Here is a 72,089-nt window from a genome sequence, read left to right as displayed (position 1 = left end):
CAGACAGCAGCAAAAAAATCAAGTCTCGTCATGGGGGATTTCAATGCCCAGCATCAGGCGAGGGGCTATCGGACCAATACGAAGAAGGGTAGAGACGTATGGCACACGGCAACGAAGGAAGATCTTACGCTGGTAACCGATGGAGACTTTCCGACCAGGAGAGGGAACTCGGTGTGCCGAGATACAACTCCGGATCTTACCTTTGTCAAGAACCTGGAAAATGTCAAGTGGACCAACACAGCCATGGATTTCGGTAGCAATCATTGCATCATCGAAACGGTCATCAAGGCTGCCCGTAATAAAACGAGGACCTTTAAGTTCACTGACTGGGACTTGTTCCGAGCCAACCGCTCTGAGCGCGTCCTCAACCAGGATATGGACCTAGACTCTTGGTGCGACGAGATAAAAGAGGATGTGGCTAGAGCCACCAAGGAGGTGACAACCAATCTGAAGGAGGACAGGATGGACAGTAGGCTTGCGCATCTGTTGGAAGCCAAGCAGGCACTGCTCGCGCGATAGAAGACTCAGCGCCATAACAAAAGACTGTGCAAGAAAATTTCTGAAATGAACAAGACGATCGAGGCTCATTGCAAGGTGCTATGCAAGCAGCAATGGGACGAGCTGTGCGATTCAGTGGAGGGCCAGCTCAAAACCAGTAAAAGCTGGAGACTCCTCAGGCGCCTACTGCACGATGGCAACACCAAGTCCAATCAGAAGAGAGCTTTGGCGAAAGCTGTCCATTTGGCCACCAACTCGACTCCAGATGAGGTGACCGCGGACGATCTCGTGCCCCCCCCCCCCCCCCCTCCAGTTTTTCGTGTACAAAGGGCGTGACGCACCATTGATGGACGAGGGTTTTACTGTGTCTGAGGTCAAGCATGTTCTCGCACCCCTCAATGGCAGATTTACCCCTGGGCCCGACAGGGTCACCAGCAAAATGCTCAAGCATCTCGACGACGACTCAGTTTAGTTTTCTTACACACAAGATGAACGAAATCTGGTGCAGCGGCCTCATTCCCAAGAGCTGGAAAGCAGCCTACACAGTACTCATACCCAAGCCAAGTAAGGTGCCGAGCTTCAACAATCTAAAGCCCATCTCCCTGACGTCGTGTGTTGGGAAGATGGCCGAGCACACCATGCTTAACCGCCTCACTGACCACCTCGAGTCTTAACGAACGCTATACACACAACATGATTGGTTCTCGACTCGGGACGCCATGAGACTGATCAAGCACCAGATTACTGACTCTACCTCCGCCGACACTAAGGCAATTCTCGGCTTGGATTTGGAAAAGGCTTTTGACACCATATCACACGCCTTTATTCTCAAGAGCCTGACAGAGTTCCTTTTCTCGAGGTCCACTATGCTCAAGATTGACAAGTTTTGGCCCACGAAATTCAGCTTGGGCCAAAGGGAACACCTCAGTGGGCGGTGATATCCGCGACGCTGTTCAACATCTTCCTGATCAACCTGTTGAGAGCCTTGAACAAGATCCCGAACATTAACTATACGATCTACGCGGACGACATCACCATCTGGTGCCCCAGCGGATGTTAGGGTCAGGTCGAGGGTGCTTTGCAAGTGGCATCGATGTGACGGAGCGGTATCTTATCCCCCACCGGGCTAAGGTGCTAGCCCGCTAAATCCGAGCTCTTGCTCTACAAGAAGAGGCCCAGAGGCTGTTCTCGCTGGTCCTGGGAGCCAGCAACGGAGAGCCACATTACGTTATTCACCGGTAACGGCTCCCCAGTTCCGCGGGTGGACACTGTCGGGGTCCTAGGAATGTTTATCAAGTCGAACGGAGCCACTGGAGCCGCCCTCAAGCGCATTTGTCCCAAGACCGAAAACGCCCTCAGTCTGATCCAAATAATTGCCAACAAGTACCGCAGAATCAGGGAGGACAATCTGATCCGGATTATCCACACCTTCGTGCTATGCCACCTCGCTTATTCAGCGGCTATGCACAACTGGCTCGTGTCGGAGCACAACAAGATCAATGCCCTAATCAGAAGTCTTCGAGCTTGCCCTTGGCCTTCCCATACGAACGCACACAGAAGACCTCCTCAAGTTGGGAATCCACAACACGGTCGAATAAATTGTTGAAGCCCAAGAGTTTTCTCAGTTTGTCAGACTCTCCGGTACCCCAGCAGGCCGAGCCATACTTGGCAAGCCGGGATGTAACTCTATGGTCATCGGTCCTGATGCTGTGAAGCTGCCCAACGACTTAAGATCCAAGATTTCCGTACACCGGATACCGCGAAATATGCATCCGACCTACAATGAAGGACGAAGACGAGCCAGGGGTAAAGCTCTGCTCGCCAGTGCCCTCTTGGATAAGGATCGAACATGCTTCGTAGACGCTGCTTCGTGCGCTCAAGAAGTCTTCTCCTCAGTGGTCATAGACTGTGATTCCAAAGTCCTCAGCTGCGCTACCATTCACACTTCTAGTTCCAGCGTTGCAGAGCAGGTTGCAATTGCTCTTGCATTGACAGACAGTGTACATGACAATTTATTCAGACTCCAAGGCTGCTTTCAGGGCCTTTCAGATGTGAATGGTGGCTCCCCAGGCCCAACATATCATCCAAAACGCTAAAGACCTCAAACATCACTCATTGGCCTTGTTCCCTGTGCACCTTGGAACCATTGAGGGTGCCTCGCTCAACCCCAATGAGGAGGCGCACTCGGCTGCACGAGGTTTGACTGACCGTGCACCGGGTAACGCGCCCTCTCCTGGGCGACCTGAGCCTCTCTGATCGTACAGCGAGATCTGCAAGCATAATTATCTATCAAGAAGACTCCTGCCTTTGCCGCACTCCTCGCTGTGCAGGGCCCAGGCAATCACTCTGAGACTTCTACAAACAGGCACTTACCCGAGCCCCGCGGCACTGCACACAATGTACCTCAAACGGTTCCCAAGCCCGGACTGCCCCCTGTGTGGTGGTTATGCGGACTTCAAGCATGTCCTGTGGGGCTGCACCTCTGCCGGTCCCCCTTTCACCCATGAGGAAAGAATGAAGCTCATTAGGGCGCAGGACCAGACCTCTCAAATCCTGGCAGTCCGGAGGGCCCGCGAGAGGGCTGTCAGGTTTCACCTGATGGTCCGTGAGTGGGCCTAGCCAGGTGACGTTGAGTTTACTCGCGTCTATTCTGGACCAAATAAAGTTGTTTCACTCACTCACTCACCGACAAGCAGAAGAATGCTATCATTTATACTGACTCGTTAATTGCACTCAGAGCTCTAAACTTAAACTCTACGAGTGAACCTCTGCTTGGCGATATCCTAAACATGGTGGCCTATTGGGGGCGAGCTCCACCACTGGAAAAGCTAGCGCCACCGTCGGCATGACGTGGCATAAGGGATCACGTGGACACAGCGGCCGCATCGGCTGCTTCAGAAGCGCCGAAGCGAGCTGAAAACGAAAGTTTAAAGTCCCACCTGCACCGCGGTTCTGATTAAGTAGGGAGGCTTTACCGCCTTGGGTGTCTGCGTGACATTTGAAAGTACTGTAATAGGTAGTGGCTGCCTTTGGAGGCATGCAGCATGGTAGGCTACTGCTCGGTGCTGCAGTGCCGGACGTACGCAACGGAGCCCAGTGTCAGCCTTATTCACACGTAGCCGCAGGGCAAGGAGCTGCGTGAAGCTTGGCTGGCAAAACTTAGAACCGGCAGAGAGCCATCGGCTACAACTCGGGTATGCAGCAAGCACAGACGCGAGGAACATTTCTGCTACGGCGCCGGGACTGCGCGATGTTCGGTGAATAGCAGAAAACGCGCACTGAGATGCTCGCCCGCGCCCGCTGCCTGGCTAATGTCATGATGGTTTGGTCTATGAACTTGTTGATGTAGATATTGGCTAGTTCACTGGAACAGAGAGGGAGCGGTAAGACGCACATCATATGGTCATGTTTGTGTTATGAATTAGTGCACTGGATTACGAAAAACAAGCAGAGGGAAATCGCACGCTGACAAGACCGATAAACATACAGTGCGACGCAACTTGAGAAATAATATTGAAATGTCCAAGAATTTAGAAGACAAAAAAAGATTGAATCGTCGCGACGGCCCATCACAGTCGCCGTAGCTAGGCATCGAAGTCTCTATAACAGAATTATTTTTTAACAGTTCTAGCTGATAGCGTCCACGCAACAATGGTTGCTAGTGTATTGTCAAATGCTGCGGCCTAAAGCTCACGGCACGGTGCGAAAACGCGCTCACAGCGAAAGCAAATCATTGTTCGCGGACATGCATGCAGACACGCAGTCGGTCGCTGTGAACCCATGCGATCGCTGGATTGAGGCTCCATTCTGTTATGCCCCATTTGGTTATACAGACAGCCCACTATACGAACATATTTCACATAGTTTACTCTCAGCGTTTAGCTACCTTTCACGCAAAAAGCCGGTTCGGGAGACTCCATCGCGGCGGCCACGCACAGTGGTGTTCACTGTACGTATTCGGTAAAGAGATAGCGTGTGTAAACGATTCTGTGCTTTCAGTTTGCCCAAGATTACTATATCGACAGTCAAAAGACTTCCCTCGTTTTGAGAGTACCTACCTAAATGTCCAGGAGGGCTGCTACGTGGTGTTTTTATTGAGCGCCGTAAGCGAAACCTATGAGGAGCGCACTGCGTGATCCCTCATACTACGCAAGGGAGCCGCTTCCGATAGATGGCGACTCCGTAACTCCTCGCCACGAATAATAAATACGGAAGAACCATACGATTCTGCTGGGTCCCAAGCCATGTTGGGATACTAGGGAATGAAGCAGCAGATAGATGCGCGTTCATGGCAGCGCACAAAGGCATAACGCACGCAACACTTCCATGCAAAGACAGTATCCGAGCAATTCATAAGGCCCTGGCATAAAAGTGACAATTAGAATGGTACTCTTGCATAAATAAGTTGCAATAAAACCCCTGCTTGGTGAGTGGTGGTTGTGCAGTCACCAGCAATGCTTCTATGAGGTGATCCTATGCCGACTTCGAATTGGGCATACACACCTGACACACAATTTTCTGCTTCAATACGAAAACCCGCAAACTTGCGAGAAGTGCCACGAACCACTTACACTAATGCAAACACAGAGGCGGAAACTTTTATGGAATCTCTATAACCTACAGATACCTTCATACTACGCCTCAATACATAATGGGAGATGATCTGCTGGTGCCTTTCACTGACTTGTTGAACTTTTTGGAAGAAACCGGGGGGGGGGGGGGGGGTTCTTTTGCACAGACTATAAAGTAGCACAGCTTTTGTTGCTTTAACATTTGATTTCTTAATATCTTGTGGCTGGTGTAGTATGGCCTTAGTCGCTTTTGCGCCATTAAACTCGAATTAACTAAGATAAGTGCGTTCAACTGTATTAGCTCTGTGTTTGGCTGGTTAGGCTCTACACCACCAGGTGCCTGCACCAATCACATTTACGCTAAAGCCCCTTTATCACAGCAGTAGTGGTCCTTAGTTTACACATCAGCTCATCTGTTAAAACGCCAGGTCACCTGCAGTTACTGGAATACCGAACATGCTTGGTGCTGCAACAGAGCAGCTGCAACATACGCTTCTTGGATAGCTCTCGCTGGGGATTGACCGCTAGGCGGCCAGCGGAGAGGTTGAAGAAGCTTCGCGCGCAACTGGAAGTAGACGACACAGCGTCACATCCTGATGCAGAGCCAGTAAAGGTTGAGCTTAAAGGGACACTAAAGGTTAATATTAAGTCAACGTGGACTGTTGAAATACCATCCCAGAAACCTCGAATAGCTTGTTTCATGCGAAGAAGAGACTTATTTTAAGAAAAAATGCGCTCTGAAGCGTCCGCGTACCTCTAGTGCAGTTCAAATCGCCCGCCCTCTGATCGAGGAGTGGTGACGTCATGGTGTCATAGTGACGTTGCGCCGTCGGTGAGTAAATCGGCACCCGCAGACGGCGCTGCGGCTTTTCTGCGCAAACACACGGCCCGAAACAGAGCCAAGACAGAGCCGACAGCAGCGCGAAAGTGCAACTATGGTGGCTAGCGGAAGGGAAAGCGCGCAACGATAAGCTGGTTCTTTATTTTATGACACCAACTTTGATGCTCGTTGCAATGGACGACCCTGACAAGGACACATTGGCTCGCGATGCTGGGCTCGACTTCAACGGTTTAATCACTGATGAACGTGATCTGCTGCTGAGGGCTCGCGCTGCCGGTGTCGTTGCATACTACTACGATGACAACTGTATGTCATGGCTGTACATATTTGCACATTCCTTTGCGAAAGCCAAATGGCTTTGCAAAAGTTGTTCTTTTGCGTCGGAGAATGCAGGCAAGGCCGATGGAACAGCGCTACGAGAAAGCATTGCTTTGAAAGGCACTCCACACGACTTCAGTAAGTCGGCGTTGAACTCGTAATCCTTTGGACGAAAGTGCAGCAAGCACACTATGTGATTTTTCGGCTTTTTGTCAATGCACTGTGGCAGAGGTACGGTACTTAACCACTTCGAACGGAGAGGTTCACTCACTGGCACACAGTAATAAGTAACGTTGGATTTGCCGCTGCAACTGCCCTTGGCCAAGTTCCGCGGACCGTTCGCACATCCCACGACATCACATGGACGTGGCATTCTCGCTGCTTGTTCCAAATGCAAGTTTCGCGAGCCAGCAGAATTAGCGCAGCACGACGCGATAACGAAACAACTGAAACTCCAAAGCGTGCGCTGCGCAGGGTCGGCGAAAACAAAACCTTTCGACCACCCATACTACTGAAGGGTAACGTCAAAATGTTATTGTTTCTTAGAATCGAACAGAATTAGACAAGTAGAATTTTTTTCCGTGATATAACCTAATTAAATTATCCTTTAATACGAGTAGTTGAGTGCCAGAGACATAAATTATGATAGGAGTGCCTTCGTCATCGGGCTAGTACCGGAATGTCGCTGGAGGGTCTCAAATTGTGTCATGCATTTACCTCAATTTCTCGGTTACTAAAGCTCTGTTTGCGATTATATTGACGCCTTAGACGTTCTAGAGCATTTCTTTATCACCTTAACTTGACTTCGTAGTAACCTTTAGTGTCCCTTTAACCCCGATCGCTTGGTGGACAAGTTGAGGAGAAAAAGCATGGCCAGGGAGGAGGGTAATTGTCCATAGCTCTCCAAATATAACACAGTTCGCTCAAATTGTGGTGGAAATCTTTTACTGTTGCTGTACACTACACATCTACAAAATTTGCCCATACCACCTCAGGAACTCTTTAGCCCTTTCCCTACCATGAGGAAAGTGTTTTTTTGTAGGTTACACCAGATTTCTTTTTCTGAAAAAGCTGCTGCACTCAATATATTATGTAATACATAAACAAAAAGCAGAATGAACGCACTTTTCATGCACAAAAGTTTTAACAAGATGTGCGTCACAAAAAAGATATAAATTGCCAGAATCAATATTGTGGGATAAAATTGAACAAATTTTGTAAAGACATGCTTGTATGTACTAAGAAAAAAATCTAACAAAAATTATGAAATGTACAAAATGTATTGCCCTCTAATAGGCACTATCTCCGAAAACAAAATTTTTTGTTGAACATATATTCCACTACAAAAATTTAATTTAACTGCAAGCACTGCAGTTGGGTGTGCGATGCAGTGACCGCCGATGTTCCAGGCTGGTTTGCGTCATCGTCACTGTCAGAGTCAAAATGCAACGAAACGGCAGCATTCTCAGACTCGCTGCTGCTCGATCTATCAATAAAATCAGCCACAAACACAGCGAAATTGTGAGATCTACGATCTGTCAAAGCGCATGCACCGCTCCCAGAGGCGGCCATTTTTGCTTTCTACTTTGACGATTGTGAAATTTCGGAGCGCATTCAAAAATTGTCGCCTGGCAGGAAAAAAGCTAATGCTTAGAAAACAAAAATATAGTTCTCCTTCTTCACGTCTGATGGCGCATACTGTCCTTGAGCGGCACGGAAGGTCTCGAAAGCAGCATTTCAAACCACCGATAGCAGGCTAACAATGCCCAATGGGCGCAGTAGGGAGTCAAGGAGGTTTTTTTCCACAAGTGGCCAAAAAAGGTGTGCCGTATTCTCGACTCGTCACTTTTGGAGATACCTTCAATTTTACATGACTAACGCAAGATGCATCTGCATTTACGAGTGAAAGCATTCTTGGCACAAAGTCAAGAACGCTATCTTTCGCCTCAGTAGCACAAAGCTCATCGGCGTCTACCAGCAACAACTTTCTTGGTACAGTGCTAAGCACCCTGTCTTATCACAGTGTGTAAACATAGCTGCCTGTCGACGTGTCCACTGCTAGTCGCATGAAATATAGCGAAAATGAAAATATCTTCGAAAGTGATCGTCTAAAAATATGGTCCAAGTTTGTCAACTCGTTGCTTTGCGCACATGAGGAAAGTAAGTGTTTTTTGTAGGTTACACCAGACTTCTTTTTCTGAAGAAGCTGCTGCACTCAATTTATTATGTAATACATAAACAAAAAGCAGAATGAACGCACTTTTCATGCATAAAAGTTTCAACAAGATGTGCATCACAAAAAAAAGATATAAATTGCCGGTATAAAGATTGTGAGATAAAATTGAACAAATTTTGTAAAGACGTTCTGTGGCCATGATTTTCTAGCAATGCCTTTTACACTGTTCCTTTTCACACTTCTTGTGCTTTGTCAATGGTCAGAGCGACGCTCTGCATACTTCATGAATGGGATAAGCCAGCCATGAAGGGTGGGTAATAAGTTGGCATAGAATTGAGGGGAAGGCATTGCTACGGAATTGTGGCCCGTATCTCAACCATTGTCACGCACTTGCTACAGATAGACAAAAGCACTGTGAATTCTCATCGGTGACTACAAGTTTGACTAGGCTTAACTAGTTTCAGTTTCAAGGAGGTGTCGCAACATGGCTAACAGCCATGCCAGTGACGCATCATAGGAAAATATCACTATTTCTGCTCGACTTGGTGAGCAAATTAGCACACGGTCATGCAGTCACAGTCCAAATTATGGCACAGTGCAGTTGCAAGGTGTCATAAATTGCGGTTGTTCTTCTATATTACGTCTATGGGGCTAGAGGTGGTGCCACGGAGCTGTCCGCATAATGAAGCAAGTCCAAATTATCAGTCGGCTGCTGTAGACAGTTTAGTCGCTGCCATGACCATTGTCGTGTTGTCACCACAGATAGACGAAAGTACAGTCAATGCATACACAGAATCTTCATCCACTGGTGGCAACTTGTTATGAGCTATGAGAGGTTGACCGTGCTATGACAGCCGAATGATTGCAGGTTTCTTTGGAACGATCATTGTCCAGCACTTCGCTCACTTAATCGCCAGCATTGTCAACGCGGACATCGAGGTTGAAGTTGGCAATCAAGGAAGTCACCTAGGACCGTGCCACTATTTAACACATTTGGAACTCGGACGACAAACTGCAGATCACATAAATGTAGCCTATAGAACTTCAGAAGTGGAACGGCTATGTCGTTAAGCAGGAATCAAAAGTCCTTCCTTATAGCAGAAGTGAAACTGCTGTGTCATTAAGCAGGAATCAAAAGTCCTTCCTTATAGCAGAGAATTATTTGCAAGAAACCCGTCACAAAGATCTTTGTTCACTTTTCTCTGTGCTATCACAATACGTAATTGAAAGCCAGGGAAATAGCTTTTACCTAAATGGCAAGACTTCATAGGCTACCCTTTTTTTTTTTTTCCTTCTCTGACTTTGCGTTCTTCTGCAACTGCTTTTCACACTATGGTTTTACCTTGTCTAAATCTCACCTGGCCACAGATGTGAATGGAAGCGCCTGAGGAACAAGTACCTGGCCCTGCAGAAGGCTACAATGGCACAAATCAAGCGCTCTCTGCTGCTACCATCATCGGGGTGCACCCCCGCTCCATCCCCAAGCTACACACTTTCTTCCCCAGTACAAGCATCAACTGACTCCGACATGATTCTCACATCTCAGGAAGATGAGGCTTGGGAGATGTCCTCGGACAGCAAAGGGAATACGGAGCTACCAAACAATATGGACACAGCGCAAGCCCCGCCAACACTGCAGTTTCAGCCTGGAGTTATTGTCAAGCTGGTCACTGAAAAGCCAGTCTCCAACACTGCCGAGTTCAAGGTGTGTTTGTTTTCTTCTTTCTTTATTTCTTTTACTTTGGTTTTAATTATTTAATTGTGAACATGTTATGAGCTAAATAATGGGCAAACAAATTGGGTTTGTTTTCTTTTCTTTCTTTCTTTTTTTCTTATTTTTAATTATTTAACTGCAAGCACCAGTTATGAGCTATAAAAATTTGCTAATTATGTTTGTTCAGCATACTTTTGTCCAGGCATGGCATAATGTAACATAAAGTCATCCGAACGAGGATACTTGGGATCGAGCCAAGCATCACACAATCTTAAGCAGAACATTCTAACCACTATGCCAGGTCCATTTTGCACAAGCAAACAGATAATACAGGTGGATTCCAGAACTCAAAGGGCATCGAACTCGAAGGGGATTGCGAAATAGATATATAAATAAATACAAAATATGCCTATCTAAAGTTTATCTGAAACCTCCACACATCTCGGACACTTTCCTGAAATCATAATAAGCTGCAACTTACCTATTTGCGTCTCCAAGGCCATGTCAAGTACACAAAAAGTTCAATTATTTGTGTACTCGAATGTAGGAAGACGATTGCACTGTGGAATGGTCCTTGATGTACTGATCGCAATGCTACACCTGCCACACCCTGCCGCCAGACCACAGTGCGCCTTGCAAGCCTACAAGTGCTTGTTGCACATTTTTATTCAGTATAGGATAGAAATACGTAGATGCAATGCAGAAACAAACCAGCCTGTATAAATTGGATATGCACTGTGCCGCTATCAGCACAATTATACTATGAATCGTGCGTGGACGTTCCCGACCGCTGTGCCCTGTTACAATACACTGTTTAAATGGCCGATCATCATATGTCGGCAACGAGTCAACCAGTCAGGCTATTGTGTCGGCTTTTGGTTTTGAAAACGATTCTGTGCACTCCCTTCATCACCAGTCATCGCTTCTTGTTCACCCGTCTCTTCTGGCTTGCCACTCGGCACGCATTTCTCCGTTTCGTCAAGGGCGCATACATGCGAGAGCTGTGCCACCTTTGCCCGATGCTTGTGCACATGTGCGAGTTGCAGGAGAAAAATGCAGGGACTGTGCCTAGCTATTACGAAGGAGGACACGTGTTTGCTCGATTCGTCACTAGCCGATGGCAATGCGCACTAGGCAAGAACTGGTGCTTAACTTCCATCAGAACAGTATCACAGCAGCCAATACAGAGTCCGTAATGGCAGAGCATACAAGACAACAAATCTGCAGTAACATGTCATTATTCATTAATCTGGGGCTGCTAAAGTGGCATCTACCTGAGCACCCACCCTTGTGCTGGGTCACTTTGCTCCTCTTTGCAGGAACCCTTCATGTCAGGCCTGATGGTGAAGCATAGGTAAACAGCTACCGGAGAAGTCAAAGGGTAAAAGAATATAATAATGCAGATGATATATTTAAAAAAAAAAACACTTCGAACTCGCACTTGGAACTATGGTTCTCCCAATCACGAGTGCTGTGCTGTTGGGACTGCTATGCCACTAAATAAGAGAAATAAGAGAGAGCTTATTCTGGAGTATTTATCTGCAGTTGTGTAGTGCAGCTAGGCTAGGGATTAATGGAGCAAAGCACGTCCTCCTCCGTAGTACCTAGGTGCAGTCGCCAGATATTTCTCTCGCAACTCACGCACGCATGCAAAGGTCAGAAAAACACGGCGCATTTTTCATGTGTCTGCGCCCTTGGCAAAATAGAAAGGCACTCTCAGTGCTCTCGGTGCTCTGGCACCTCATAGTTCGTGGCCCTTCCCTTCAATCCTCTGCATCGGTGATTGCCAACAATACGCAGATACTGTTAGATTCAAAAATGGCTTTCAGCATGCAGAACATCCGAGTCCATTCCTACTTGTGTAATTTGGGGAGCACAAATGAAATCCATTCAGCAGGGTCATGAATTCCAGAGCAATTAGTCTTGCATGCCCCTGCCATGGCAATCTTTCCACGAATTAAGTGCAGATGTGGCTTGTGGCATAGAGTTTCATACAATAATTACTACAGGGAACTCTGGCACTAGTGTCTATGGGAGCTGCAAGTGGGGTGGTTCAGCCAGCATCTGAATGATAGTTAGTACATGGATTTGCCTAAACTTCATCCTTCTGGCTCGAAATGGCTTTGTGGCTTGGTAAACTAATCATTCTAAACAAAGTACTGTGTTATAAGTAACTAAATAAACACCATTAAAATTGTCCGAAGGCCTGATTCGAACACAGGATCTCTAATACAGAAGCCCAACCTTGAAACCGTTATGCCACGGATGCATGCATCGACAAGTGGCATAAAACACCCTTATGAATTTCTCATGGGCAAGCGACTAAGTTTAGACGCTTAGTGCGTTTTGATTTGGTCACCTTTACAGGTTGAATTGCTGCAATTAGTAGCGATTATGCGTGTTCATAGAGTCTTCTGCATTTATACAACTATAGATTAGTTTGAAGTTTAGGACAATGAAAGCAAGTAAAGTGTAATAAACAAAGCCACAAGAACATTTCAAGCCACAAGCACGAAGACCAGACAAATCCATGCACTAACCATTATTCTCATGGTGGCTAAACAAGCGCAGTGCCAGCGCGTCCTCTTTTTATTTTCAATGCCCGCCAGATGCGGCCTATCAGACCGTTCACCGCCCTCTCCTAACGTCCTTTCCTACTCTCCCCCGTTAGCTAGCATTCACGCCAGCTTTACTGTCGCGGGGGAGAGTATCATCTGGGTGGTGGCTCACGATGGAAGTTGGAGGAAGACTGACAGACGTGTGGTAACCTGACAGGCGCAGGGAAAGAGCACCTACCGCTTCTCCACCGTAGTGGCAGCGACATGCACTGAGACGCTTGCTTGACACAAGCAGTCATACCATCTGGGTAACGTCACATCGCAGCAACTCGCTGAACTAAGGCACACCAACAGCTCCCATTGGGGAGCGAGCGATTGCACTGGCATTGAAAACATAGAAGAGGCGATGGCAGTGCCAGAGTTCCTTCTAGTAATTATTGTGGGAAACTCTGTTGCGTGCAGTGGTTTCGTTAAATCCAGATTGTAATGCAAAAGTCCATTCACGTAGTGGGTGGGATGTTGTGATCGGATTTGTTTTGGCCACTCACGGAACACTAAAATGCTGTTCACGTGGTCTACAAGAATACAAACCTGGTGGTGCAGCTAGACATCTCCAGTTCAGCATTCCATGCCTGGAGCCTTTCAGTGAAAAGCTTGAGTTTCATCCACGCTTTCTTTTGGAAAGCGTGTTGGACCAGTAAGCCATTCGTGTTATTGAAGCAGAGTGGCAATCTGCTCTTGCCGATAATGAACGGCTACACACTATCCATATTTGCACCGGACAAATCTATCTTTCTTCCATGGCGTGTACAGCGCAGTACACTTATAATGATATCAAGAAGAACGAAAAATCTGATCGTTATAACCGATCATCGCTACAGTCGAACCCGACTATATCGAACCCGTTTACATCGAATTCTTCTATATATCGAACAATTTCTGGACAAGGTATAGTTACAATGAGTATATATAGCAAAAATTATGTTTACAGCAAACAAAAATAGCAGCAACTCCCGATATATCGAACGTCAAGTGGCGGAAAAATGCCGCCAGAAGTTGGCTTTCCCTTGGGTGATGGGAAAACCCGTTGGCGCAGCTCCATCCAACCGCTCTCCCTACCGTGGCTGCACTGCGTCGAGCAAGCTGTCGACACCTCCCTGCAAAAAATTATTCTGGCCCACCCGCAGCGCTTGGTCAGACAGCCAATCAGAAGTTCTTGTGCCCTCATCGTGCAAGATGGCGAAAGTGTAAGTTGTCTCGCTGCTCTTCTGGTTCATTGTGTGTGCGCCTTGTGGGCCTTCTCCCGCAGTGTTGCCGTGATGAAGCAGCAGAATTCGCCTTTCGTCATGAAGCTTGAAATCATAAATCGGGTCGAACGCGGTGAGAAGTCAGATGTCCCCGCAGCGTGCAAGATTCTGAGGAGCACTCTCGGCACGATCTTGAATAAGGGGGAGATTAGGGCTAAATCGGCCAAACTCGCCACCTGGTGCCCGTGGCGTCCGACGCGTACGCACGGCCGTGTACGAGTGGTTCATCCGAAATTGCTTCAGCCATGCCGGCTTCCGCGTGCTCGGCGATGACTGTAAATTCTGATGAATGCGACGAAGCCGTTGCTGGTGTTGCCGAAGTTTGGAGCGAGCTGTCAGAATTTGCAGAAGCTGTTGACGAATCAACGGTTGACGAGTTCGTGAGTGTAGATGATGGTATTGCAACCACGAGAGAGCCAGAAAACGAAGACTATGTTGCCGACATCGTACCCAGCACAAGTGAAATTGGGCACAATGAGAAAAGCAACGATGGTCCTTTGCCCAAATCCTCCGAAGCGATTGGTGCGCTCGCACTAGTCCAGTGCTTCTGCGTGAATGCGGAAGGTTATGGCCTCAGCTGCTCCGACTCAAATGTGGAGAAATGCTTGAGTCGCAGGCAGCGAAATTGCCCAAGCAGAAGAAAGTGCAGCACTATTTCATGCGAAACTAAGCTAGTTTCATCAATAAAGTACTTTTATTAATGGCATGTGCTTTTATGACATCCAATCACTTAGCAGGCTTATATCGAATTATGCTCTATATGGAACTGATAGGCGTTTTTTTTTTTTTTTTTTTCGAGTTACAATAGCCGGGTTTGACTGTATATGTTGACTGCCATAAAGAGAAAAAAAAAAACTGCCCAACATACCTTCATAGCTCCGAAACCAAATTTGCCACCTACAATAAAAAATTGACGTTGCAGAAAGAAGGCTGTCAAAAATTAAATGTTTATTTATACGTCTAAACCGAGTGTCAAGCGTTAGGTGCGTTGAAATAGTCAGAAATCTGCACTTGCTTTCGCGGAAGTTTCAGGTTCACAACCGTGGTGTGCATTGAATCAGCGGCTGCGCGAACGCTGACGGCTATAATTTAGCATGCATGAAATCAGTGAGCGACTCTATCGACGACAGTACACTTTGCGTGAACATCGGGGTCGGTGTCAAATACGGACCTCTGTCAATGTTGTCGCCATTGCCGCTGCTGTCATCGCCTCCGTCGCATAACGCTGCCGTCTGTAGCGACAACGATCACTACGTCACAGATTCTTCACAAAATGTGGCAGTGCTATCTGCAGTGAGAAAGTCCTCCATCAAAGCACCACCATTTTATTCCCAGTAGCGACGTGCTCCCAGAGTTCGGTAATGTCAGTGGCTGCCACCGTGTTGGTTTCATACATGGGGGTTTCGGCCGGGCGCACTAAGCCTGCCGTTTCCATTCATCTGCATGGTCACTGGTTCTAGCCTTCATGATTGTGGCGCTCGCAGTTTTCAGAATTGTCGATATCATCGACTGCACGAGCTGGTACTTTGAGTCTTGCAAAGTTTGCAGCTTCGTCTCGGGTGACACAGCTTTGCGCTTTGTCGACACACCTACCGCTGCTTCTGCGGCACATTTCCGTGCTTGCTGAGGAAGAGAAGGAGATTAATTGTAGAAAGGGAGCGGATGTGTGGTTCACTTCTCGCTTCTTCTTCTTCTTCTTTGGATGGTTGCCGGCGACGTAGATAGGTGGATGGATGTTATAAACGTCCCTTTTGGAATGGGGCGGTGGGTTGCACCACCAAGCTGTTGTTATTTCATTGCGTAATGTCCTACCTATGTTAAAAAAGAAAAGGAAAAAAAAACACGATGAATTCCCATAACCAAAGTTTCTGAACCCCTATTCTGAACTTTGTTTTTGTATTTGTACGTCTCCGTTGCTTGTCGTTTCCCTACTTTTCTTCCACGAATCTCCCAGTCGCCTCTTGTGGACACAAAGCAGCTGGCACCATCTTGTGGCCGGCTGCACTAACTTGCGATACTCTCCGTGGCTTTCACAATCGGCGTGCTGGCAGGATGCGCTGCACGCTAATGGCGCCAGATTCGAACTCATGTCGGCAAACTTTTTGCCCCATCTCGGTTAAGGGGAACTTAGCAAAGCAAATTTCTCTATTATTCTGCTTAGAAAACGCCACCGAAAAGGCAGAACTTCGACCGTTATATCCGATATGCAGTGAATAGCATATCATTATATATGGGGTTTTTTCTCATTGCCTTATTGCATACGTTCATACTCTGAAGTGAACTCATCGTTATAACCGACGTATCTAAATAAGTGGACTGTACTGTACTGCCCTGCAGATTCAATCTCTTTTTGTGACAGCATCAGCCAAAACTGCTGTTTCAAATGTGTTGGCATTAAATATTTCCAATGGCGTGAAAAGTGATCGCATACCCGCTAGGAGAAGCACACTTGCAGACGCGCGGCGCATTATTCAATATATAGAATGTGACGGTGAATGGGAGTTTGATATACACCCATAGTGCAACGCTATACTTTGCATGCAATATTCAAAGGGATGTAATGACTGTTTGATATAGACAGTAATTCAATATATCCGAGTTTGATATATCCGATATCAACCGTACTTACATTACGTTTTTGTGGCACATCCTTGCACATCCCTCTTCTCCTGACTAGAGTCACTGGAGAATTCCTAGAGTAGTGCAACGGCAGACTTCCACGACGGTGGCCACGCACTTTCCAAGCAACCCCAGTTATGCTGTTGGAAGGAACTTTCTTGTGGAATAAAACGATCTTGTTAATTTCCATAGCATGAGCCCTTTGACACTTTTCAAAGGGAGTACTTAAAAGAGACTTTAAAGACCGTTTTTCACTATTCTATACAACAGTACATGTATCTCTTGTTGTTAGGGCCTTGCATTTGTGCTGCTTTCTTTCATATTGTTTTGCCTTCCATCACAAACATTGTTCTAACAAGATGAAGTCCATGCCTTGATGCCTTCTTTAGAAAACTAATTTACACTTGACAGTTAAGGCTGTGCACTGAGAGAGTTGTCTTGTGTGTAGTGTGTAATGTAATTGGTTATGTGTGTGTGTGTGCAGAACAAGATCCGGCAGCTGGCCAATGTGGCTTACGTGGATGTTATGGAGGGGGACAGCGTCGCGTATGTGCGTTGTGCTGATCCTGATGGAGCCTACCAATTCATTGAGAACCAGAAGGAGTCTTTCTGTGGTGCCCTCTCCCTGCTTGCTGGTGCAGTATTGAGAGTTTTGTACTGCTTTTGACTGTGACGTCTAATAACCACCACTTGCTTGACGTAGTGTAAGACAATGTAGTGGAGTGAAGGCATCGTACCTTTGCTTGGTCTCTCCACCTTGTTTATCCCCCCTTAACAACATTAGTGATAAGTGACATGCTTGCACTACATGTAACTCTGTGGGATTGTTACCCCACACAAGTTAAAATGACATGTTCAGGTGCAGCAATTTCTGGCATGCCTTTGCAAGGCTAGATCTGCCTTTAGCTAGCACCATCCTTCCCCTCTTCTTTCTGCATTTTCTATTTTTGCTTTCTTTATATGGGTGTACATGTTCCCAGTTGTCGATGAACTGCTGTGGATGAAACCTGCGATTCCCTGGTGATTTTCATTGCAGGTGTTACTCACGAGTGCGTACAGCCAATGCTAACAATTTAAGTGGTTTTACAAACCACCAGTTACCATCACACATAGATGCTTTTGTTACATAAAAAGTGTATTTTAGCTACAACTGCAATAAAGGATTTGGGATAAGTAGTAATGCTTGCTTGGCAAAATTTAATGCAGTTGTGGACACCACAACTTGTGCAATAATTGCAAATGCACACTTTATATACCAACTTATTTTTTGATCAGTTACTTTAGTGCCCTTGTGGCATTTAAGCAGTTGAAGGCAGTCAGTGCTTAAGGTATGACTGCTTGGCAGGAATTGTGACAGTAGCAGCAACTTCGAGACCTCTGCCCCCAAAAATAATAACTGTAATTGGTGCCTCACATAGCTCAAGGAAGATGTCATAGGAAAACTATAAATAGGATGCCCATCCATTTTGCTGCAAGTTTGGTGTCTGTTATCTCTAGACTGGTGCTAGTCTCATGGTTCCTACTAAGCGGACATGCCTCGAGCGCTGACCAGCTCCACTTTTGCAATTGCAACATATGCACTTGTCAATACTGAAGATGTTAACTAGTGAAATTTAGTTAATTGTATAACTTACCAATTATCACACAATTTCTGATGTATTCCAGTACTATAAATTTAGGACATTGAAAATGATCATTGTCTTAAGTCCCCTGTGTTTAGGTATAATTACTGGAGACAAGTAATTGCTGGAACAGCCAGTACAGACTTGGAGGAGGCGCCCACAGTGCGTACAGTCAAACCCACTTATAACATTACTGGTTTTAACAATATATCAGAATATAGTAAAATGTTTATTTCACCATAGAACACACACAGAAGTTCTTGGTGCCGCAGCTGGTCGTTGTTACATCAGAGTATTGTTGAAACTAAGGGTGTGCGAACAGTGAATTTTGAGACCGAATAAAACACGAATCAAATAGTGCCAGAAGCAAAGCGAATCGAATCAAATAATTTTCAAATAATGAATAACCGTTGTCAGAATCAATATAAAACAATGTTCACATCCTGGTATTCTTAAAGTTAGCCAGTTTCTGTCATTACATTGTACGTTATGAAGCATTATTCATTAAAAAAGCACAAATGGAACATTAGGAGCAAACAAGTAGTTTCTTCAAATGTACTGGGCTCTTCAGAGAATTCGAATGATCTCTGTATAGCCTGTAAAGTATAGCTACCTAAGCAACGCAGCCTGCTCCGCTACGCAAGTTCTCACATTTTATGTCTATACTGTGCCCGTGAGAGTGAAAACTTGTCATATTTTTTATCCAATTTTATGTTTATTTGGGTGCAGTTGACGTTCAGTAGCTTGGCGAGGGAACAAGAATTCAGGACCGCCAATCGGCCTCTAGAGTCTGTACAGGAGTATGTTTATCTAGGTCAATTGCTCACAGGGGACCCTGATCATGAGACGGAAAAACAGATAAATGAAAATGGGTCGGAGAGCATACAGCAAGCATTACAAAATCCTAACTGGGAGCTTCCCGCTGTCTTTGAAAAGAAAAGTGTACAATCATTGCATTCTACTGATGCTAACAGAGAAGCTTGAAAACAAGTTAAGGACCGCGCAACAAGTGGAAGAACGAAAAATGTTTGCTATAGCGTTAAGAGACAGGAAGAGAGCGGTGAGGATCAGAGAGCAAATGGGCATAGCCGATATTCTAGTTGACATCAAGAGAAAGAAATGGAGATGGGCAGGCCATGTATTGCGTCGGGTAGATAACCGGCGAACCATTTCTATGATGGGTGCCTAGGGAAGGGAAGTGCAGTTCAGAACAGCAGAAAATTAGGTGGGATGATGAAATCGGGAAATTTGCAGGCGAAAGTTGTAATCAGCTAGCGCAAGATAGGGAAAATGGAGACTGCAGGGAGAGGCCTTCATCCTGCAATGGACATAAAAATAGGCTGATCATGATATTAATAACGACATTCTGAAATATTCTAGAAGTATTAGAAAAATATTCACATTTACAAATAGTGACTATTCGATTCGAAAGTTTCGAATATTAGCACACACCTAGTTAAATCCGGTTACCAGTTGTGAGTTCTAATGTACAGTTATACCTTGATATAATGAAGTCAGTAAAATTGGCAATTTGTTTTGTTATGTTGAATTTTGACCTTAAATTTACTGCAAATAAGTGGTCGCTGATGGATTTTCCTTACCCTGAAAAGGCCGCAACATTTTCAGAATTATCGGGCAACCGGAAAACACAAATTTAAATGAGAAAAACAAAAACAATTTCTTTCATTTGAGAGTTGACGACAAAATATACAGTTTCATGCCGTGTTGTTGACGATATCTTCACATAGGTGGTACGAAGCAAAGCCAGCCATGCTTGTGTGTCCACTGTGCCCCCACGGCTGATAGTGTCACCTGCAGTGGGATGACACTGATTTAATGTGGGAAGACAGTGCACATGATTTAACGCCATCTCGGCACGCCCACTCTTTGCACACATGACAGAATACCTCTAAAACAGTGCTTGGGTTGTGTATGCGCCCAGCAGCACTGACAGCCATGTGCAGTAAGGTGCACTAAAAAAGGGAATGTGCACCAACGTGCCCCGAACTTCCTCTCCCTCTTTCTTCTTGCTCGCACGGAAGATGGCGCTCATCAAGCCACCATCCTTCTCGACTCACGCTCGCAAGCTTTCTCTTGAGCCCAGAGCATACAGCGTACAGGGCGCGATGGGATCTTATTGCAGTTGGTTTTTATGCAGAACATGGCACTGCTGGTCGCTCTTGGTCATGCATCGCGCAATTTGAGAGGTGCGTTCACAAGCAGCTGCATGTAATTCAACCGTTTGACCATCTGCACCCGCAGCAGTTGCTATTTATTATCTCGGTATTCCTTCATGGCGGCAGTGAAATTTTGTTATATTGAAATCATGTATAAGCACACTTCGTTATATTGAGGTTCTAGGACAAGAAGTTGTAAAAAGTGAAATGCTTCATTATATCGAGAGTTTTGTTATATTGAATTTTATTATATTGAGGTTTAACTGTATATCTTTCTGTTTAATTAAAATGTTTTGATCTATGTCCTCCCTTTGTTTGTTTTGTGCGACCCAATTATAACAATTATCAGTTATAGCAATGGTATTTTCTTGGCACTTGTATGTTGTTATTAGTTGGTTTGACTGTATGATAAGTAGTGCATGGTAGTTTTTGAAATCGCATCAGTGTTTTTGCTGTTGACAGACTACAAAAAAAGGTGAAAAGGTTGTGGCAGTGGATGGTGTTGCAATGGAGATGACGGGTGTGGCCTTGTGGCCATCGCCTCTCATTTTTGCTTGTAGCCTGTTCATGTGTTCAGTCTGCATGCAACTGCAACATAGCTCATTCATTGGTAGCATGTTTAAGGGCACTAATGTATCTTCACAAAAGTGCCTAGTCACATGGTACATTTTCAAATCTCTTGCACTTTCTTTGCAGCCTGGAAAAACTAAAACCAGAGCAGCTATCTTCATGAAAAGAGACTATTTGGATATTTATCAATAGGCTGTAGAACTCCCTCATTGAACATTTTGCATTTAAAGCAATGCTTTAAAAATTGGCTATTTAATTATCTGTAATTAATGACCTGAGCTCTTAGAAATGCTTTGAGTTGCTCGAGGCAACAGTGAGCAATGCTAACTTGGTTGTATTCTCGTAGCACACACGTGGGTTTTGTAAGACTTGGCGCAATTTAGCTATGCTACTCACTTATAACCAATTTAGTCAAAGTGAAATTTCATTGCATTTGGCTTTTAAAGATATAACAAAGACAACGAATCAACTCCCATTGAAAATTTTCTTGCTGTCTGACAGATGTTAAGCATTTCCTCATGCATGGTACCATTGGCACGTCATCATCCCGAATTCCCTGCAGGACTGTCACGCTTTCCATAAATATAATTTAGCATAAAGAATGCTTAATGCCACATCATTATTTAGCACAACTTTGTATTTGTCGCATTTTATGTCTGCTGCATTGCAGTAGCTTTAGTTTCTTCCCTGAACAAATCCTCCTGGGGCCACAGGATGTTGGTCTTAATTTCTACAGTGGGTTGGTTACTGTGGGTGTCTGATCTGTAAACATGTTGCTTGAATACTGGTAGTGGAAACAAATATTTAGTGGGGTCACAGATGACATTTCTTTTAGGCAAGGATGTAATGATAGCTTGATTTGCTTACAGGGGATGAGGAGAAGTCTTACTGGGAAAAGATAAACCTGGACCGGGAGACACGCCGCAACCAGAAGACCAGACAGAAGAAACGAGGTGTTGAGAAGGTGAGCTTGTGAATGTATCAACTACAAGTGAGAGTCAGACACTCGAGATGTGTAACGCACTCTCTCCAAGCCTGATGGCCTGATAGGGACAAAACAGTTTTCAGTGATACAATATGGAAGAGGTAATTTGAGAAATCTAAAGAGGAACAGAAGTGGTTTAAACATTGTATGTTGTGCCTTTATATAATATGCGAGCTTATTACAAGTCTGTCAGAGCTGATTGTCGTAGGATGCATACTTTAAATGTTCCGGACATGGTGTGATGTCATAAGCCAAGATGAGCAACAGCATAGCATTGTGCACATCGGGCAGTGAATGAGGTGCACAACATTGTTCCTTGTGTAAAAAGGTGCGGTGTTACTAACATACAGTATTGAACAAAAAGATATGATATTTTGTATTTGAGTCCTGTGTGCTCAACTGTTCAGAATGTTGGAGTTGCGTTATGCCAGACCGCTAGCCTAGGGCAATAGCCTCTTGAACACACCCTGCAATCATCCTTTATTCATACCGCATAGCCTGCCCATTTTGTGCATAATTTGCATATATGCTAAGAATGTATCACCAGGAAACCGTAATATCAACCAGTAGTGAAAATGTGTGCACACGCTGGTGAGATAAATTTTAATGATGGGTGGGGAGGTTAGCTGAGCAAAAGGTTTGGCATGCTACTGTATTCAGGTTTGTAATATAACGATAGATCAAAGGACAGGAGAAAAGAAAGAACGCAGGCCCATCTACTCACACAAAAACCTGGAAATGGGCGGCATGCCATGGGTGAGCACCATGAAATTTACAAAGTGGAAAGTTGAGGTTTATGGAACTGTCAGTAACCAAAATTTTATGCATCTCTATCCTTTTGGCTCCATCACAGGGATGGATATCCATTGTCGTTCCCATCAATTCTTATTGGCACTTTCATTTCCCATGTAGCAGCGCACTGCTGATTCGACACTCAGTGAGGCAAAGTACACTCTCCTAAAGTTGCACGAAATTTGCCCCTGTGACAGCGGTATAAGTTGATAGATCAAGTTTTAGCTGTGTATTCTTGTACATACAGTAAAACCCGTTAACTTGAAAGGTAAAAATTATCATCCACCTGAATTGGAGCACAAAACTACAAAGGAAATCCATATGGGTTTCTCAGAAAGAAACCCGCGCTGTTGAAGAAAAATTCATCCTGGTCCGGAATTCGAACCCGGGACCAATGCCTTTCTGGGGCAGTCGCTTTACCATCTAAGCTAACTAGGAGGCTAGCAGATTGCAGAGCGAAGGCAAATTAATTAATTGGCAACTCGAAGCATTGGGACATTGAATATGGTAAATCAGTTCTGTAGAAGCCCTCAAGGTTCCAGAGAGTACAGTCAGCCATTAAAGTTTACGGACCACGCGATCTGAGAAAAAACAATATCCGCACCAATCTCACAGTGCAACCTGGGGCGCAATCGGAGATTTTTGTTCGATATGCATTCTGTTCGGTTGCTGCAATGTCACAAAGTGACAGTATGCAAAATTTCTGAGAACAGGGCGGAGAGAGCAGCCAATCGGCAAGCGGTGAACTCCCCGGAAGTTTACTTCCCTCGTTTGTCGTCTGCTTGCAGACAGTATATATACTACAAAACGAAATGTTTCTCGTCATTCAATGAATGAAATCTTTACCTAAATTTTGCCTTCTCAAGCTTAAACACGTTTTCAAATAGTAGTAAGTGTGAATACTACAATTTATAACTATTAGTTTCTCTGCGTTGTCCCTAGGTGGTGTCGCGCACAGCGAGAACAAAGAAAGAAAAAAGAAACGATGGGAGCAGCGGCGCACTTTTCAAGAGGCAGCAACAACATTCCAGTAGCTCGCTGGCACTGATGATGGGGTTGACTTCGCCATGCAACCAACGAACTATTTGTTTCGAGAAACAAAAGCGACGCCAGAGTTCGTTTTCTGCCATTTCTTCAAATGCGTTTCGCAATGCCACCTGCTCTCCTTCCTTCTCGAGCAACGCCAGCGCAAACACCAAAGTTCCCAACACAAGCACCATTTTTCTCGAATTAAACTATGGATTGGATCAAAACGTGCTAATCAGCTGCCGAAGCCACCCTTTGGATCCAATCCAATCCACCAGACGCGCCCCGGTCTCATAACGAGCGATGATCGCTCCAAACTTGCCAACTCCCGCCGGGTTCGGCACCTAGCAGACGAAATGCTCCGTGGGAGGATGATTGACAGGAGCGTGTCGTCATTTTGACATCACCAAAAACGTGGCCGCGCCCCGCAGCTGGCGATGCCGGCGCAGAGTAGGCCAATCGCGCACGCCGGTAACCGAACGAACGCGCCGAACAACCATCTCCGATCGCACCCTTGATATTCGCATTTACAGCCTCCACTAGTACATGCCAACAACATTGTGATGTACAGTTATACTGGCTGCTGTTAAAGGTTGCTTGGAAATTCAACATTTTCTGAGGTACCATGGCCCATAAACTTTTTTGGTTCACTGTACATGAAAGGGAAGAATTATCATCCACCTGAATTGTAGCACCGATTTGAAAAATTATTGTGGTAGAACACTTCCTAGCGGGCACGTAACAACTTCCAGTGTAAACCATAATTTGCCATGGGGCCTGGGTGAGGGGCCCTTTAATGGGCACTTACAGTAGGTATCGGCGCTGGTCACCCACACGGCCAAACACTGCTTCTGTGGCTCTCAGTATAGCCAGTGTGTGCAGTCTCAGGCCGTACTGCTGATGGTGACTGCTGATATGTGAACATACTGGCATGCTTCTCATGAAGAGTTGCCGTCTGCCATCATGCCTGCTAACTAGGTTTCTAGGCCTAACGAGTGTTATTTCTCTGTGAGTTGGAGGCCGAAAGTTATGGTTTGATACCAAGCTGTCGATCATTTCACAGGGCTGAATGGCATTCGGAACACCATGAAATTAACTAGCCAACAAAAGCCAAAGTTACAGGTGTCAAAGTGAGTGGTGTGATGTTTGTTCACAGTCACCACAAATGTTTGCCTGCACATTGCATGCATGGATCATATCGAAAAATTTGAGTAAGACACCATGCAGTGTCCAAAATTCCTGCACATTGCATGTATGAATCATATCGAGAAATTTGAGTAAGACACCATGCAGTGTCTGAAATTTCGGTTACTGTTCAGTCTACTTTGTAGTAAGCGGCAGTGCCATGGCTAAGTCTTAAAATATAGAGCAGGTCTGAAAAATTGGCATCCAGAAAATTGTAGCTATATTCCTAACTCTTGTCAAAAGTAGATGCCAAGGTTGGGAAGGGGCAGAAATTGTGGTATCTTAATCCTCACCACAAGCTCATAGATCAGTGCCTGAAGCTGTGATTCCCACAACACTTGCAGGTTCCCACACCCCGGGAGAGAATCTGTATTCACTTCATTTCATTTTTTTTACTTTACTTTCAGTGCCATTCAGGCATTACAGAAAGGAGTGGATGACTATGAAAAAATAAACAAATAGCGAAAATAATAACAGCAAGTTGTTTAGTGTAGGTGATAATAAAGTGCAAACTTGAACATTGCGAGATCTTGTATGAAGACGATGGAGGCAGGAAGGTGATTCCAGTCTCTGCTATTACTGGGAATAAGCGATTCAGAATACTGGTTAGTTCTTGATGCTGGAACACCAACATTTTGTCTATGGTCAGTGCACTAATGGTGATGATTTTTTCAGTAGGAAAAGGGTTTGATTACTGTGTGGCCACCCACTTTCCTTATTGCCTGTGAGGCATGCAAGGGCTTTATGGCTGAAATAAAAGGGGTTTGAACTGAAGCCTTTTCCTGGGTTTCTTCATTGCAGGTCATGGCAAAGGCCCAAAAGATGATGGAGAAGAAAAATCTACACATCCGTTTTGATGACCTCTGAAGCCAAGACTTCGAAATCAAATATTTGTGCAACATCCAGATCAGCACAAGGAAATAGTTGATAAACCTTATGTTGAATTCCAAAAATTAAAATGTGGATGAAAGTAAAACGTAGTAGCTGATAGCTAGCACAGCTTTTCTTTACATCATCAAAAAATGCAGTTTGGTGAAGATATGAGCTATGACATAATTCTTATGTATACACTTGCACATGCTTAAGTTCTCAGCCCATTGCTTTCGCGTTGCTCTCTCTATTCTGCAAGGGTACTAGGTGGCCTGTGAAAAGACATAACCAGGAGTACTTCCAGGTTTAATTACACAGCATGAAACCTGAAGTTAATTGAGCAACTAGAAGTGCAGCTGAACCTCAATATATAACAAACTTTGATATGGGAAGTCTTGCGATGTAAAAGTATTTTGTCATTTCTCTTATAAGCAGTTTTCCTAGGTAGTTTAGAAAAACATGTTTTTCTGGCAGCTCTCGAACTCATGGGCAGAAATTCTGGAGCTGCACCAGTGTTTGTACAATTATTGCACTATCAATGCACAAGTCTCTTGCCTGCTTTTGCACATACACGCATTCATCCATGACGACTGTTCTAAAAACTCATGGAGTCAACTAAATGAAATTTTCATTGTCAAAAATTTTCGCTGCCAGCACAACTTTTTATATTAATATTTGACTTTCGTAGTTTGATTAGCACCAGGTCAGAACTACTTTTTCTGTTTTTCCTCATATAGCTTCTAACCTGTACTCCATTTCGTACTTTGCGTGCAACGCTGTGGAAGCTACAGAAGTTTGGTCGTCAAATAGTGCCTCTCCACTCCTTTCATGTCGAGTGGTTGAGAGATTCAGCTCTGAATCAAAAAGGCCTGCATTCAACCCCTAGCCTGAACAATTTCTCTCTCTCTCACTCTTTTTAAATATACGGACACTTGAAAATTTGCCTCGTGTAAATTTCCTTCAAATTCTTTTGAACATCGTATCAATTTTGTGAGATTAGACGCAAAAGCAGATGCAGCTATCTGCCTGCCAATCTGCTATTCATGCCCTCAGCATTCGCATGAGGCTACCAAGACTGGCTGCAAAAGAAAAACCCAAAAGGGAAAGCAACAAAAACCTAATTGATCTAAAGCAATGCATTAGAATCAGAATCAGTTTCATTTTCCTCAAGGAAAAATGGACCCCAGACAAAAAGCTGCTCATTGAGCAGCTTGACGAGGCCTGGGGCCCTACAGGCAGTGGCAACAGCGGCAAAACAGCAGTGTATGTCGTACACCCGTACAAGAAGAAAAAAAGCAACACAAGAAGCAAACAAAATAAAAAGAAAGAAACTGTTCGCACCAAGCTGTGAAAGACGAGAAAAAAATACATATTGCATATGCGTACACCAATGCAAAACTATATTGTACACTGACATGTTATATTCACACATACACACGCAAACACCCGTAGAAGTGGTGCGCATACGCCCCTATATATACATATATGTGCACCTACATATACATTCACATATACACACGCACATGGCATATATACACTCACAATTCAAGTGCACACATGTATAACTTCAAGTTAAAATTTTTATGAAGAATGAACTGTTACAAAAACGGAGAGCGAGAGAGAGAAAAAAAAAGTGAATTTATACAATGCCTGCAAAATCATTCCAAACTAATCCACACAAAAGAACGCACAACGCCAAATGTAAACTACATGATATAAATCTGTTACTGCTGATTAAGCAATTTTGTTTAAAAAGTATTCAATTAAAGCACGTTTATTGCGGGGCCATCAATTAAGGTCGTATTATTGTTCAGGGTGTAAGGTATTATATACTGTAACATTCGTTGACCGTAATTAGTTCGAGTTTTGGGAAGACACCACTTTTCTAATTGTCGAGTGTTGGCTGCCGGTACGCGTTCCTTGAGCGCTGATATTCTGATAAGGAAGTTAGTATGAAACATGTTTTTAGTGGTGAATAAAGAAACAATAATGTGTGGCAGCATCACATTGATGAGCAGAATTTTTAACCGAATAAAAAGCGGTTTGGAGTGTGCGCAATACTCTTCGTCTGCAATGACACAAATCGCTTTCTTTTGCAGGCTCACAATTCTATACATGTTAGTAAGTGATGCCGTGCCCCAAACAAGATGGCAATATGCAATGTGTGATTGAAATAATGAAACATATATCTGTTTTTTAATGTGATCTGGAAGAATGCCACGACACCGGGAAAGTGCTCCAACAGCTTTTGATAAACTTAAAGATACGTAATTAGTGTGCTCAGTCCATCGAAGGTGCTCATCAAATACAACATCTAGTGTTTTATGGTGGCCAACGACCTCAGTAATATTATTGCCTAGGTTAATGGTTAAGTTAGTCCCTACGTGACGATTTTATAGCACGGAAAATAACAGCTTTTGACTTAGTTGTATTTATTTTGAGATTGTTTAATTTACATGAATTTGAAAGGCTGTTTAGGGTATTGTTCGCTTTCGAAATTATTTCTGTAGCCGAAAGACCAGAGATAAATAGGGAAGCGTCATCGGCATAAATTACAAAATCGGCTTCTGTCGAAATTGTTATCACATCGTTTCTATAGACATTAAAGAGAAAAGGTCCTAATATGCTGCCCTGAGGGACGCCGCATTTCAGATAACGTTTGGATGAACAAAAACAGTCTATGTTCACTATTTGTTCACAGTCTTTAAGATATGAACTAAATATTTGAAGTGTCCTTCCCCTAACGCCGTACTTGTTTAACTTATCTAAGAGAATATTATAGTCTAGACAATCGAAGGCCTTACTGAAATCCACAAAGATTTCTAGTGTCATATACCACAGTTTGTTTCTAAGGGTTAAAGCAGTTTTCATTCAATACTGACAGGGGCATAGCCAGAGGTGGGGGGTAAGGCTTCAGCAACCCCCCCCCTTCCCCGAAATTTTTTCGTGCTGTCATGTGCCATCGACCAAAACAACTCCTGGCGACAAATCATGCTGGATTTTGTCTAGAATGTCCTTTTCATGCTCGAAAAGACATTTCAGCGCGAACATTGCGAAATCGTGCTGGATTTCTCGGCAACACCCATGCACCGGGAGCCATATATCATAACGCAAGGAGCCTCATCCGAGCAGTTTCAAGGGTGTTTTGATGGCGAGTGGGCTCGTCGTGGCATCTCGCGGAGGCCGCGGAATCTACGTAGCGCATGAATTTCAATTCTGACACATTATGGATAAAAGTTCTCAAACATTTGATGTGAAACGTGCATTGACATTTCCAGAGTCGTGCTTTGGATTTTTAATTCCGTAACTTTGTAGGTTTAATGTTGTTTTAAACATTTCACGCCAAAGGTGCATTAACTTTCTAAAGTCGTGCATCGAACCATACAACGAGACAAGCCAAATCAACACACTATCAGGCAAGTTGACAAAGCACGCAGGGAGGTCTGATGAGATGAAGCGTTGTGGTGGTTCATTGTGCCGTCTGTGGGGATGCGCGACCCTCGCCCCTCCCCTGATGTTTTTCCCGCATAGCGCGTCTCCTGTAGTGCGGCTTCGCCGCACACGCGGCGGTCCGAGTGGTACAGGCGCAGTGCGAGAGATGGCGCTAGTGTTGCGCGCCGCGAGGTTACTTGGGCGCCGAAAGGAAGGCGCTTGCTCTCTTGGGTTCCAGACAGCCAGCGGGACGGTTGGCCGTGCCGCACGTGCAGCGGCCCTCTTTCCCGGCGGGTCGGCGCGCCGCGGGGACGTCTCCCGCGAGCGCGCGGCGACCCAGGCTTCTGCGAGACCGCCCCGCGTGGCCGCCTTCGAACGCGCCACGATTCGCGTGACTATACACGCGAACGACCAGGCGTTGGGATCCAGCATGGGGCGAACATATTCGCTTGCGAGGACGCGGTGAGTCGGACTTCTAGATTTGTCGCGCGCCCATCGGCATGTTTTCTGGAGAGCAACTCGGCTAGCAGGCATTGATGTATGAAAGGTGCAATAAATGCCCTTGTGACTGTTTGCACTACTGTGTTGTCGTTCCTTTGTCCCAAGAGTACGGTGTGAGAAAATCCGACATCAGACCCCACATCTGGCGCCCAACGTGGGGCTCTTGGGGCATCGGACGATAGTCTTAACAGTTTGCTTCGTTCGAGACCTTTGTTTGAACCGAAGCGTAGGCCTAGCGTGAATTGTGATCGCTAGCGTCGGCGGCGTGCTTTCTTGAGCGAGGCGACGGTGGCTGTAGTGTGTTTGAACATGTCAACGTGCTAAGCCTTTTCGCAAGTGTTTTTTTAATGGCATTCGTTGGTACGAGAGCCACGTGGTCTGCATCCTGGGAGAGCGAGGCTGAGCGCCCGCGGAGCAGTGGCAAGCCTGAAGCGAGTGAGTACGGAAGCCTCGTGGGTGGTCCGAATTTCCTATGTAAATAGCTTCTTCTATCTCTTTGACTCGGATGAGTCGCGGCTCTGGGAGCCGGGTGGCCGCGGGCCACGGGTGCCACTACGGGCCGACTGGTATTGCGGCCTGGCACCGGGCGCTCCGACACCGTCTGGGACGGTGGGCGCCGTCAACTCGGATGCTGTGTGCACCGAGCGGAGTAGGACCACCTCACAGAGCTGACGTCACCTCGCGGCTGCCTGTTTTGCGCTCATTTTGGGTGTTGTTTTTGGATGCCGGTTGTTGTCAGAGTAGCGACTCTTTAGGCCTAAGGCTTTATGAAGCTGCCTGTCGCACGTGGAGGGACACAACCTGGTGGACCGTGGCGTTGAGGTGTTGCAAGTTGCTTCCCTCATTCTATTTAACCTCGCACGAATTGAAATTACTCGTTCGACTCAAGAAAGCGAGCTTCGTTCACGTGAACTTAGCATCTGAGTAGCTGCCCGATCTTTTGCTAGCCGAGTTGAACATCGTACCACGTGGGCGATGCGCATGCAGAATTCCTCTCCCTTGCACTACTTTAGTGTTTGCCGAGTGTGTTGAGTTTACGCAGTGTGATTGGAGTCACCCCTGGTTTACCGTCGCCTGCACATCGTCTGCGCTGCTGCCCCGGACTACGATCGAGCCACCCCGGGCGATGGTGATGCTGTGGCCAGTTCGGCGCGGCGACTTCGGCGGCCTCCTGTATCCAGCTCACAACCCTCGGCGGCGGGCAAAAGAGCCGGCGGTCACCGACAGCTACTGCGGCTCCCGCCAGCAGGGCGAGTCGGCGCGAGCGACGCTTGCTCGTACCGACTACTGCGTCGTCGTCTCCGGAGTCCTGGCCTGGGATCGTGCCGTCGAGGCTGCAAAGCCGCTGCTGTGACCGGCGTACGCCAGCGGTGTACCCAAGGACAATGTCGGCTCGCATGCTATGGACAGCGTGTGGACATTTCCTCAGCGCGATCACTGTTGCATGTACCACCCTGTTCGCGAAGCGCGCGTTGATGTGAGACCGAGTGACATGTTTCGCCGGAATATGTAGTGATTTAAGGTTGGGGGGATGTGGGGATGCGCGACCCTCGCCCCTCCCCTGATGTTTTTCCCGCATAGCGCGTCTCCTGTAGTGCGGCTTCGCCGCACACGCGGCGGTCCGAGTGGTACAGGCGCAGTGCGAGAGATGGCGCTAGTGTTGCGCGCCGCGAGGTTACTTGGGCGCCGAAAGGAAGGCGCTTGCTCTCTTGGGTTCCAGACAGCCAGCGGGACGGTTGGCCGTGCCGCACGTGCAGCGGCCCTCTTTCCCGGCGGGTCGGCGCGCCGCGGGGACGTCTCCCGCGAGCGCGCGGCGACCCAGGCTTCTGCGAGACCGCCCCGCGTGGCCGCCTTCGAACGCGCCACGATTCGCGTGACTATACACGCGAACGACCAGGCGTTGGGATCCAGCATGGGGCGAACATATTCGCTTGCGAGGACGCGGTGAGTCGGACTTCTAGATTTGTCGCGCGCCCATCGGCATGTTTTCTGGAGAGCAACTCGGCTAGCAGGCATTGATGTATGAAAGGTGCAATAAATGCCCTTGTGACTGTTTGCACTACTGTGTTGTCGTTCCTTTGTCCCAAGAGTACGGTGTGAGAAAATCCGACATCAGACCCCACACGTCATGGCTCAGAAAAGAATATCAACATTTGTTTTCACCTGCGCCAAAGCAACCATGTCAAGACACAAAAGCCAGCAAAGGTAACTACGTTGTTATTTATTTTTCTACTTTGACTTTTATTCACAAGCACACATTCACACATACACAAGCCTCCTCAATTCTTTTTTTCTTCTCCTTCTTCCCCACCCCACGCTACCCGCGGGCTGCCCGAACCACCAAGAGCGCATGCGTTTTTCTCAAGTTGCCCAGACCACCGCATGGCACACTTCGATGCGCGTTTGTTTTTCCCTGGCCACGTAGGTTTTCGCCTGGCAGAGTTTTGGACGCTTTCTGGCTAGCAGACGAGAAAAAGAAACAATGCATTGTTGCTCGCCGCCATCACTGCGGGGACTCGACGGATTACAATGCGTTCACTTGGGCGCAACCTCTCCAGAAAGTCTTGTCTCGCAGGTGTAGGATAACCGAGCAGTATGCGTATGGTTCTCTGTGGGCCAAGCGTCTCCCGTTCTCTTCGACATCCCTTCGGTAGCCACATCAGCAGGTGCTCAATGTATGCATTCGATTGTGGCCAACATGCTTTCCTTTCATTTTTTTTTTTTTTCATTTCGGTGCTCCCGCCCACGAAAGAAAAAAAAATACATTGTTGCGGCGGAACGAATGGTCGTATGGTGAAAGTTCGACTTTGTTACTTCTTCTTTTGTGGAAATTAATGGGCCATGGGATGCTTCAGTTGCCGGATACTCTTATTATATTGTTGCGATAGCAATTATAGGGACACTGCAGGCGCATTCCTGCCGTCGCCCTCATGTTCCGTATAAAGTCCAAGGGCGATAACATTGTGACTGCATGCTGTATATGCGAGTGAAAACGCAGCAGGGGGGGGGGGGGGCAGCATAGGTGAGTGCGCAAGGAAGAAAAGCAAGGAGAAAGCACGCTGCCTCCTGTCACGAGCAATACATCAGGGGGAGCGGAGGGGGGGAGGCTGTGATCTGTGAACCTGTTTGCGCAACATGTTTATTTGCCTTGTTTGACGCATTATATACAGTGACTTTTTCTTAGATAAGTAGATTTGTTGGAGACTTATATGCATATTTATGTTGCTGCACAAGTTTTGTGTGTACGCGTGCAATGACATTTGTTTCCAGTGACACTTTTTTGCCCTTTATCAAGCTGTATCTTCGCATTTCTAATGTACAAAAGCGAGTCAAGTGAAAGTGAGCCAACCCACCCTGCGCACTAAGGGTTTGGTTCATTATCTGTGAGGCATGCGTGTAGCACATAGGCATCGCATTTACAAAAGTGACATGCAGGTATGAGGATAAATGTCCTTAAATGCTCTCATGCACTGGGTTGAACATAGTTGCGTAACATAATGGTCATAACACCGTTGTATCGTGAGATTTTTGACTGCTGAAGATGTTTCCCAAAAAGAAATTATTTGCCATATGGCTGCCATATAAGTTGAACATTGAATTTCATTGGCCACTGTGAGGTGTTGGAGGAAACGGTTCAAAGGACGTGGAAGTCGCAAATATGATCCAAGACTGGGCCAAAGCTACCGTGCAATCACCCCAACACAATTGCAAAGGATGATTAGACAAGAACGGAGGATAAGCATCGATGAATTGGCAGGGTGTGTGAACATCTGTCATGTTTTGGATCACATCATAATTCATGAACATTTCGGTTATTGGCTCTTGTGACCTCAATGGATGCCCAAGATTTTGAACCACCGCCAGAAGACGGAGAGGTTCAGCGCTTCCTTGACTGATATGATCCGCTATCACAATGAGGGTGACTACTACTTGTCTGCAATTATCAGTGGGGACGAATCATGGTGCCACTATTATGAGCCTGAAACACGATGGCAATGCTTACAGTGGAAACATTTGAATTCACCACCCCCCAAAGAAACCAAAAGCCGTCATTTCCGCCGGAAAAGGTTTCTTTTTATTTCTTTTTTTTTTTTTTCGATCGTCAAGGGCCATTACTGATAGAATTTGCTAAACCTGGAGAGACTATCAGTTGTTTCCTATATTGTGAAACGCCGGATCGGCTGCGTGTCACAGTCAAGAACAAACGACACGGAAAATTGAGGAATGGGGTCATCTTGCTCCACGACAATGCCCATCCTCACATCGCTGATGTGGTTAATACAAAACTGGTAAATGTCAAGTGGGAAACGCTGCAACATCCGCCATAGAGCCCGGACCTGTTGCCTTGCGACTTCCACATTTTGGAGCATTTGAAGAAACAGTTCAAAGGAACCAGATTCGTTTCAGACAATGACGTGAAAGGGTCGGCAGACTTTTTGAAGCAGCAACCCAAGGAGTTTTATCAGCAGACGGGAATCACGAGACTCATCAGTCAGTGGGACAAATGTCTAAATGCTCATGGAAACAACTTTTAAATAAAGTACCCCGTTTGTCATGTATTCGCATTGGCTCACTTTCATTTGACTCGCCCTCGTGTATTTTGCAGAACTGCTTTTTATATGTGCTCTCTGTTGCAACTATAATTTCGGCGCAATTACTCACAATACACGACCAGTGACAGCTGCTCCTGCATAATACAATGTAACAAATCGCAGCTTCATTGAGATTTTTCCCTGGTCGTTGCATATGTACAAAAATGTAAACAAGGTTCTTGAATGATAGAGAGAGAGAGAGAGATGCAAATGAGAGAAAGGCAGTGAGGTTAACAGAGTTGCATTAAAATATTTGTCTTCAACTTGTTCATTTCATGGCCTTTACACTTTTCATATCAGTGGCATGCACAGCTTTGCTGGTTTCAAACTAATATAGTTCTAAAGTTCATGTGATACTTTATTATATAGAAAGAAAACATGTAAGCATTGATATCGGTTATTTCGGGCCCAATTTTTGAGACGCTAGTATATTCTTTTATGAAAAAATACATATTTTACTTGTCTTGACAGTGCGTAGCATTCAAGAATTCATTTGCAGCATCTTTGGCAACGGCAATGCAGTTATTATTAATGTATTTGATTCCTCAACAAATTCTATGAGGAGGCAGAGCTGCAATGTGAGACCCGCCCCGAACGAAATTTCTGGCTACGCCACTGAATACTGGGCCAAAAAAAAACGTTTCATGCAATTGTGGTTAGAAAACACTGAACTCTTTCTAGTGCAAATGCAACCATTGCAAAAAGTCTCTCCAGCTTCCACAGCATTACACCTGATGTATGAAATGGAGTATAGGTAATGGGTTAGCCTTTGTTCGTGGAAAACTTGTATTCAAATAAATGTGGTGTGAAGAGAAAGTCTAATAGCTGCACCAATAATCCCTCTCTTTGGAAGTGGGCCAGAGTAAATCTTTGCTGATGGATTTCATACTTCTGCCACTTCTCACACTCTCATCACCCTGTTGCCATCACTTCCATTTCTTACATGATGCTTCGTTGTCAGGAAATCCTGCACAAGTTTTTTCACACTTCTTCACCTCTCTGCTTATTAGGGTATGAAGAAAAATGGGTTTTAAATAAAAACGTACTGTTAGAAAGTAGCCCTTGAGTCTTGTTGCTCAATCACCTAAGAATTTTTTCGTCGTGATACTGCTGTTTTCATAAGCATAGTGGACCGTGGAAATATTCTGCAAAAAGCAGTTACTAAGCAGATTATGGGTCTATTTGGTTCACACACAGTTCGTTGCACAGTAGCCCTAAATTGTCCAAGTAATCCTGCCACAGTCCTAAATATTGGTGCAGGTGCAGTGCTGCTCTGGTGAAGAATTCAGAACTCGGTTGTGCAGCCTCGGTGCACTGTATCTTGCAGACAATACTTGCAGAGACAATCTTTTTCTTCACGGCAGGTGTTTCCAAAGCATGTGAGAAGCTTCCCACTCTCCAGCGATGCCTCCTCATGGCTGAAATCTCCATTGCAAAACTTTGTACTAATTTCATTGTCAGTGCTGAATGATGGTCTATTTTTCACTATGCCATGAATTTATTTTATGTTGATATTTTGAAGCTGCACAAAGCACTAACTGGAGAGCTGTTGCTGTACCTAAAATGTGGCCACAAGTACCAGGTAACCCAGCAGTTACGCGAAGCAGACATGCTCTTCACTTCAATGCTTGATTAAAAGGCACATGCTGCATGCTGTGCTGGCATCCTCGCCACTGCATTCGACTTCAGGCACCAGTGTCCTGAACCATGCGTAGAGTGAAGGTGCTACCTTCACTCTACATATGCAGCATGGAACGACGACATATTCATTCAAAAGCAAGGGGTTTGCATCGGTTCATGTTTGGCGCCCATACTAAGTGACATCTTTCTAGCTCACCATAACAGAATCCTGTCCCGTACCTTGTCGGAGCACAGGGTGGTTAAAGTTGTCAGATACGTTGACAACCATCTCGTTCTTTTTGAACCTGACGCATGTTTTACGGTAGGCAAGCTTTACGAAGTATTTTCTGCAGGCCTTAGCCCACTTACTCTCACGATTGAAGAGCCCTCCAATAACGTGCTGCGCTTCCTAGACATTCAGCTCGAGTTCATGGAACGGCACACGTGTTGGGAGTATAAACCTAGAGCTAATAAGCCCCTGTTATCATATAGGTCAGCCCACTCGAAGCTCGTCAAGAGGAGCATTGCCAACTTATGCTTTGGAAATGCTCTAAAGTCTTGCCACCACAAGATCTATACGAGCCTTATGGATCAATCGGGAAGGCTATCAGCAGCAGGGTTTCCGGAATCAGTGCAAGCTTCGGTCGTCGAGGGGCTGCTAAAAAGGTGCAGGTCGGATAGCACAATTCAGGACACGGCAAATCAAGGGACGGAACGTAGAAGGAAGGTAGCGGTAGTGCCCTACCTGCATAGAACGGCACATAACCTTAAGAAAATGGCTAGCCGGGTGGACACAAAAGTGGTCTTTTCCGCACCAGAAAAGCTGGCAAAAATATGTCGATTGACAGACCCGTACCGTAAGCCAGCTGCCGGGTGCTCTACGAATCATCGGAAAGCGCCAGTGGGATGCGCAGAAAGTGTTGTATATGAGCTTCCGCTGTCCTGTGGGAACAAATACATCAGACAGACAGGGAGATGTCTTAATGACCGATTATGGGAACATTGCCAAACTGTGAAAAATAAGCAAAACAGTCATCTGTCAACCCATTGTCAAGAATGCGGCTGTGCGCCGGTCTATGAATCCTGTCGGGTTCTTGCAAAGCACAAAGATAAAGACGTGCGAGAGATCATTGAAGCGCAGGCTATCTGGCGGAATAGAGACACGTGTGTTAGTGCCCCTTCAATCGACCTGCTAGATAAGGAGACGGCTTTTTTGGATGGATAAGATTTGGATAAGGTGGCGCCACTGTGCATGGTTTATATAGGTGTACTTCCGGAAAATCAAGTTGTTGAAGTTAGCGCATTGTGTTGTCGTCTCCCTTACGTCCTTGTTTGCTGGCACTAAATATGCTTTCAATTTACCAACACGCCCAACAAATGGCAATGTATAACTGTACTATGAAAGAGCGTATGCTTGGGAATGTTGGTAATCCGTATTAAGTAGCAACTTTTTTTTAGCACAAAAGAAAGCACAGGACAGGAAAGGAATGACGAGGACACAGCATTAACTTCCAGTGTTTGGTTTACTTTTATTGATCCAAACTTCAGTAGGAGACGAAATGGACATGTACTCTAGGTGGACACTTGCAGAACACCCCCGCAGGTATGCTAAACAATGAGAAAGTTGAAAAGTAGCTTTTATAGTTAAAAACTGGCCAAAATTTGCACAACATTATGCCAAAACTATGAATTGTAAGTGGAGCGCTGGAATGAGAAACAATTTGCTACTAATGTAGTTAAACAAGTGAGATGTGAAGTCGGTGCTCACAAGAATTGTTATTTAAAGAATTTTTGTTTTAAAGAAAGGGGTCAGAAAAGGAGACACAATCTCTCTAATGCTATTAACTCCATGCTAGGATGAAGTACTAAAGCTATTAAACTGGGAAGGCCCAAAAGTGAGGATCAACCCCAAATTTCTCAACAACCTTCGGTTTGCAGATGACTATATCCTGTTCAGCAACACTGGGGGAGAATTGCAACAAATGACCGAGGACCTTAAAGGCATAATTTTTGTAGGAAACTCTGTTTAAAGGGACCCTGAAACGATTTTGATGATTTTGTACAAACATACCGAGTCATTAGGGTAGGTCCTTCTGATTATTGACGCATCTAAGTGCTCCATATAAAGCCTGCAATTACATGGCTTTAAAAACGTGCATTGCTACCAATCGCAGCACGCCACTCAGTTGAATTTTCAGCTGCCCCTGACAATTTGATGCAAGTTGCCCTAATGAAGCTAGTAGGGCGAGCTATCCAAATGGCTGCTCAGGGCGCATCATCGATAATTTTTCGAAATTATGGTGAACAAATGTTGTTTGTGATAGTTGGCATGTTAGTTAATTTGTTTCTATAAAAAGTAAGCAACAGAAAAAGAATGCACAAGGACAATTTCTCACTACACTTAAGCACTTCCAGTACAAAGCAAGTCTCATCTGCTTGTGTTACAACATGCTCCTTGTTGACGAGAGCTCCGCGGTCAGTTGATCTCAATCTTTATTTTCACAAGCACCATGGTTTGTTCTTGTTACATTGTGGGCCGCAAATGTAGCGAGTGGCAACATGTCATGCTGCGACATCACATCCCTCTGCAAGGCAGCAGACAAGGGGAGTGGCTACAGCGCATTGGACTGTCATTATCCTATCAGCACTGGGATTTGCGCATTTGTGGCCGTCACTTTATGCCAGAGGATTACTACCACAATGGTGTTTCGTGTGTCCAGTATTGGAGTAAATGCAAGTGAAAGCAGACTGGGCCTGGCCGTTTGACCATGACGTTTCACGGGATGAGCAGCGGCGCAAACATGAACGGTCTGCACGGTGCAGCCACCTGGTGGCACAGAGCTCCCAAACACAGTAGCAGTAATGAAGTGTATTCTTGTTTGCTGTCATGTCTCTGTCACGTACCTGTCTTTCTGAATTGCGCTAAAGGCTTTGACATTATAAGTAAACCATACCAACCAGCCCAAGAATCAGCCTTGTTGAATGTTTAAAATGTTTGAGCAATATTAGCTCTTTGTTTGTATCGAAGCAATGCACGCTGCTTCAATAGCTGTCGCTCGGGGTCGACTGCCAAGCGGCTGGCAGAGAGGTCGAAGAGGCTTCGCGCGCTCACTCCTAACAACTGGAAGCAGACGACACATAGTGCCATCATGAGGCAGAGCCAGTGAAGGTGGAGCTTAGCCCCGATCACTCGGCGAACGAGTTGAGGGGAAAGTGCATGGCTATGGAGAAGGGTAACTTGTAATCATTCGTAGCTCTCTTAATATGAGACGCTTCACACAAATTGTGGTGCAAATGATTAACTGCAGCTGTACCCTACGCGTCTACAAAATTTGTCCGAACCATTCCAGGGGCCCTTAGAGGAAGAGTGGTGTTCCAAGATTAATATGCAGGAGACAATGATAATGCTTAATAGCCTAGCCAGGGAACAAGAGTACAAGATCGCCAGTAGGCCTCTAGCGTTTGTGAAGGAGTACATTTACCTAGGTCAATTACAGGGGACCCTGATCATGAGAAGGAAATTTACAGGATAAATATTAGTTGGACTGCATACAGCAGAGATTGCCAGATTCTGACTGGAAGCTTACCACTATCATTAAAAAGAAAGATGTAAAATCAATGCATTATACCGGTGCTAACATATGGGGCAGAAACTTGGAGGTTGACAAAGAAAAGAAGCTTGAGAACAAGTCAAGGACTGCACAGTGATGGGATGATTTTAGAATGTTAGGCGTAACGTTAAGAGACAGAAAGAGAGCGGGGTGGATCAGAAAGCAAACAGGGATAGCCAATATTCTAATTGACTAAGAGAAAAAAATGGAGCTGGGCAGGTCATGTAATGCGTAGGTTAGATAACTGGTGGACCATTAGGGTTACAGAATGGGTTCCAAGAGAAGGGAAGTGCAGTCAAGGAAGGCAGAAAACTAGGTGGGGTGATGAAATTGGGAAATTTGTAGGCTCAAATTGGAATCAGTTGGCGCAGGACAGGGTAATTGGAGATCACAGGGAGAAGCCTTCGTCCTGCAGTGGACATAAAATAGGCTGATGACAAGAATTTTTCTTTTGAAAAAAGAAAAGCAGTTTTTTAGATGCCATAGAGGAATGGTCACTGCCAGTTTGAAAACTGCCTCTAACTTTCAGGTAAAACATTTTAGTAAAGCATTTTTTTTAATGCATGGATGTGCTTCGTATGCGAGTAGAAATATTGCAAGTTTTGTCAAACTGAAATTACTGATATGAACGTTTCGTCATATTCTTCACGAACTCCACACAATAACCAATGCTTTCAGTCAGCACTGTCATGCCAGAGCAAAGCAATATTGTAGGTTAATAAAATAGTAGCATGTAGCAGTACTTGTGGGAGAGCGAATGATAACTCCAAAGCAAAATCCAACCCCTAACTTCAACAAAAATTAGATGGAATAAAATTAAAGTGATGATGCTTCTCAAACTGCGAATAAGGTTGTTGTAGCGGTTTGTGATGTATGGAAAAGGAGCAGAGGATGCCACTTTTATCGACAAATGTGGGCTGCTTTGTGGTTTGGTCTTGGCACATAACCTTTCCTTTCTTACGCAGAATGTCAGAAAGTCAGGAATAAGACACTGTTCTGAAGCCAAGCCTGAAGGCTTAGAAGAGTGAAGTTTGTGTCACAGGGAAAGTATTGACATACACTTGTGTTATTAGTTGCACATGCCAGTAGTAAAGTACAGTGAAATCCCAATAATTCGAAATCTCTTAATTCAAAGTGACGGAAAATTCGAGCTGCTCTGTTGGTCCTGGCAATGTCCCATGTATTTGAATAGAGAAAACTCCCGCAAATTCAAACTCCGAAAATCACTCAATGGTTATTTCAAACCAAATCTCTCACTTCCATGCACCGCTTTTCAGACAAACCCGTGCCAAAGGCGAAGGTTCGATGCGTTGCTAGCTACCATAATGTCGCATGCTGCAACAATGACAAGGAAACACGTGCGGGAAGCCAAGAGTGAACTGGAGCAAGCAAAACAGTGCACACTTGATCACAATACCATGCACTCACTGACCCTCTCTCTTAGCGAGCACTTGATCATATCCCCAATACTGGATACGTGGGAGTACAGCATGCCTCAAGCCACCATCCCTTGGGTCTCCCTTGCAGGTTTCCCTCAGACCCACAGCAAACAGTGCGCAATCTTATTGCACTTGAACTTAATATGGAACTTGGGCTTCTCCCGGCATATGTCATGCGCTGATGGAGGCAAGGTGTTTTCAATGCAAGCCCAAAGACTGTTTCGGTTTGCACGCTGCACCGCACCATTGATCAGGCACTACATTAAAGGGGGTTCTCCTTTGCTATCACTTCGTATTATATAAAAAAATTTCCAGTCTCTTCGGAGTTCAAATTAACAGGATTCTATCGTAATATATGTATTTGTGATGTGATGCAAGATCTCTGGCTCTGATCATATAGCCAGCAGTAGCAGCAGGCTGTTAATGTCCTCCTTGGTTGTTACTTGTACTTATTAATTGAATTAAGGAAATGCTAAGTTAATGGAAATGAAAGTGGATGAAAAAACCACTGGCCACAGGTGGGATACGAACCGTCTTTGCATTACACATGCAATGCTCTTGTCAATTGAGATACCGCGGCACCGTTTTCCCAACCACTTTCTGGAGTTTCAGCCAGCGCCACCACTCACAAGCCTTGGCAATTGATGTGGAACTGCTTTCTGCTGCAGGCATCATGTGTACATGAACTTTTTTGGGTGAAGGCAACTGGTCAATAAAGCCACACATGCTACCCGACGGCATCAATGCTGCCAGATTCATTCCATCAATTTATCATTTCTTTAATTCAATTAATAAGTAGAAGTAATTTCCCCTATGTTGTCCTTGGTGTCTTTGTTTACTGGCTTCTTATGATATGACTAACAAAAATCGTACCCCTCGATTTCCTTTCTTCTCCTTGGTTGTAGACACACTAGATACCTGTGCCTTCTCAACATTTTCAAATCAACGACAAGTATAACTACATAATGTGTAACCCCTCTGTTAATGATTTAGCAGGTCCTGGTTGCTTGTTTCTTGGGGTAATCTGGAGCAAATGTCCATGTTCTATGGAGCAGGAGTTGCAGGTCTGTCTTGCCTCTGCCAAGCCCTTTGCAGCTTGGCATTGATAGAGAATATATACTGTCATTTAGTAATGCAAGTACACGTGTCAACACCAAAGCAGGACAAAATGCAATACTACAGTCGAAACCCGCGATAATGAAATTCCTGACAGCAAAATATTTTCGTATCCCAGGCAAATGCCCATAGGATTTAATGTATTTTGTACCTCTCGACACAAAATGTCACTGTACTACAATCCTGCATCAACGAAATTGGCCGCAACGTAACCCCACATATTACCTACTCTCACAAGGCTAGCAGGCTCCAAATTGTGCACAGATGCAACTGCTTTGCACTAAAATTCCACGAAATACCACCCATTTACACTTGCGTGGGCGTCGCCATTTTTGCTCGCAAGAACCAATTGCCGGAAGCAATTGCGTGCGCTGGAAACAGGCCATGGCTGCCATCTTGTTGATCGCCCGTTTGAAGCGGCACGCATGTCGCTACCAACATTGTGACAACAGTTTTTGCACACCTAGTGCAGTGCATAATGTGCGCCTCGGTGAGAAAAATGCAGCAAAAACAAGGACATGCATGTCCCACCAATGCGGAATTGTTTATGATGCTTGAGATGGCGGTCACAGCATGGAGTGGCACGCATCGAGCCGCGATTGAGCGATCATCCGGGAATACGAATCTCTTGCTTCAAGAACGCTAGTTTTGGTGCCACCCAACAGGCATCGCATGTGGATTTGGCACCGGACATTTATTTGCACAAAGCAGCCGTAATCTCGATCGACTGCCTTCGGGTATACGAGATACGATCACTTTCGCGCTCGGCACTGGACGCATCGGCACCTATGGGCAACAGCGTGCATTGGAGAAATGCTGCTGCATACGTGGAGCGCTGTCGCTCTGTGTCCAGTGCAGAGTTAACGCAATATCTCGCAAAAGTGATCATATCTTCGAAAGGAAATGGCCAAGAATACTGTTCCACGGCAGTGCTGCCACTGCTGATTGACGCATGCGATGCACTTTGTACTGTCGGCAGTGCGGTTCTATGTCCTCGAGCTGAGCTTGCCAAAGTAGGCTAACGGAATTTTAACAGCAAGTTTTCGTTCTGCAACGCATTACCTAGCTGTGCTATCCCATTTAGCAACAACGAAATTTCGTGTTCCCCGCCGATTTCGTAGTTGCAAGGTTGAACTGTGTTGGGACACTGGGACCATGCCCTTAAAAGCAGGACAGCTAATTAGTGGTTGTGGTGGTCGGTCACCTTTATTCATAGGTGCACTCGTTTGAAAAATAAAATGACACAATTTGGAAAGAAGTGTTCCTATACAATGCCAAGTGTTGCTTTGGCTTGAAGCAACAGTTAGGCTATGACCTGGAGAATCCCCTGCTTCCAAAGCCACCTCTTCCTCTAAATCCACCACCTCCTCCTCTGTCCCCAAATCCGCCACCTCCCCGGCCTCCAAATCCACCGCCTCCCCGGCCTCCAAATCCACCACCTCCCCGGCCTCCAAATCCTCTGCCTCCACGGCCTCCAAAACCTCCGCCTCCCCGGCCTCCAAATCCTCCGCCTCCCCGGCCTCCAAATCCACCACGTCCACGGGGTCCACCACGGCCTCCACCTAGGCAACAGAAGAGCAAAGCATTAGTGGGCTATGAGAACAGGCACACATTTTTATTTAAGGGGAGACGCTCCTCGAAACAAATTTTTTTTTATTACTTGTACTAGAGCTTTCAGAATTCAGCCATTTATACAGTTTTCTATGCAGATATCAAATATGTGATTACTTTTTGTGTAGCTGTTATAGTATTTGGGTTATGCGATACACAATGGCAAACTATAGTCATCTTTGTGGGCAACTTTTTATGTACTAAATTTTCACAAAAAGCATCGTGCTGTAGCTTTTAGCTCTTTGTAGATCACAAAATGCTGATATCTAGCCTAACAGCATGTACAATTGCTGGAACTATGCAAAAAGATTATTAGAGCATTTCAGCTAAATTTTTTTTCTCAATTGCCTGAAATACAACCTTGTACTTTTGCAACTACTGCTGGGAGATATTGCAATTTCAAGCAGGTATCAGCACTGTACATATATTCAAGAGTATGTATGTCAATTTCATTAGACGATTAAAGATAAGGCAATTATAAATGTACAAGGTTATTTTCATGTAAGGTTATGTACAAGGTTATTTTCATCAAAAAATTAGTTGAACTGTCCTAATTTTGTTTCATAGTTGCAGTAATTGTAGATGCTGTTTAAATAGATATTGGAACTTAGCAGTCTACAAAGAGCTGGAACTTCTGCAGACGCAGAGGGGTAAATGATTGAATTACAAGCGGCTCCTTGCAAATGTCCCTCTCAAATCGCACGCAGAGCCACAACAGCGACCACTGAAGTGGAGCCACATCATGTTCCGTATAAAGTACAAGTGTGATAAGATCCTATCGCAATGTGTGCTTTAGGTGCGAGTGAAAGTGTGCGAGGGTGAGACAGGAAAGATGGTGGCTTCATGAGTGCTGCCTTCCGGCACGAGCAAAGGGAAAGAGGGGAGGGAAGCGAGCTCACAGTAACGCAATCAAGCGCAGCGACGCGAGGGGGCGGAGTTGGGGGTAAGTTGGCGCGGGTCTCGGCCATGGCTGCGCATAGTTGTAAGTGTGGCTTAGTGCATACGCAACCGTGCACCCTGCTTTAGAGCTAATCTGCCGGGTGTGCAAAGAGTGGGTGTGTCAAGACGGCATTGCACCACGTAAGCTACCTTACCACACATTTCATATTGGAGGTTGCGTGATCTCGAGTTTCGGCGACTTGTTGGAGCAAGAGGCAGACGAAGCATTCGCTCTCTGCTGCCAGCACTTTTCCTCACAGCGTCATTCCAGTGCGGCCAACACTGTCAGCAGTGGGGCTGGGAGCATGCATTCCTGAATTCACTGAATTCGTACCGCCAAGAAGATACCATCGAGGCACGTGGCATAAAACCGTATCACTCGTTCCCGACTCCCAAATTTATAAAAATGAATTGTTTTCTCATTCAAATTTGCTTTTTCCGATTGCCCGACAATTCAGAAAATTTTGCGGCCCCTTTGCATGCAAGAAAAATCGATCGGCAAATGTACTTATTTGCATAAAAGGTCGAATTTCAATACCAGGAAATTTCGATACAACGAAGCAAATTGCCGACTTTACCGACTTGGTTATATAGAGGTTTAACTGCAGCATTTTTTTTTTTGTGTGTGTGTGCCACATAAGATACATCACACAGTATGTGTTTGTTATACTGAACCACTGTGAGGTGTGCCCCCCTGGCTATTTAGGCCCAGCTGCTTCAAGGTGTTATGCGAGCAGCAATTAGCTGTGTGGCCTGTTTCACGCAACAGAGCAGTTCTTGCCTACGGTGCATACCACTACACTAGGTTTTTTTTTTTTTTGGATTATACAGACTTTTTAAGAATTTCCCATGGCAGATTTCACAATTCTAGTCCTTACACTGGTTTCTTGATGAGGTGGACATTACTTGCACAATAAACTCAAATGCCCAATTGACTAATTAACAAAAGTCCGCTAATTAAACTTGAACTAAATATTACAGCACACATTGCAATTTACTAATTGTAGCCGATGAGTTAGCAAGGCATATCCACAACATGCCATTTCACGCATTGAAGCAAAAAAGTAACCAGAACACCAATGTATTTCACCGCACACTTTGGGAATTAAAAGTATCGCTAAACTGGTATCATCAGAATTCTTTCCAAGTGGATACGCCTTGTGAACTCATCGGCTACCATTCGTAAATTGCAATGGTATGTGCTGCAAAGTAATTAGTTATAAACTTAATTAATTAGTTATAAACTTATAAACTCTGGCCCGCAAATTAAATGGGTGTGCGTTGGCTGCAGCATGTACACAAAAAACAAATGCAGCTACTTGGTGACAACTTGGTGCTGCTGTGTCATGCCAGCGTTACTTTGGTGTTGGGATGATTTGTCCACGCTGTTCTGCTCACTATTGCTTTGTTTTTGTTTTTTCATCCCCCCCCCCATACAGTGCAGAAGAACCCTATACAATGCTAAAAAACTAGGTTAAACGAAATGCAAATTACTCTGGCAAAATCAAGAGAAGCAATACACTGTTTTCTATGAAAGCAGTCAAGGGGAATCTAAAATTTTTTTTACCAAAGCGAGGTTCAGCTCTATTATACCTTTCTTTCCCCAGAGTGATTAGGATAGAAATTGCCAAATTAAGCGATTTGAATAGGTCTGTGCTCTAGAACGTCAGGTTGGACAAATGGCACTAAGCAAGCAAGTACTCAATGCCTATACAAATTTTTTACACACATCTCCTGGGAAGAGCACTACACATCAATTTGGCAATGAGCTACTATAAGCAATCAATGCATATACACTATCATTCCCTACTCTGCAGGTGCTGAACATTTGTGGTCAGGGTTGTGCTCGAGAAGGCAAAGGAAGGCAGTACATCTACATTTAAAAAGCATTTATAACATTAACAAGGAGGCCAACTAGCTAATCAGAAACTGTATTAGGCAAAGAGAGCTGACCTACCAGCCCAGGGTATGGGTGGTCACACTGACTGCCACAGTGTGCACACACATGGCTATGGCAGGAAAAGAAGTAGTTTCACAGGCTTCATGTGGACTGCTTTTCAGAACAAAAGAGACACTGGAAAGTCTGCGGTACGGTGTACAGCTTCCCAGGCGGTGCTAGTATCTGTACCTCACCCACTGTATGACCATTGTCCACCCTCCCTATCCCATTAGTTTAGCATGCTTGCTCATCACAGGACCTCCCATGCAGAAAAAGTTTACTTCTGTATGCAAGGATTCCCCAGCATCCTTAAGAAATTATAGGTTTTTATGTCCCAGAGCCACACTCTAGCTTTGAAAGGCGCAGTATTAGGGGCTCTGGATCCATTTTGACAGCCAGTTTTGACATGCTTGTAAACACAAGTCTAAGAGCACTAGTGTGTTTGCCTCCTGTTCCCACTTGAGCAGAAGAGCAAAGCATTAGTGGGCCATAAGCACAGGCACACACTTTTATTTAAGGGGACACGCTCCTTGAAACAGCTTTTTTTTTATTACTTCTACTAGAGGTTTTAGAATTCAGCCATTTAAAGAGTTTTATATGCAGACTTCAAATATGTCATTATGGTGGCTCGCCACAGCCAGGGATCGAACCCGTGACACCGTGTTCAGGAGAATGCCATAACAGCCGAGTCACCATCATGGGTCCCAATGTCATTGAATGACACTGAAGGTATGCAAAGTGCCGCATAGCCACTACAAAGGTATTATAGCATGTTACTGAAAGTGGAGAGCATACCACTTCTTACTAGTGCTACACGAGAGAAAATACCAGCATGCACACATCTTTTGGCCATGGCCACACACCGCATTCCAGCGTAGTTAATGGCACCCCAGCAGATAGCCACACAGACATCACAGGCAATGTGGACACAGAAGCTTGAAACTAAAGCTGCACAGGAATCAGGTTTGAAGGGAAAAAAAAAACATTGGCAGTGGTCTTACCTCTTCCCCCACCACCTCTTCCGCCACGGTTCTGCTGGGAGCCAGGTAGATATCTTGATAGTGGTGTCAGCTTACGAGGGTCTATGTAGAACTGAAGAATTTAGGATGGGAACAAAATCAGAATAAAACATGATGCAAGCAATAATCACAATTGCTAATTCACAAAGTTTACATGGTTCAGCCATGCTGAACTTCACACCAATTTAGTGAGTTAACAGCAAGAAAGTAAGCAACAAAGCACAAACAAGGACAGAGGAGCATAATTAAAGGCAGGAATTAAAAGTGCACCAACAAATACAACATGACAGCACAGACAGGATATGTGCAAGCACACAACCAACCAATATGTGCATGTTCCATCTTCTTCACGGTCATGTTGTCTCCATTTGTGCACCTTTAATAGCTTATGTATAACTAGACGGGTGTACCTTAGACACATACGAGGGGTCACCCAAAAAGATCCAGAGAAATTAGAAAAAATATATGTATTATCATTAAGGACAAAAAGGACTCAGTTCCCTTCAAAATATTCTCCAATTGTGTCAATATACTTGTGACAACCTTCTCTCACACTCTGGAGCTCCTGAAGCTTCATGCAGTTGAGTCGCCCCAGCCAAGTCGTCTTTACCCCGTGTACAGTGAGAAATCCGCATTTTTTATTGAATTATATTGCTTAACAATACAGAAAAAAAATTATGCATAAAGTGGTTCGATAAATAGGGTGCATAGGGAAAGCCAGTTAATCCCTTTTAAGTCACTTTCAATGTGATTTTTTCTAATCCTGGCACAAAATCAATGAAGTTTTCTCTTTTGCTTTTTGTCCTCTGTGAGCAATAGGGGAACAAACACCGTGACAACGCGTCTCATGCATAATTTCACACTCAAAATCCAAAATCCAGTCACGAGCTTCAGCTCATGCCAGCATCTTTTGAAATCTTGTTGGATGTGTAGCAATGACTCTCACTGACTTTTCATCAAAACTTTTTCACAATCTCAAAGGTATGAGTGGTTAAAGGTCGGCCAAAATGAGGATGGTTTTTAATGCTTATTTCTCCTCTCGGAATCCCCCAAACCACTCAAAAACTCACGCACGGCTCAGTGCCTCTTCCATAAATGTAGTGTGAAGCATTTCAGTCGTTTCTTTGGCCGTGCATTTTCTTTTTCTAGGACGAATCAAAATCTCAAGGAAGTTTGTTGTCCGTTAGAGAAAGACATCATGATTTTGCAAGAGTAGTGCAACAACAGTTGATACAATTGACATGAACAAACCAGCAAGACATTTTACGGTGATGTCAGTTTGGGTAGTGACTTGCAAACTGTCTACTTATAGCCACCTAGCAGAACAACACAGCGATACAATTACGAAGAGCTCCATTAAGCTAGTAAAGTCTTTTTGGGGCCGTACACAAAATTTCATTGTCTTGATCTTGTGTAGTGTTAATGACCACAAAATGCATCAGTGCACCACCTAACATTGTACATGCTACCAAGATGTGTACTTTGCACCTGAACATCCTTTCTTTATTGCAAATATTGAGCAAATTTTTATGAAGTGTGCTCCCATCACTGCAAATAAAGGCAAATCTGGCACCTTGTGAGCTGCAAACCGTAAACCAGATAACGCCCTCACTCATCCTTGGCCTCCAATTAAGGCTTGAGAAGAGTTGTGGACTAATGCTTTGCACATGCCAAAGGCAACTCGAGTGAGTCCAGCTGAAGTGAATGAAAGTGCCATGTCTGCGTAATAAAAATGCACAACTCTAGACAGCATTGACAGCAGATGTTCCATGTTAGGTGGCACAGCACCACAACTTGGTTAGTTTTCACCTGTTCCAAGTCAACCAATTTTATTGGTTATCTCGAAGCACTCTCAAGGCCTGCAGACATATGGAAATTGAAGGGACCATCGTCTGATTTTAACAGATGATGCAATGGTAACTTATTGTGGTGTATCTTTGCATCATGGCTGCATTTTCTGCCATTAATAGGCTTGGTTCCACCACAAAGAATAAGCCAACAGATTGATTTCACCACGGTCAAAGCACATGCAAAGGTGTGCCAGCACCATGATGACAGTAGTACTCACCACTTTCCTACTGTACTAAGGTTGAAGGCAACATTGAGGGGAATGCCGAGAAAAATGCCACAGAGGATTTTTTCAGTGAATATTAGGAAAAAGTGGGGGGGGGGGGGGAATGGTGCGTCTCTTCAACAAAACTCCCATTTCTAGGGATAAGTGGGCTTGTCATGGCAGACACACAACATACTTGTTACTATAGTTGCCCTTCAGACCACCAAGAACTACTTACTACTGCCAGCATGCTTTGCAGCAGTGGTACCTGTTGTGAAGTCCATCTATTAGTAGCTGTTTCAATACCTCAGCCAGATGACAGCAGTAGCAGTGCTGTTATGAAGCTTGCACTTTTATTGCCATAAGAGGGCAGACTCAGTAGACAGGATGCACTACTTTCCAATCCAAGTGCATGCAGCAACTCCTGCTGTGATCTAGCACATATAATTTTGTTTTATCAGATCAGCATTCCCCATTGCAGTGCTTGCTATTTCTTCCAGCATAACTTTTGGAGTTCACTATTTTCCTGTTCACCATCTGCACCACCCCTCCCATGACTTCAAGAAGTGAATCTTCAGAATGCCTGCATTAATCTAAAATCGACAGTGCTGTGCTAGCTTAACCTGATATACTCGTGAAGCAGGAGAGTGAGCAATTGTAAAGACCAGCTCAGAGATGGAGATGTGTGATATGTAAACATAGTGCGATACAGGCATAAACTATGAAGGGCCATCTGACAAACAAGGTTTGTTTTTAACTTGAACAATTTTTTTTTTTACTCTTAAGAGTAAGTGATATAACATGAATGAGTAGGGATGCCAACTGATACACCACTCCTAATAACAGTGCAGCTCAGTTTTCCTATGCTGTTACTCAAGTAATGCCAGGAAAACAGTGAGCCGCACTGGGAAGTGCCAAATTAGCAACTTTTCATGGACAACGGTATATATTCAACGGCATTAGTGCCTGTGCAATCTGATAAACTCCCTCACGACCTTTCCCTTTCCTTGATAACTCCTTTGATATCTGTGTATTCATACTGCAGATTCACCATGCCATAGAGTTTCTTACAATACTACCCAGTGGTCCCCTCTGGGTAGTATTATAAGAAACTTTTAAACTTCTTTTTAAACTTCTTTTAAAGCACACTTCGAAGAGTATTTAAACTTTTCTTTAAATTTCATTGGGACACCACAGGAATGCTGGGGTAGGGAAGTCTCCGTCTATCTTGAAGGTGGCTTGGCCTAAAACATAATCATGACTGTGCAAATAAAGCCTCCTTGGAATTAAAACCTTCATAACAGGTCTTGATTCCCCAATACTAATATATCTTGCATGTATGTTAGCTCACTCATAAGCAAAAAAAAAAAAAAAATCTACGCGCAATTGAAACTGGCATCATTGAGTAGAGACCTCGTGTTTCCTCCTAATTCAGCAATCTGCAGTGCTCCTGTTCACATTTGATGTAGCTATACGTCCAAGTGCAAAAACTTAAGTTTTAATCCATCCTTGCATAGCAACAACACTACAGCAAAGCATGCTGTTCTAGTACGGACTAAACCACTGTGACGGAAGAAACACCGGTACCCAAATGAGACACTGAGGCATCATGGCGCACTGAGAAGCATGCCAATCCAAAGCCCCACCCTCACTTCCAGGCATTCCCACATATACAGCAAAACCTCATTAAACTGTACCCGCTTAAACAGTAGTTTCGTTTTAAAAGTAGTAAAGTTAAATCCACGACTCAGCGGGCATTGAACATAATGTGTTTTGTATCCGCATAAACCGTGCCAGCTTATTGCATACATATCGGTTAGCACGTAGTGTTTCCACTTTTCGTGTGTGTTGTTGCGTTGTCTCCATCGGGTGGGCCGGCAGAACAAGCCTCAGAGATTGGAACAACGGCCTCCAAGCGCCCTGTGCATTCGTGCACGAAGCCATATCAACATCAACATCATTTCGGCGGCATGCCAGAGAGCGTTGGGGCATCGCACAAGCGAGGACTCGCGTCATGCCGAAGCTCACTAAAAAAGACGCCAGATGCTCAGCATAGAAGAAAAATTAGACATCGTTCGTGCTATCGAACGTGACATGACGAAGTCAGCGCTGGCACCCGACAGGGATCTGCTGTTGACTACGGTGGGTGGCATTTGGAATGTGAAGAAGTTGTCGGTAGCGCTGCTGCGACCGCAAAGAGATGTCGGCTATGAGGTTCGACTTTTCGCCATCGTTGCCTGTGTTGTTGCCGAAGTGTCGGCTAGCAATAGTGATCAGGACGACACGGAAAGTGACAGCACAGGCGATTCAGGCCCGACAGTGGCAGAAGCTGCACATTACGTCAACCTCGTGAATGCAATTGTCGCAACGAGAACAGTGCCCCGCAATGAAAAGGCACCCCGCGACTTCTGCGGCGCTACCGTGTGCGTGCACGGAGAATACATAACGCCAACAAGGAATTTGCCATGTAAGTGTTTGCCGAGGGCTGGCCAAAAAGCTCCCTCGCAGCTTTAGTAGGTTTGAGGCGGCTGTCACCGCTGCTAGGCTGCCGTGGCATCAAACGAAAATAACACTTTTGTCACGCGAAGTGAATAAATACTGCATGTTTTTTTCCCCTTTCATCGCACACTCTCTGAGTTCTGCTTTTGACAGGTAAGTGGTCTATCTCATGCTATTTCGGTTAAACAGTACTACCGTTTAGTACGTACTTTTTTGGACCCCGGCCAACTACGGCTTAACGAGGTTTCACTGTACCACAGCATCGTAGTGTTAAAAGAAAAATCATGCATTCCTCCACCTTAAACCAAGAAATATAAGGACCCTGAAATTGTCAATTTGCTGAAATTTAAGTTTTTTATGCATTGTGTTTTGCACATGTTAGGCATTAGGCATTATTGTTTAACCAGAGCAAAGGTGACCCATTAGTAGTGGCCTTTCCTACTGGTCAGTCAAGGTTCTGAGATATTAGAGTACATCAAGCATGAAAAATATGCAATATATTACAGGGCTGACTTTGTCCCATAACAATCTTTCTCAACTTAGCTGATAGTGTTTTGCTATGCTAGTTAAGGGAGTTTACTGTATAACAAAAATGCCTGTTGGCATACTTGCTTGGCATACAGTGCAAGCAATACAACACTTTCAAGTTAGATGACAAACTTTGCAACAAACTTGACAAACTTTAGTAACTTTGCAGCATGCAGTGGCTTTTGTCTGCATAGGTCTGATGCATGGTTGTGACAAATGTTGACACAACATGCCAATGAGTAAAAAATCAAAAGTACGAGGTAGAGCAAAGAAATCCAAGGTCAGTACTTTCAATACAAAGAGAACCAACAAAGTCAGCACGATTGCTACCTTACCTTCTGCTTCTTGCTGAAGGAGCTCGCCTTCACGTCCTCCTGAAGCCTGACTGAGACAAACTGTGACATTTGCAGTCAAGGGCAAAAAGTTGCGAAATGCGAAAACACCCGTGTGCTTAGATTTTAGGTGCACGTTAAAGAACACCAGGTGGTCGAAATTTCCGGAGTCCTCTACTACGGCGTGCCTCATAATCAGAAAGTGGTTTTGGCACGTAAAGCCCCATAATTTTTTTTAAGGGCAAAAAGTTAGCAACGAGACCACAACTGCAATGAAGGCAATGGTACAGTAAAACCTCATTCACACGTTTTGGGAAAAAAGGCGAGAAAAAACACACTAACCAGGAAAATCTACAATCCAAAATAAAAAAATTTCACAGGCTCAACTATTGTTGGCATTAATGTAATGCAAAGCGTCGCGCAGATAGTTGCGCAACGAGGCGCCGATGCGCGTCGAGTTTTGTTGCTTTCCTATTGGGTGTTGTTTTAAGAGGGCGATGGGAAACAGAAACAAGATCGAGCTGGTGGTTGGCGCCGGACGCTGCCGAAACGAAACGTGATGCCCACATGGCACTGCCTGCAGCAGGGAAAGGCGGCGCGTTTGGATTATCGCCTACTAAAAGTGTGCAGTATGCTACCAATGGCACTATACACCATACGCTGTAAAACAGATAGGTAAAGATGCTTATCGCAATAGGTTTGGCGGTGATAACTGTGAATGCGGCATGCAATGACCCAGGAGCTGAATTACTGGTACAGGAATAAGGGACTGTACGCACCGTCGTTTTCTCGTGAGACGGGCGGCTATATACCATTCTCAATCGCATGCGCCTTCTTCACGTGGGATCTATATCTAGCGGTCGCAAAACGTATACGATCGCAGTCTGCAGCAGGGAACGGTGGCGCGTTTCGGTTATCACCTATTAAAAGCGCGCGCTACACTTCCGACGGCACCATGTGTTGTGAAACAGATAGGAGAAGATGCTTATCGCAATAGCTTTGGCGGTAATGGTGGTGCATGCAACGTGCAACGAGAACGTTTGCTGGTACCAAAATGAGAAAATGAGTGTGCACTGGCGTTTTGACGCGAGATGGGTGGCCAAGCATGGTGAAGCTGCTGCGGCGGGCAGCTACCTATTTACTGTTCTCGATCGCGCGCGCCTCACGCATTTTCTTGTTTACATGGGACCTAACGGGCGGAAAACGTATCATACGATCGCAGTTTGGCGACGCACTGTACGTTGGTGCCGAACAATCGTGTCTTTCGGGAACGTATGAATCGGTAAAAAATGAGCGTAACTCTACTGGGCCATTTTTTTTGTGTTCTCGATTGCAAACATTGGCACCGAGAAAACATACGTAACAGGAACGTGTCAACGAGGTTCTAGTGTATTTCAGTAATTAATCCCAGTTTGTGCAATTTGTTGGTTTACACACTTACAATGGAGAACATTGAATCAGTGATATGTAACTGGCTAACATTATGTTCCACTATGTATGTTCAACATTTTGCCAACTATTAAGTGGGTGATGTCTGATGATTGACAGAAGACCTGCCAACATACAAGTGTGCCAAGCCACAATGCTCATGCACAAAGAACAGGTGCGAAGCAGCATTTACATTGTCATGGCAACATCTCTGCAGTGCTGGACATGCCCTAGCCATGCAGTAATGCCAGCATGCACTTACTTTCTGCAACTTCCAGCAACCATAGCCATGTACATGATACATTAGACCCTCTGCACATACCACTGTACACCGAGAATTATTGTGGCGGCTACTGCTGGTGACCGTGATTGTGCAACAACCTGACAACATTTAGACAGTCTGCTTCAATTCGAATTTGCTCTTGCTACATGCTCTCCCCCCTGACAGCAAGAAAGAAACTATAAAAGCAGCCCTTACTCAGTCCCACCTCACACTGTGGACAAAGCAGTAAGCATTTTTTGTCATTATTATTGAGATCGCAACTGTTTGTTTTGACATTTCTAGACCTACAGGGATGGTGCCAAGTGAGAAAAATGGTTTGATTTCCACTTAGCAGGTCGTGCCACAGAATTATTGTTGGTTATGCATTAGCGACTAAAAGCCAAATTCTTCACCACATCATTAATTTCATACTATACTCTAGCATAGTATGTGATGACTATACGCTATAACATTTATCTCTGGGCATCTCTACCATGGTAAAGCAGGAGGTGGCACATTCGCAGTTGGTTTAACTTATCACGATAACGGCTGTCGTGGGGTAGTGTACCGCCATTCAGGAAAATGGCGTCGGCTAATTCTCTTTAGGACTATGGGTCAAAATCCCTGAATTTTCCAAAGCACACAACGTTCTTAGTGCTGAATGTGTTTGCTGAGGCAAGAAAAGAATGTGGGAAGTGTGCTAGTAGTATGAATGCAGTTATCAAGAGAGATGCATTCCTCCCAAATGGGAGGGAGCGTTCATTGTACCAATGGGCTTCCGAACATAACAGAGATGGCAGGGTGATGAGCAAATGCCAACTAGACGCCGAGCTAACAATACGGTGCAGGTTAACATATATTTAGAGGAATGTTTGCCCCTGGTGTAGGCTAAGGAGGCTGCAACTACTGAGAAATAGCATAGATAATGCTACACCCCATTTCCGCATTCATGTAAATGTGGCATATGGTTACATTGCTAATGTATTTGCTGCTAATGCCTCGCTGAGAGATGGCAAGCCGCCCTCCTCAGCGAGGCACCCGAAGACCAGGAGTGGGCCGTCCAGCGGGCCAGGGCCGTTGCCGAGGATCTCGAAAGATCTTCCTCGGGCGATGGTCCACTGGCAGCCTAGCCCCGGGCACCAACATCAACAACTGCTGGATAAATAAAGTTTATTCCTATCCTTGTTATATTAACACACCTGCTGATCTAGGGAGCATAGATTGAAAGAACAGCTTCAACAGCACTGCAAAGAACTACTGAGATAAGAGTATAATAAATGTCTTTCTGATCTCTTTTTGCACAACAATAGTTAAAAATGAAAAAAAAAAACAAAACAAGAAGTGCTTACATAAGCACTTTAATTGGTAATAATTACTTAAGTATAGTAAAAGGGCATCACAAGGCATTCTATTCTAGCAGGAACACGAACACAAAACACAAATACATACACAGGGCGCTATGTGTGTCTTCCTGTTTCCATGTTACTGCTTGCACTACTAGAATACTTCACAATGTCATATCGACAAGGCAACATTGCAATTCTCATTAATGACCAACAGTGACAAAATATCGCTTTGGCTAAATTTCTCATAAAGGAGTAGTATAAGCTATTAAATCTAGGCAAAGCTACAGGGCTGGTAATTACCTGATTTTCTAATTAACAGCCTTTAAATAGCACCTCAGCATGACATGTGCACTTGGTGGTTAGCAGATAACACAAAAATTTCAGCATGTAACTTCCGAGATTTTCAGCACTTCATGAGCCATAGGTCGGCAAACTCCCTCATAAGTCAACTCGCTAAGACTCGGACCGACCCAGTGAGCCTGGCGAAGTAGAATTTCGGCAAGTTTGAGTTCGAGTGAGCCCTAAGCAAAAAATATATTTTGTGAGCGAGTCTGAGTAAGTTCCGTTTAATTTGCAAACCTGTGTCATGAGCGCTGACTGATCTCGGAGGTCATGCCAAGGAGCCACACTAGTTCTCAACATTTATGCGTAAGTTCTGGTAAGTGATAAGTTTCTTTTTTTTTCAGTTTCGGTAACAAAAACATCTATTTCCGAGCAGAAAAGTCTATTTCTGCTTGCGTTTTCCAATGCATTCCGTTATGTTTCAAATATAAAATTCTGCATGGAAGCTGCTCTATATCTACGCTACCCTGAAACTAGGCTTGTTACGTGGTCAAAAATTTTGCTGGGTTAGGCGTTAACATTCAAGGATTGAGCAAGGTAACCGAAGTTACAAATCTGTTTAGGTCCACCAGAGATCATAATATACTGTTCCACACAAAAGCGTGCAGAAAGAAACATGTACACAGACTAGACAGGAAAATGAAAGATTCACCCAAATTCTAAATGGCTCATTCCTTTTTTCATCTCAGAACAGAAAAAAATAGTGCCACAGTTTCATTCAGTTTTACAAAATACAAGTAGCTGAAATCAACACTTAAGAATAATAATTGATTTAAAATGCACACATGCAGAATGCCCTCAGACCTGCATATGTTTTTGTTTGTACCATTGTGCATGCTACTCGCATGTGTGACACTTTCATTCAATGCAAGCAAACTTGTAGAGTTTCCAAGAGCACACTAGAGAAACACTATGATGCAACATTTTTGAAACATGTGCTTTGGTCTAGTTAAGGATACGAAGTCCTTGATAGGTCCAAAGATCTCATCAACTTTGCCGATTTGCTGCTTGTTTTCCAAATAAAGTGGAGCATTGAAGAAAGGCACCCGCTCATCAGTCACTTTAGCCACCAAGTCATCCTGGCATGGGTGGCTCAGGTAAGCAAACTCTGTATGAAAAAAAAAAATGCAGCACAAGGCTCCACATTGAATGTATGGCAAACGAAGAAACTCAGTACAGTAAACTTGCGACCTACTCCTAGAAACCAAATATTTTTTACGCAATTATCCCAATTGCGGGTAATTATGGGAACAGGTATACACACATAACCGTGAGCAGGTGACCATCACCATGTTTCATGATTGAAAGGAAGAGAAAGATGCGCATGTACATCCAGGAACACACAATCAGGTCACTGGCACCTACTCTCTATGGCCCCTGTCAACATACGATAGTAGACAATAAGATATCATGTTGGGCATTTTGAGTTTCCTGAGCTAAACTGCCCGGAAAGCTGGCACTTTGACATCCCAGACAGCTAGTCTTGGACACTAAGCCACTTGAAACAATAGCCACTATAGAATTTGCACCATGTAGCCCACCAACTGTCTGCAAATATATTGCAATGAAGCTGTATATGACATCAAATCAGCACGTTACAAAGCATGTGCGAGAAAAAAAGTTTTACAAGGGAAAAAAATGCAGACACACACACACACACGAAAAATGCATTAATGTGGTGGAAAGTTGGGTTGCTTAGTGGATCATGACTATTGGTACAGTGCAAGAAAAACAAGACATACAGTAGCAGATGCACACAGCGTTAACTTTCAACACATTTTACAGTCAATGTCCGATTTTTCTAACTCCCTAAGGACCACAAAAAACTTTAAAAATCGGGCAGTCCGAAAAAAATGAATACATGCCTTTAAATGCCCTCAAGGGCTCAAATCACCACAGCCACATCTGAAATAGCTTTGAAGGTCTGCCAGTACAATTATTAGATGTCGCAGTGCTCATACCATGACAGGAGATGGCAGGTACAAGCATGAATAATTAAGGAACTAATTTCATGCCCTGTGACAGTGGCCCCTTTGCAGTCTTGGCACGCTTCACTACAATACATGATGTATGCTTGACTGCATAGCAGTTGTATTGGGTATGCTTGACTGCATAGTAGTATTGCGGAGAAGCAGACTTTCGGGAACCATCCTTATGCAACAACGCTTTAGGTGTCTCAGTACTCATACTGTGACATGTCACAGCAAAAGCATGCATGTATAATTAAAGAACACATTTTATGTCCTGTAACAATGACCTCCTCTGCATTTTGGTATGTGTCACTGCAATACGTTGCATATGCTTGACCGCGTAACACCGCCGTACTGCGGCTAAGCTGACTTTCGGGAACTGGCATTATGCAAGACTTAAAGTTTAGAACCTTGCCGTGCTTTCAGCACTTTGACCCCATCAGCAACGATGACTAAGATAAAGTCGACGTTATTGCATACAGTGGCAAATCCCTTAAAGGGGCCCTGAACCACCCCTCGGGATACATGAAAGAACACAGTCTGCGGATATCACATGCTGCTGTGAACATCTCAACCAAATTTTGCAGTCGTGCACAGCGTGTGGATCTTGCAAGCAGAGCGTGAAGACACCTTTCTTTTAAAGACTTTCTTTTCAACAAAAGCCTCCTCCTTGCTTTTTTTCTGGATGCTTTATTTCGTAATATAGTGGCAAACAGAAGACATTAATCAAAAATGATGTCCGGATCAGTGCGCTTCTCTTACTGTCACTGTGTACATTTTAGATGCAGTTTAATAAACAGGCTGAAGTAAGGGAAAATATGCTTTCGAATTTCAATAATAATTATGCACTTCCGGAAGAAGTGGACTATCGTCTGCTCATGCTCAACCACGGCCGCCCACGTAAGGATTAATCTTTGGCCATCTTATCGGTGTCGTAGCCACTAGGTCTCGCTAATTTCAACGAACTTTTAACACTCAACTAGCCTCAAACCAAGTGAAACTTCAGGTCAAACCACGTGCACGCTGGCCAGTGCACGCTCACTCCTGGCCACTCCTGGTTAGACGCCTTGGCTGACTTCGCTTTGAAATGATCGAGCTATTTATAGCACTTCAAAATGCGCAAGTTGGATGTGGCTACTATCCGTCAGTCAAGCTGGTGCAGGACAAAGCTGGTCTGCACCACACAGCACAGCCAGACAGGAGCATATGAGTGCGAGCGCGCACTCTAGCCCTGTTGTGCACAAAGCAAATGCTGCTGTTGCATGTAGCTTGCAGCCTGCTAAGTAGCGTAGATAACGCGGCTGCTGTGACGAGTCCCCAGGCTGAGCGCACTGTGGCTCGCTGAGGACAACAGTGTTTCGCATGTTTGGTGCGTCATAGGTACTAAAATCCAAAATAGTGCTATCTACATGAACATTCAAAATCAAATTTGAACTGCGTGCCACAGTCACGTTCCATAGGCAGAGCGTTGTAGGCACGCCCCACGCCTCTGTAGCCTTTGCAGTACATAGCATTGAAGAACGAGCGGGAGCACTGTGACGGGAGTGTTTGATTGCCAATAATTCTGATTCTGCTGAACCCATTCCAGTACTTTTCCCGACAAAGTATTTCTGAAATAGCCTAATTTAACTTCAAATGATTTCTCCACTTCAATAAAAAGTGGTTCAGGGTACCTTTAAATAATAAAACACAGCACCGAACAGCTGGAAGCTCGATAGCGAACACCAAAGCAACTATGCCTCATGACAGCCCAAAACAACTACTACGGCTGGCTACGGCTGCCAGCGGATTGGGGTGATAGAGCAGTAGTTTGAGGCTGTGAGATAATCAAAATGGCAGCGGTGATAGGTTCAATGAACACCACTTAGAACCTGCTGTCACGGCAAAAAAGTCACAAAAGTAAACGGCAAAGGGTTTTAGCATCCAAAGTTTCAGATGTCCTTATACATTGGCTCTATGGGTACGTGGCAGTGCTGCGAAAGCGTCCGAATGATCTGGCATGTCCAAAAAAACTAGTCATTGGCTGTATTTGTAAAAACAGTGCGTTCTGCTGTTCGTGATTTTTTAATGAAATGCCTGAGCCTAGTCATGCAGTCTAATGAATCCTTGCATAGTGTAGCACGATTATGACAGGCTGGTGTGATTACAAGCGTATACAGTAGAACCTCGGTCATACGTTTTGGAAAAACTCGCAAGAAAACACATTGGCCGGGAAAACGTACTATCCGAAGTAACTGAAAAAATTTCACAGACTCAACCATTGTTGACATCTACGTAATGCGAAGCATCGCGCGGATCGTTGCGGTCTGAGACGCCGATGCGCGTCGAGCTCGTGGCGCTTTGGCAGTCCAAGACACATATTGTTTACCTATTATGTGGTGTCTTAAGAGGGCGATGAGAAACTGAAACGAAATCGAGCTGGTGGGCGACACCGGATGCTGCCGAAGCGAAACTTGATGCCCACATGGCGCCGCCTGCAGCAGGGAACGGCGGCATGTTTGGATTATTGCCTAAGAGCATGCAGTACACTACGAATGGCACTGCACACCACATGCTGTAAAACAGATAGGTGAAGATGCTTATCGCACTAGATTTGGTGGCAACAGCTGTGAATGCGGTGTGCAGTGACCCAGGAGGAGATTTGCTGGTACCAGAATGAGAAACTGTATGTGCCGTCGTTTTCAGGTGAGACAGGTGGCTATATACAGTAAAACCTTTATATATCGAACACGGATATATATTTAATTATTGTGCATATTGAACACTTTTTGTATTACCTGGAAAATCACATGCTCGGCGAGTATCGGGGTGAAGCTGCTGCGGCGAGCAGCTTTATACTGTTCTCAATCACGCACGCATCATACATTTTCTTGTTTACATGGGATCCAGCAACCGGAAAACATATCATAGGATCGCAGTTTGAATACGTACTGAATGCTGGTGTTGAAAAATTGTGTTTTGTGGAAACGTATAACCAGTACAAATGAGCTTAACTATTGGGTCATGTTCTGTATTCTCAACTGCGAACGTTGGCACTGAGAAAACGTACGTAACGGAAACGTATCAACGAAGTTCTACTGTTGTATGCTATGCACTGTGTTTTCGAATGAAAATGTGTCTACTCCTGTCCATCTTCCCACGCTGTATCTATACTTAAAGGGCCCCTGAAATGGTTCAGACAAATTTCATAGACGCTTAGGGTACAGCTACAGTTAATCATATGCACCACTATTTGTGAGAAGCGTCTCATATTAAGAGAGCTACGGATGATTACAAGTTGCTCTCCTGGATAGCCATGCATTTTCTCAACTCATTTGCCGAGCGATCAGGGCTATGCTCCGCCTTCACTGGCTCTGCGTCATAATGGCATATCGAGTTGTCTACTTCTGGTTGTCTAGGAGCAAGCTCGCAAAGCCTCTTCAAGCTCCGCCAGCCGCCTGGCAGTTGACTCCAAGCGAGAGCTATCGAAGCAGCATGCGTTGCTTCGATACAAACAAAGAGCTAATATTGCTCTAACAAAGTGTAAAACACTTTAAAATTTACAAACATGCTCATGATTACAATGTGCTCAGAAATGTGCTCACGATTACGCTCCTGCGAAAAATTTGCACCAACAGCAAAGAAGAATACACTTCGTTACTGCTACTGTGTTTGTAAGCTTTGTGCCACCAGGTGGCTGCACCATGCAGACCGTTCATGTTCGCGCCGCTGCTCATACCATGAAACGTCATGGTCAAACGGCTAGGCCCAGTCTGCTTTCACTTGCGTTTATTCCAATATTTGACACACGAAACACCATTGTGGCAGTAATTCTCTGGCATAAAGTGACGGCCGCAAATGCATAAATCCTGGCGCCGATCGGATAATGACAGTCCGATGCACTGCAGCCACTCCGCTTGTCTGCTGCCTTGCAGAGGGACGTTATGTCGCAGCATGACATGTTGCCAGTCGCTAAGTTTGCGGCTCACAACGTAACAAGGACGAACCATGGTGCTTATACAGCGGAGCTCTCGTCAACATGGAGCATGTTGTAACACAAGCAGACGACACTTGCTTTGTGCCAGAAGTGCTTAAGTATAATGAGAAAGTGTCCTTGTGCTCTCTATTTCTGTTACTTACTTTTTATAGAAACAAATTAACTAACATGCCAACTACCACGAACAGCATTTGTTCACCATAAAGTTGGAAAACTATCGATGATGCGCCCTGGGCAGCCAATTGGATACCTACTACTACTAGCGCCCTACTAGCGCCATTAGGACAACTTGCATCAAATTGTCAGGGACGGCTGAAAATTCAACTGAGTGGCGTGCTACGATCAGTAGCAATGTAAGTTTTTAAAACCTTATAATAAATTGCAGGCTTTACGCAGAGCACTTAGATGCGTCAATTAATGATCAGAAGGACCTACCCTAAAGACTGAGTACGTTTGTACAAGATCGTCACAATCATTTCAGGGTCCCTTTAAATATATATGTATGCAAACTCAGCAACGTAGACAACAGTGAGCACCATGAAATAAACAAAGCGGATAATGGAGCTACGGCAGTGGCAATAAAGAAAATGGTATCCGTTGTTTCCCTAGTAGCAGAAGTAGGCCAATATAGAAATAATTAGCAACTGATAGCTCCTTAAATGTAGATAAAAAATTTTTCACAGAAAAAAAATCATATTGCAACTTTCTGTTTATACCGCACACAGCAGCCTAATTATAAAATGTGGGCACGTTTTTACTATTCGGACGCTTGGAATACCCTCTACACGGCCACCCTTGACCGTATTGTTCTATTCTGGGAAGACTGAAGGAAAGCCTAAAATGATGTTTAACTGACATGGTTTAGGAAGACCATTTTACCCCGTTTTAATCTTCCCCATTTTCAACTCCACAAGGAAGTCGATTGGCGACACTGTCACACTCAGTTCTTGGAGTGGAACTTTGTTGTCAGTTGCACTGACAAAAACAAAATTAACTGTGGAAATATCTGTGTTTTGACATGAGGCTTCACCATAATTCCATTCTAGCTTTAACAGGCATATGGAATTCTGAAGTAAAAATGTAGATTGAGGGCAATTAGAGTATGAGCTCAGTGAAATCAATGTAACACAACATCAGCCTACAGTTCTTTGCCTTACTTCTCTAGTTGTGTAGTATAGTGGTAGCCATGAGCACATGAGAACCCAAAGAGCAGGTTTCTGAATGTGCCCAAGTATTGAACAGCTCGTTAAAATCTAACAAATGACTTCAAGGAGCACCCAGCTGTGCTAAAACTTAGTCCCTTACAGCACAGAAAAGTCTGCATCGCTGCAAAAGGCAGTAGAGAATGCCACAATAAGATTGGGGCACCACGGGAGATCGTGAAGTGTGCTCACTGGCAGAACTGAATAACTAAAAATGGAAGCCTCAAGTTGTGGGGGCACTCTCTGTTTGAGGCTAAGGCTGAAGGCAAGCTCTGTATCTAGCCACACACAGTTGTTCCGTGGTACTCCCCAACTTGTAGCACATGTACATAATGGCAGCTATGTTGGGTTCAGGCGAATAAGGCAACCAGCGGAGTCAACTCTAACAATGTTTACTGCCGCAAGCAATAAGTAACACTTGCAGAGGGAAGTCCACACTGTGATAAGTAATAAATAGGATTGCCTCGTTGTTTGTGATAGGCAAACCAGGTCACTCATGGGTTGCAGCAGATATCCCTATCCGGCAGGTTAGAGGGTGGGTTGCCAGAGGGGGTCTCCTCCAGTTTTTAATTAAATGCCTGAGTGTAGTCATGCGGCCTAATGAATTCATACTGCGAGAGCGGGGGAGAACAAGGAGAGTGCATAGTGTGCCTTACACGTGTCTATGCCGGCTCCTGACGCGTCCAAAACACGACGATGTGAGTACACAGGAGAAGATGGGTGCATGTGCTCCCCACAAAGTACACAATATAATGGCAAAAATCTGTGCTAAAACAACAGATGCACAGTGATCAGCGATTCGGATGCAATACTCAAACCACATGGCGGCCACCTGTTGTGCCACTGATGAGCACAGGGCAAGCTCTGAGGGGCTAATTGCAATCATGCATCACAAACACTCTCACTCTTATTCTATACCACAATGCATCAGCTTGATATTCCCAGCCCCCATCGGTGGCACAGCAAGCACCGGCAGCCATGTGCTCCGAGCATCACATTTGAATCTCTGAGCACTGTACACTGCCATTGTATTTTAACATGAAACATTACATCTTAAAGTAGCTATCCTACCATTTTAGGTAGATTTACACAATGTATGCATGAGTACACACTACCAAAGCAGTTTTTTTTCAAGTGCTTCTCCCAGGAAACAAGCTTAGTTGGAAACCAAATCGTTTTTACAATTGTTATTATTCATATAGTTATAACACAACTCCCTTTTTCAGTGAATTTGAATGCATAAAATTGGTCTGTGTCTAACTCCAAGCTTTTCAGGCACCTTGGCTATGATATTTAGGTAATTTTATATCAATCATGTTTCTTTTCCTTCTTCTATATAGAGTGAAGTGGTGCAGGTGACTACCTTTGATGACATTGGAATAAACTGGCCACAGATGATAAGAAGAGACTAGAATTTAAGACTGAGCACTGGTGTATCATGCCTGCCCTGAAACCCATTTCTACTTTCTCACTCTACTACATGAGGGAAACAACAAGCAGATACTTGCCAATAACCTCTTCAGGAGGTCCCTGGTCGAAGCCACTCCGAAAACCACCACCAAAGCCACCTCTGCCACCACGGCCTCCGCCACGACCACCAAATCCACCCCGATCACCACCTCCCCGGCCTCCCCGGAAGCCACCGCCACTGCCCCCACGAAAGCCGCCGCCGCCGCCGCCACCACGGAAACCTCCATGGCCTCCGCGGAAGTTTCCGCCCCCACCGAAGCCTCTGCTCATGGCACTGCATAGGAAAGCACATAATTGCATGTGAAACAAACAAACAAAAGTGAAGACAACGGTCATCTCTATGTCATGAGTTCTTGGGCAAAAGGAGCATAGCGACTGTTGTCGGAGCTGTCTCAAAAACTGCCACCGAGTTTGTTCCTGAGCAAATTTCCTCCATGCAGCAGTCGTGGCTTCAAATCAGTAACCAAACGTAATCAGCAGTGACAACTTAGCAATCTAGCGGTGTAAGGGTGACATGGTATTACATACATGCTGAATAGCAAACAAGCATTCAATTAGCAAAGCATACTTTGGTAACAGGAAAAAAAAGTCAATAGACCAGTGCAATAGCCCAATAACCAGGTAGCCCTATTAAATCTGTCAGAATAAGAACTAGAAGACAAACAATAAATTGTCTTCTCAGCTTCTCTGTCATGTCTAAGCTAAACAGAGTAACAGCGCACAGAACAGGACAAACAGAATGAAACAGACAAAGCCCTGTCAGTGTCTTTCTGTTCGTCCTGTAGCATGCACTGTTCTGTTTATCTACATGTACCAACCGGCCCAAGTTAGCACTCTTTTGCAGGTCGTGCCGAGAGTTTCAGGCATCAACTTCTGTTGCAACAAACCTTATATTTAAAACCTGTATTTGTAGTGTAATGCAAACATGGCACATCAGGGCCTGAAGTGGATTCTGCCAGAAAATACACTAGAGTGCACACCAGAATTATATTAAACGTCACTGGAATAAACTTCAGATCAGTAAACATAGGGTCAAATTTCTTGTAAGCAGGGACCCAGTAGGTTTTGTACCTTGCTTATCTAAGCAACACTGCAAGTCAGGAAATTTTAAGTAAAGCAACGGCAGACATAATGCCCTAACCTTTAAATGAAACATTGATATTTATTAAGAAAACATTTAATGGAACATTGTCGCCTGAACACACTACGCATTTCTCTCCACTTTTTTTCTTTGGTGCTAAAATGAAAGGTCAACATAGCAGATATGTTGATAATCGTTACAATTTTCCCACTGCCTGCTCCGCTACCACCAAACCCAAAAGGAAAAATTAGACCACGCTACAAATGCTAACATTAAGTTGTCACTCAGTTATGAGCTGGAAAAATGTCACGCGAATCTATTCATATACTTATAAAAGGGGAAAATAACTGGCTATACTTATTTCTACCATGATACAACTGCATTACTTATGTTGCAACTGCATTACACAGCCAATGTGACAACAGACTGCGATTTAATGATCTTCAATGCTCCACGAAGGAGTGATGCTTTCATACAAACATTTTGCTTAGGTTTGTTCCTAGAAATTGGCGTATTGCGCTGAAAAGGCCCCTTGTGGACGTGACATTTATCGCACATTGCACATAGGCCTGTTGGTACGGCAAATGCAACCGAGGTTCCCACGTTTTCAATAACCGTGTACTGTCAGCGCGCCGCGATGAGCAAGCTTTTAACACATCAAGTTGGATGACATAGGAGAGGCGGCCTGGCCCGTCTGCGTCTTCAATGTTCCACTGTAATAAATAGCGATTTCTGAAATTGATCAAGACATTTCTTGACGATCGCAAAGCATTGCTGTCCTTCTTGCTGCCATCACACTGATAGTCTGCCTACAGAAAATAATTATGGGCTGGATAGAAGTTGACAATGCAATACAGCCTCTTCGAGAAACCGGTGTTTTTTTTTTCTCTCACAACGGCTGTCACACTCAATTCGGGAAGCACTTTTCGAGTTCAGAATTGCTATCAAAGCTGCAATAGGTGTACCAGTACGACAAAAAAAGCGAGTCCGATCTCGTCATATACATTACCTTATCAAATGTTAACCCACAAGGCAGTTACAGCCGCGGCGGATGGTTAACACGTGCCAAAACACATGGAGAACGCAACGAAGGCAAGCGAGGCGCCTCGAATGTTGCCAGACTCTTTCCAGCTTTCTATGTTTCCTTGCTTTCGATGGTGAAGCTTCCTAGTAGAAAACTACACTAAAAGTGACATTTAATAAACTTAAATAGTGATATGTACGTTACTAATAAAGAAACAGTTCGAGCATAAAGAGCATTGTGGATTACCCGGATAGGACAATATTTTTTTTTACTTACACTGGCTGCACGAGTGTAAGTAGTGTAACAATTCATTTATCTTTTTTTTTAATTATTGTAGAAAAGAAGTGTAGCTTTGCCCAGCTACACGAAGCCATTTTTCTAGCAGTAGCGTAGCGTGAAAACTACATTTTCCACACCGTAGTTTTGACTAGTGTAGGCATAGAGTTTCCTACAAAAGTTTAGTGTAGGTAGCAGATGACCAGAATTTAAGAGCGTTGCAGATGACTGACTGGCTCGCGTTGCCATGGAGGACTGACTGAATAAACTTTCACCACTGGAAAAGCTAGCGCCACCGTCGGCGTGACGTGCTATTAGGGATCACGTGGACATAGCGGCCGCGTCGGCTGCTTCGGGAGCGCCGAAGCGAGCTGAAAACGAGAGGGGCGAGATTTTCCCGCTTCGAGTGTCTCCATTACAACGCTTGAAAGCACTACAATAGGTAGTGGCGGCCTTTGAAGGCGCGCAACATGGTAGCCTACTGCTCGGTGCCGCAGGGCCGGACGCACGTAATGGAGGTCGGTGTCAGCCTTGTTCGCACGTAGCCGCAGGACAAGAAGCTGCGTGAAGCTTGGCTCGCGAAACATAAATCCGGCAAACAGTCATCGGCTACAACTCGGGTATGCAACAAGCACAGACGCGAGGAAGATTTCTGCTACGGCGCCCGGTCTGCGATGTTCTGAAAACGCGCACTGAGACGCTCGCCCGAGTCCGCTGCCAGACTACAATGTCATGACGGTTTGGCCTATGAACTTGTCGATGCTATAGATACTGGCAAGTTCATTGGAGTGGAAAGGGAGCGGTAGGAAGCACATTAAATAAAGCATGGCATATGGTCATGTTTGTGTTATGAATTAATACACTGGATTACAAAAAAGAAGCAGTGGGAAATCGCACGCTGAGGACACCGATAAACATACAGTGCGACGCAACTCGAGAAATAATATTGAAACGTTCAAGAATTTAGAAGAAAAATGGCTTTGGCTTAGGTAAGGTTAAGCCCAGGATGCGAAGCATACTAGCATTTATTTTAGTTGTTAAACCACTGTTTAGCCTGGTGAACTGCTGTTGCTTGGCTATATTTGGTTCGGCTAGACGAAGAAACAACTCATGCGTTACTCTGCTTCGCCTTCAAGAGTGGAACGCGACAGCGTTCCCGTCGACCCGCCAAGGGGTGTAAGACAATGGGCTACGGCGCAGCGACTATATACGCGCCCCGCATTGGACGCGGTGAGCGTCGAGCAACGCAGCGTTCGGCGCGGCAACCAAATGTGCGCCTGAGCAAGCGACGCACGCCTGAGCCTTAGAAACAGCTCGTTTCTAAGGCAACACCGCATTCACTAGAGGCGCTTTTGTACCGCTTTGAAGCATCGTACTCGTGGCTCAGTGGTAGCGTCTTCGTCTCACACTCCGGAGACCCTGGTTCGATTCCCACCCAGCCCATCTTGCAAGAGTTGAGCAAAAGCCACTTCTCCTCTGTCGTGACGTCACGGTGTCACGTGGTATTAAAGGCGACACCGCCGCGCCTGAGGAGCTGGGTTGAGCTCTCGTAATATGCTTCGCATAAAAAAAGATTGAATCGTCGCCACGGCACATCACAGTCCCCGTAGGCGTCGAAGTCTCTACAATGAAATTATTTTTGAACAGCTCTGATAGCGCCCACGCAATAATGGTTGCTTGTATACTGTCAAATGCTCATATTCTGCGGCCTGAAGCTCATGGCACGGTGCGAAAACGCGCGCGCGGTGAAAGCGAAACAGTGCGCGGACAAGCAGTCGGTCGCTGCGAATCTGTGCGATCGCTGCATTGAGGCTTCATTCTATTACGCTCCATTTAGTTATACAAACACTATAAGAGGATATTTCACATAGTTTGCTCTCAGCGCTTACCTACCTTTCATGCAAGAAGCCGGTTTGGGAGACTCCATCGCGGCGAAGCGCGCACTGGCGTTCACTGTGCGTATTCGGTAAAGAGATAGCGTCTGTAAACCACTCTGTGCTTTCAGTTTGCCCAAGATTATTATTTAGTCAATAAAAAAAACTTCTCTCGTTTCGAAAGTACGTACGGAAATGTCCCAAGTTTGGGTTTTCATCCCGACGTCCGTCCCTCAACCCCTACATCTGGTTGGCAGCGGTAGGATCGCCTCCGAATGCATCAGCTGGTGGCAGCGCTACGGATCAACCTTCGTCGAGAGAGATCCTAAGGAACCGGAGAGCCTTCGTCGAAAGAGGTCCGAAGAAACTGGGAGTAGCGAAGAAGGAGCGAGCCTTCGACCCAGGGAGTCCGGAGGAACCGGGAACAGCGGACGAATGAACCGGATGGCAGGGTGCTGCAACCGTAAGTGAGCGCGTGGTTTTTTTCCTTATGATTCGCCAGACTCAAATGTTGTGTGTTCATTTTGATAGTTCTGGGAATCGGGAGTTTGATGCATTGTGTGTTTGCACAAATTAATTAAGGAAAACAGTTTTAACCACCTGTCGGGGCAGCTGCCATGGATCTTAGAAGGTTGACGAGGTTAGACTTGTTGTTGGTGTGCGACGATTTGGGAGTTGAGGCGGACGAACGGATGGAAACGCCAGCTATCATAAAGGCGATTCAAGATAGTGGCAATGATGGCAAAAGCATTGAGCTTGCTTGGGAGGTGATACAGGAACCACGGGAGCGAGAGCGTCGTGTACGTTTGCGGGAGCGTCGTGAACTTAGGAGTGAGCTTAAGCGTGAAGAACGCGAGAATGAACGGAAGCAGGAGCTTCAAGAACTTACTCTTAGGTGTCAGCGTCACGAACGTGAGAATGAACGCAAACGTGAGTATCAGGAACGTAAGCTTGAACGTGAACAAAAGTATGAGAGAGAGAAGGCAGCACTGATCAAAGAGATACAGTATTGCGATCAGTTATTGGCACAGAGACAACGGCTGTCTGAGAATTCTGTAGGTAGTACAGAGCGAAAGAATGAGGAAGCATCTAGTAAATTTTCGCCAGAAGCCGACGAAAAGATTAGTGCCTGTGAGATTGGCTGCAGATTCATAAGTGAAGGGAAAAGGCTAGCTGCTAACGATGCCTTAGTGGCAACAGAGGCCGTTAAAGGCCGCAAGGAGAGCGACGAGGTGCTGTGCCAACAGATGACTGTAGAGACAGCTAGGCCAGCTGCGAACAAATTGGCACAGTTACCGCGTGTGTGCGTCGCTGGTAATGTTAGCGAGGTTGCTAGCGAAGAAAAGGGTACTTCTGACCCGACAAAAGCGAGCACCCATGTAGAGCCAGATCTGCGTGCAGGAGTGAAGTGCGAGCTGAGCGATGCAGTTGAGGGTAATTCTCAGGATTGCGAGCTGCGTAGCTCAAGAGAATACAACTGCATTGTTCAGGGATCGGTGCGGCTCTCCGCCAGTCTAGATGGCCTAGATAGGGATGATTCAGTTGTTAATCATTCGGACTGTGCGCGTGAGACAGCGATCGATACCGACGGGCTGTGTGCCGATGCACAGCGTGAGCTGGGCAATGTAGTAGAGGGCAGTTCGCAAGAGTGCGAGTTGTCTAACTCGAGTAAAGCCTGCTGCATTGTTCCAGAGTCGGTTGAGCTGTCCGCCAGTCAAGGCAAAGTGAGAGTTGATTTAAGTGAGAATCACTCAGACTGTGCGGGTAAGAGACCGATCCGGGCCGACGAAATGTGTACCGGCCAGCACGAGGCACGAGAAGGCGACATGAAAGTGAGTGCGAAGAGAAAGCGCCGTAAAGAGAAGCGCGGTAGAGACCGAAAGTCGGTAATTAATGTAGCGCCGCCAAAAATGGCGAGAAACCCAAAAGGGCAGGGCGCGAGGAAAAAGGTGCGGTCGTCAAGGACGATGTTGACGCATCAAAAACGTTCGAGCCACAGGTCAAAGGGGGACCGCGAAGCATGTTCTGTACGGACGCGGACAAAGGGCACGAGGCAGTTAATCTCCTCGTCGTTCCGTAGTTCTTTTCATAGCTCAGCGTGCAGTTCGAAGAAACGCAGGGTGGCAGGACGAGACCAGGTGGGGAGTAGCGACGCGGTCAATCCAGTTCGTGTTGAAAGCGGGGCGCGAGGACGCAAATTGGCAAGAGACCGTAACGTCTTGGGGGAGCTGATAATGAGTCAGCCCTTTTGTTGTCTCTCGGCAGCCAGAGTAGCTTTGAAACTGCGACCACCCCGGGTTCGACTCAAAGTATGAGTCAGTCGAAAACGTTTGGAAAGGGAGGCCAAGAGCGCTTCCGTAGAAATGAAGTGTGTTGTTTTTATTTTTGAGCATCGGAAAATTTCGCGATTTGAGACTAGGTTTTCTTTCAATATGTAAAGGCATGAGCTTTGTTTGTGTTTTCGTTTGAGAAGCTCGAGATTTGAAAGATGCGTTTTAAGTAAACATGTAGTCTCGCGAGATGCTCATTAATAAGTAGATAGGTTTTTTTTTTGTGTGTGTGAGTAACCTGAGGGTCAAGGTTATTGTTGAGAGGCCTATCGTAACGCGCGTGTGTTTTATTTAACCTTCTTTCTTTTTAAGTGTTGAATTTTCTAAGGTTAAGCGCGTAGATTTTCAGTGAGTAAATGATTTGCACGGAGAAGCGTTCTTAGTTCCATTAGCGCGTGTCCTGTGTGGACGGAAGGAAGCAGACTTTATGTTTGGGTTGCTCGTGTGT

At 45.1% G+C, this 72,089-nt stretch overlaps 2 protein-coding genes across 3 annotated transcripts in view; one reads left to right on the top strand and one right to left on the bottom strand.

Annotated features, from left to right (window-relative positions):
• Positions 1 to 27,882, top strand: part of Larp7 (La related protein 7) — a 61,993-nt gene extending 34,111 nt beyond the window's left edge. For both annotated transcript variants that reach the window (XM_065451905.2, XM_065451904.1), the window contains 4 exons: positions 9,773 to 10,109; positions 17,087 to 17,237; positions 21,841 to 21,935; positions 25,761 to 27,882. In XM_065451905.2, the coding sequence (XP_065307977.1) occupies positions 9,773 to 10,109; positions 17,087 to 17,237; positions 21,841 to 21,935; positions 25,761 to 25,826 (649 nt within the window). In that variant the 3' untranslated portion in view covers positions 25,827 to 27,882. The remainder of the gene's footprint in view (positions 1 to 9,772; positions 10,110 to 17,086; positions 17,238 to 21,840; positions 21,936 to 25,760) is intronic.
• A 15,438-nt stretch (positions 27,883 to 43,320) lies between these two features.
• Positions 43,321 to 67,282, bottom strand: Gar1 (Gar1 ribonucleoprotein). Its single transcript, XM_065451869.1, has 6 exons — positions 67,147 to 67,282; positions 65,095 to 65,330; positions 57,398 to 57,546; positions 53,064 to 53,123; positions 47,631 to 47,721; positions 43,321 to 43,702 (listed from the first exon to the last, which is right to left on the bottom strand). The coding sequence occupies exons 2-6, from the start codon at positions 65,324 to 65,326 to the stop codon at positions 43,449 to 43,451; spliced, it is 786 nt and encodes a 261-aa protein (XP_065307941.1). The 5' UTR covers positions 65,327 to 65,330; positions 67,147 to 67,282; the 3' UTR covers positions 43,321 to 43,448.
• Positions 67,283 to 72,089: the final 4,807 nt, after the last annotated feature.

This window comes from Dermacentor albipictus, chromosome 1, assembly GCF_038994185.2.
Source record: "Dermacentor albipictus isolate Rhodes 1998 colony chromosome 1, USDA_Dalb.pri_finalv2, whole genome shotgun sequence".
NCBI classification, from domain to species: Eukaryota; Metazoa; Arthropoda; class Arachnida; order Ixodida; family Ixodidae; genus Dermacentor; species Dermacentor albipictus.
This window is presented reverse-complemented; position numbering and strand designations above follow the sequence as displayed.

Coding starts and splice junctions, on each gene's coding strand:
- Gar1 (XM_065451869.1), bottom strand. CDS start 65,326: ATGAGCAGAGGCTTCGGTGGGGGCGGAAACTTCCGCGGAGGCCATGGA. Junction 57,547..65,094: donor ACCTCCTGAAGAGGTTATTG/GCAAGTATCTGC, acceptor TTTTTCATACAG/AGTTTGCTTACCTGAGCCAC. Junction 47,722..53,063: donor CCTTCAGCAAGAAGCAGAAG/GTAAGGTAGCAA, acceptor TAAATTCTTCAG/TTCTACATAGACCCTCGTAA.